Here is a 71,607-nt window from a genome sequence, read left to right as displayed (position 1 = left end):
CCGATTGCGTAGCCACGGCAGACCGCTGTTCATCGGCCTTCGACCCACTGCTGCTCGGCCCATTCGGTGACGCAAGCGACTTCTTTACCCTCTCCGATATCCCCAAAAACTCCTGCGTCCGATCCCTAATCGACGCATTCCCGCTCTTCAACGGCATTTCCACGACAAACACAGATAAAAAAAATTCAATATCGTGATAGCATAAAACGTCTAACAAACAAACAATCGCCCTCGAATTTCAAGAAAATCAGGGATCGTAGGGTGTAGTTCAGGTAAATATACAGGATCTTAAACCCTCCGCTACTTGGAAATGGAAAGAAACTAGGAAAATCTCGGATCTGAGAAAGTAAAATACAATTCAAGGGAAAAAATTTACATGGAAAATTTTGGATATATACGTGAATTGAGATTTTGGTACAGATTACATTTTTCCTTCTTAATTAATTAAATTTAATCGTTGATAAAATGCCACACAATTTTTTATTAGATGCCAATTATACCCTCCACCGACATGTATTATGCCCTATTTAGTATTTTTCCACACACATACATACATGTTTATAACCAATATATATATATATATATATATATATATATATATATATATATATATATATATATATTCGTGCAACGCTATCTTGGTTATAAGCGGGCTTCGGACAATAAATTAAATTTGATAAATCATTTATCAAATTTATGAACTATATAGGCATCATTCTTAAGAGTCTTGTTGTTTTGACAAAAACTTGTGTGAGATGGTCTTACGAGTCGTATTTTGTTAGATTAATCTCTTATTTGAGTCGTAAATGAAAAAATGTTATTTTTTATACTAAGAAAATTACTTTTTAGTGTGGATTTCGGTAAAGTTGACTCGTCTCGCAGATAAAGATTCGTGATACCGTCTCACAAGAGACATAATATATTGTTTTTTATGGAGCAAAAAAATTGGGGTGGAACATCAAACAAGTCATTGTTACTTAAACAAGGAGGACATCTAATTAATTATCATGTTACTCTTGTCTGAGTTTTCAAGATTATGTTTAGTTCGAGTGATAAATGAAAATAGAGATATATAATAAATAGACATCATTTATTCGATTGACTTTTTTTACTTTCCAGGGTAATTTGACAAGTCTGAATTAAGTTCGCACTATTCATGCAATTTATACACACTCGTGACTTGTTTTCCTTTTTCTAAAGAGGGGATTTTTTTTAATCATAAATCGAACAACATTGCTGGTAAATTCGTAAAATTACTTATATAATGTGAGGGATTCTTGACTTCTAATTATTATTACAATGTAATTTGATTAGAGTTAATTAATTACAGCGAAAAACAAGTAAAAATTAGAGTTAATTAATTACAGTGAAAAACAAGTAAAATTTTCTTCAGAATGAACCTAAAATGTGACCACTATGATTATAATACTAAAATAATATATAATAAAATATTGTCTAAACACATAACATCGTAAGATAAGTCCACACATGACTGAAATCAACTAAATGCAAGCAACTCATATCATAGTGACATGTCTCTCTCTCTATGTGTGTGTATACATATATATCCTCTTTGGTCTTCTGATTACCTTGAGTACTTCTCATTGTCCACACACAAAGACGACGACAACCTCACTTGGGGTTGAGCAAATGTTCTGTATAGGACAACCATAATAAATACAATATGTATCTACGCAATGATATGTGATATGCAATACATGCATGTCGTGAAGATATCAAGTCAAATGCTCATTCACTAAACATGTATCAAAATCAATCAAATTGATATCAAATCAATGCTCAAGCCGACACACCGGCTCAGTCAAGTATAAGGGAATATCCATATGATAGCGTCGACAAAGCGTCATCAAAACTCAAATCTCAACCAATCAATCATAAGGCCATGAATGACTATGTTTTTACAGGCCACATAATATCAAACATTGTATCGTGCTCAAAACCCCATAATCAAAATCTAATTATATAAAGGTATCCAATGATCATTATATGTATAAAATGATGTGTGTTAACAAAATATTTATTTTATACATCAATCTACCCATCATGAATGTCATATATGATATCAACTCAACAAATAAGACATATAGACACATATAATTTCAGTCAAATCAATCAGTTATACAACAAAGGACAAATACATGTCGTATATTACTTGGTTGCAACATATAATCTCAATTCTTCATCCCCGATTTAATGTAGATTTATCCGATATTATCATTTCAATGCAGAAAACCAATCTACAAAATCAATATATTTTGTTCCATCAATGAATTCATCCAAAATGCGACTCTAATAGAGTATTTGAATGTATCAATTCGTTTTATACCATTCAAAATATTTGCATTATCAGGATAATTATATTGTATTATAAATCATAGTAAATCATTGTTATACAATATTAATATACATCTATTCATTTACATTGAAAATTTTAATTTCCAAAATTGTTTTGAAACTTTGAAAATTCTTATAAAATTGAAATCATAATATAATTAAATTCTGAATTTGAAAATCAGTTTCTTGTCGACTATTATATCTTTTATATTGATTTAGAATTCAAATACATGTTATTCCGGCAATTCCATTAATAAATGTGCTGAATCCAAGAGAAAATTACATCAAAAGAATAGTATCAACACGAGGATTCCGAAAATATATTTTGTTTTGAGTTCCGACAACGTTTCGAGGTAAATTCAGGTACGCAAAAACTCACCCAGTTGCGTGCATAATGCTGTCCGGAACGAGTTTGGCAGACTTTGGCATGTGGGTGTGCGCCTTATTCTATTCGAAACTCTATTTTACACTTGAAATTAGCAAAAGTCGTCAACATTAAAGTTGTAGATCTATATCTGGGATTTATTTTCCGTTGAACTCACTTAATTTGAACACCGGGACAAGAAAGTTATGTTCATTCTCCTAAAGTGTGTCAATGCAGGAACGTCAATAAACACGACATTTTAAATTACTCGTATTTCCAAATGGATTTGGATAAAACTCAAAACACAAAAGTTTTAGTGTTATGTATTAGCTTTCTAATAAAATTGATTCATCTCATTTGAAATAACACTTGGATTATTATGCTAGAAACCGTAACATGTGTTACTTCTTTATTGTGGTTCAACATATTTTTCTAACATAAATCAATTACTAATTCAATCTTTCATTATCACAATATATTTTCTCACTTTATCAATTACATACTTTATATTCTCAATAATATGTCAAATATCATAAATTATCGATAATCAAAATACGATTTATGATAATACGATGTGAAATCTTTACATATATCTTTTTCACAAATAAGTAGAAAACAAAAAAAAAGTATTGCATTCGACTTTGATTTCGGATCTCTTTCAATCAAGGGCAGTTGAATGTTTCTGTGAGAATATTTTGTCAATTTCTTTTCCAAGTTTGGCACGGGAGAGGATGAGAGAAAAGAAAAATATATGAAAATAATTAATAGAAAATAGAATTTACAAAACCATTGAGAATCAGTTTCGTTTTGGCAAGTAATTTTATTTATTTATATTTTTTTTGGGAAATGCATTGAAATTCTTAATCTAAAATTGTAATTTAATTTAAATTAATTTTAACAGAAGTGTGATTTAATTTTGAAAGAGAAGAAATAGGAAAAATAAAAAAAATGGTTGTGGAGTATTTTGGTCATTATAAGAAAAGAGGGTTGTTACCCTGCACCCAAGGGTACAGGTAACCGTGGGCGCCAGCTGCATTTTCTTTTTTTTTAAACAACGTTTAGTAGCGACGGAATCTGTAGTGACCCGTTCCAGAATCACCTACTAATGAAGAACTAAGCATGCAATTAACTTAATTAATAATAATCAGAGATAACAGCGGAAAACTGACACCAAACGATAGATATACAACCCAATCGAAAATCCAGAACAACTCAACTAAACTGAAATATACGGTACAACCATATCGAAACAAAAGGATACCGAAGAACTAAACCAACCAGCTACTCAACGTCCTCCTCCTCCTCCTCCTGAGCTGTCCAACCTGAGGCCTGCCCCGTGGGAATGGGGTGTCCAAGATAAACAAAACCGAGGACGTGAGCGATAAGAACGCCCAGTACAAAAGCATGAGTATACAAACCTATATGAAATGCACATGCTATGATATGATACCAGGGTAGTCAAGAAACAAGAGTAACAAAGGATCTCAAAATGCTCAGTCTAGAGGCGCCAAGTGGATAGTGCCGCGCGGTACTCCTCTGGGTCACTGCATCCACTACAAGAACAGACGTGGACCTAAAATGTCCCGGATCACCGAAGCCCTCCGGATCCGTCGGCCACTGTGTACTCTCGGTGTCCATGCGTCCACAAGACAAGACAGGGCTGAGCGGCCCCACAAGATATAGCTTATCTCGAAAGAGATACAGCTCAACAGTAAAGGCTATCTCGAAGGAGATACGGCTCAACATGAAATGCAACATGCATCATAAAACGTGACATAATAGCATGCATCATATGACATATATCAATGCACCACATAATCATGCAACACATATAAGGATGTATACTCGACCAGGATATCTCGGATAGTACTTTCGTACCTCTATCACAGCAAGCCTAGCCTTACGCAACACCGCTAATCAGGTCTAGAACAAGCCTACGCATCAAAAGCATACCCAATGAACAATACTACCATGCTAGACTAGCAAAACCAGTACTACCAAAGGTTTAGGGTTTACCTTCGTCCGTCGACAGCCCTTTGATGTCGATTGCCTCGTAACTCAGGCGTCGCTACGCTACCAATCCTGGCAGCTCTTGGCTATCGCTCGACCAACAACTAACCCTAGAAACCTTCCAAACCTCTCAACTAGGAGACACAACTTCAAGAATTTGCAATCCAAAATGAGGAATTCCGAGCACTATTTATAGGCTATGTTCGGATCCACCGAACACACTTCGGAACGTCCGAACTCCTACGTGTCCATCGGCTCTTGACACCTCATGATCGGATCCACCGAACCTACACTTCGGATCATCCGAACTTGCATGCAAACTGACGTGTCGATCAACTCTTGACACCTCATGATCGGATCCACCGAACCCACTTCGGATCGTCCGAACTCTTCGGTGCTACCGAACCATCTTCGGTCCGTCCGATCATGACTATGGTCAAAATTACACATTAAACCTTCTTAATCACCATTAATCCGTTAATTACCCAATTTGGAATTCAGGCTACTACATTCTCCCCCCCTTAAAAAGATTTCGTCCTCGAAATCAAGTTTAGAGGATGAACAAAAAGGAGTAACAACCTTGTTATTATATCTCAATTGTTGCTAAACACAACTGATATTTAGATTACAACGGAAAACACACACACATCCATATTACAACCATAGTACAACTCAAAAGAGCTCTGGATGCTCCGAACGCATACGACTCTCTAGCTCCCAAGTGGCTTCTTCAGTGCCTCTGCGCTGCCACTGAACTAAGATAAGAGGAATGATCTTATTCCGCAACACCTTGTCTTTGCGATCGAGAATCCGCACTGGTCGTTCCACGTAAGACAAATCCGAATTTAGTTGAACTTCAGAGGGATGCCAGATGTGAGACTCATCTGCTACATATCGTCTCAACAAAGATACGTGGAACACATCATGAATCCCAGACAGATACGGAGGTAATGCTAACCTGTAAGCCAAATCTCCCACACATTCCAGAATCTCAAAAGGACCAATAAATCTCGGAGATAGCTTACCCTTGAGACCAAATCTCAAAATCCTGCGAAAAGGCGAAACTCGGAGAAACACTTTCTCACCTGGCTGAAAATAAAGAGGTCGCCGCTTGGTGTTCGCATAACTAGCCTGTCGATCCTGAGCGATCTTAATCCGTTTCTTGATTACTGCAACCTTATCAATAGCCTGCTGGACTAACTCCGGTCCCTCAACATGTCGTTCCCCAACTTCATCCCAAAATAATGGAGTACGACAACGTCGCCCATACAACGCCTCAAATGGTGCCATACCAATACTACGATAATAGCTGTTGTTGTACGCGAACTCAATCAAAGGCAAATGATCCTGCCAAGCGGTTCCGAAATCCATCACACAAGCTCGCATCATATCCTCAAGTGTACGGATAGTCCTCTCTGTCTGATCGTCGGTCTCTGGATGATAAGCTGTACTCAAACTTAATGAAGTGCCCAATGCTGCCTGGAAACTACCCCAAAATCGTGAGGTAAAACGAGGATCTCTGTCACTGACAATACTAACTGGCACCCCATGCAAACGTACAATCTCTTGAATGTACAATCGAGCCATACGATCGAAAGTGAAATCACGGTTATATGGCAGAAAATGAGCAGACTTGGTGAGTCGATCCACCACTACCCAAATAGCATCACTATTCCTCGAAGACAATGGTAAGTGAGTAATGAAATCCATCGCGATATGCTCCCACTTCCATTCAGGAATAGGTAAGTTCAGCAATAATCCTCCCGGTCGACGGTGCTCTGCCTTAACCTGCTGACAAACAAGACACTTGGAAACAAACTGATAAACGCTGCGCTTCATCCCTTTCCACCAAAATCGTGTCCTCAAATCTTTATACATCTTGTTGCTTCCTGGATGGACACTCAACTTGCTTCGATGGGCCTGAGATAAGATCTCTTCCCTCAAAGTATCATCCTCTGGTACTACAACCCGATTAGACAAACACAGAAGACCATTAGACTGATAATGGAAATTGCTATCTCCACCAACCAATCGGGCTAATCTCTGAGTCTTGAGATCAGACATCTGTGCATCTCGAATCCGAGCGAACAAAGCTGGCTCAGATAAAATGGTAGCAACACGAATGCTCTCCATATCTTTCCGATGTTTGAAATTAAATCCCAATGAACAACAATCCTGGATAGTACTAATCATAGCACTGGTCTGAAGTGCAGAGGCTCTCACCTTGCGACTAAGAGCATCGGCTGTGAGATTCGCAGAACCTGGATGGTATTTGATCTCGCAGTCATAATCTTTAAGTAGATCCATCCAACGACGTTGTCTCATGTTCAACTCAGCCTGAGTGAACAGATACTTCAGACTCTTATGATCAGTAAAAATTTCAAACTTAACCCCGTACAAGTAATGACGCCAGATCTTCAGCGCGAACACAATAGCAGCTAATTCTAGATCATGAATAGGGTACTTCTCCTCGTGAGGTTTCAGCTGCCTAGAAGCGTAAGCGATCACATGACCATTTTGCGTCAACACACACCCTAAGCCTTGAAAAGAGGCATCGGTGTAAACACTGAAACCATCAGATCCTGACGGTAACGCCAAAACAGGTGCAGAAGTCAGAAGTCGACGAAGCTCTCTGAAACTATCTTCGCACTCAGATGACCATTCAAATGGAACATCCTTCCGAGTAAGTTGCGTCAATGGTCTAGCTACCTGAGAGAAATTCACGATGAAGCGACGATAATACCCTGCCAGACCTAGAAAACTACGGATCTCAGCCACCGTCGTAGGACGTGACCAATTCAGCACTGCTTCGATCTTGCTGGGATCCACAGAAATTCCTTCCTTGGAAATCACATGACCAAGGAATACTACGCGATCAATCCAGAACTCGCACTTACTCAGCTTAGCATACAATTGCTTCTCGCGAAGAATCTGCAACACAATCCTCAAGTGCTGGATATGCTCTTCCACACTGTGAGAATAAATCAAGATATCGTCGATGAAAACCACAACAAACTGATCTAGAAAATCCCGAAAGACTCGATTCATCAGATCCATGAACACCGCTGGCGCATTCGTCAATCCAAATGGCATAACTAGAAACTCGTAATGCCCATATCGAGTACGAAATGCAGTCTTGGAAATATCATCATCTCTAACTCTCATCTGATGATAACCCGATCGCAAGTCAATCTTGGAGTAAACAGAGGTACCCTGAAGCTGATCGAACAAATCATCGATACGAGGTAATGGATACTTGTTTTTAATCGTCACACGATTCAGCTGGCGATAATCAATACACAACCGCATCGATCCATCTTTTTTCTTGACAAACAAGACTGGAGCTCCCCAAGGTGAAACACTTGGGCGAATATAACCTTTATCAAGAAGATCCTGCAATTGCTGCTTCAATTCTCTCATCTCTGACAGAGCAAGACGATAGGGGGCACGAGAAATCGGTGCAGTCCCTGGCATTAACTCAATGCCAAATTCCACCTCTCTAACCGGAGGAAAACCAGGAATCTCATCTGGGAAGACATCAGGAAATTCACAAACCACTGGAATATCCTCTATACCAACACTACCTGTGGACGAATCAATCGCATAGATGAGGTAGCCTTCCCCACCCGACTCTAAAGCACGACAGACTTTCAGAGCAGATACCACTGGCATCGGAGGTCGCGCTCCCTCACCATAGAAAAACCAACTAGAGCTCTCAGTCGTACGAAACTGAACAAGCTTCTGGTAACAATCCACGGTAGCTCGGTAGGTAGTCAATAGGTCTATACCTAGAATACAATCAAAATCTTCCATCTCCAGGATCATAAGATTCGCAGTCAATTCGTTACCCTCAAAATCTAAGGAACAACCCATCACTAGACGCTTTGCTAACACCGAATGACCCATCGGGGTAGAAACGGAAAGAATGACGTCTAGAGAAACATACGGTAACTTATGACGCTTAACAAATCGTGCAGAAATGAATGAATGCGATGCTCCGGTATCAATAAGAACAAAAGCAGGAATACCGCATAAACAGAAAGTACCTGCTATGACTCTCTCTGTCTCATCTGCAGCCTGATCCTGGTTTAACGCAAAAACCTGACCTTGGGCACGAGGTCGAAGATTCGAACTACCCACAGCCTGACCCTGCCTCCTCTGCTGCACAGTCGTCTGAGATCCGGAACCAGATCCTGCTCCACCTCGCAACTGAGGACAATTCTTCTTAATATGACCCATCTCTCCGCACTGAAAACAAGCTCCCGCGGCTGATCGGCATTGCTCCGATGGATGGTTCTTCCCACAATGCGCACAAGAAACCTTCTTCTTACCAAAGCGGAAAACACCGCTAGACCGTGATCCAGATCCAGAAGAAGAAGAACCTGACTTCTTGAAAGACTGAGATCGAGGGCTCAAAGTACTCGGAGGTCTGGAAGAAAGAATAGCCCTACCACGTTGGAGACTGATCTCTGCCTGGCGACACCGGTTCACTAATCCATCATACGAAGTAGGATTATCACAGACAGTGACTCGATCAAAAATCTCCTGGTTAAGACCCTGGAGGAAATGGTCATACTTGGCCTCAGAACTGCCACTGATATGAGGGGCAAAGGGTAACAACTCGAAGAACTTCTGCTGATATTCATCAACAGACATACTCCCCTGCTTAAGATTCAGGAGCTCAATCGTCTTTGCCTGGCGAAGGGCTGGAGGAAAATACAGCTGCATGAAAGCTGCACGAAAATCGGCCCAGGTCACCCTACCCTGAGACTGGACTATCGGCGCAGAAGTCGATCGCCACCACTTGCGCGCACGGCCCTCGAGAAGAAAACTAAGGGTCTCCATCCTCTGCTCCTCGGTGCACTGGAATGCTCGGAAACAACTCTCCATGCGCTCTAACCAATCCTCAGCATCATCGGGAGTCTCACCGCCGACTAAAGGCTTAGGCCCCATCTGAATGAAACGGTGCAAATCAAAACGCCTAGGACCATCCCGACGATGACGATGTTCACGATGACGCCTACGATCGTCCTGGTCACCCCAACGACCTACACTTCCCTGACTACTCTCATCACCAAAGTGGTCAGCCATCGCTACAAGATAGAATGGGGAAAATGGTAAAATGGTCAACGAAAATCCCAAAACAGAATCTATAACCCAAAATCGTAAGCATGCTCTGATACCATAAATGTAGTGACCCGTTCCAGAATCACCTACTAATGAAGAACTAAGCATGCAATTAACTTAATTAATAATAATCAGAGATAACAGCGGAAAACTGACACCAAACGATAGATATACAACCCAATCGAAAATCCAGAACAACTCAACTAAACTGAAATATACGGTACAACCATATCGAAACAAAAAGATACCGAAGAACTAAACCAACCAGCTACTCAACGTCCTCCTCCTCCTCCTCCTGAGCTGTCCAACCTGAGGCCTGCCCCATGGGAATGGGGTGTCCAAGATAAACAAAACCGAGGACGTGAGCGATAAGAACGCCCAGTACAAAAGCATGAGTATACAAACCTATATGAAATGCACATGCTATGATATGATACCAGGGTAGTCAAGAAACAGGAGTAACAAAGGATCTCAAAATGCTCAGTCTAGAGGCGCCAAGTGGATAGTGCCGCGCGGTACTCCTCTGGGTCACTGCATCCACTACAAGAACAGACGTGGACCTAAAATGTCCCGGATCACCGAAGCCCTCCGGACCCGTCGGCCACTGTGTACTCTCGGTGTCCATGCGTCCACAAGACAAGACAGAGCTGAGCGGCCCCACAAGATATAGCTTATCTCGAAAGAGATACAGCTCAACAGTAAAGGCTATCTCGAAGGAGATACGGCTCAACATGAAATGCAACATGCATCATAAAACGTGACATAATAGCATGCATCATATGACATATATCAATGCACCACATAATCATGCAACACATATAAGGATGTATACTCGACCAGGATATCTCGGATAGTACTTTCGTACCTCTATCACAGCAAGCCTAGCCTTACGCAACACCGCTAATCAGGTCTAGAACAAGCCTACGCATCAAAAGCATACCCAATGAACAATACTACCATGCTAGACTAGCAAAACCAGTACTACCAAAGGTTTAGGGTTTACCTTCGTCCGTCGACAGCCCTTTGATGTCGATTGCCTCGTAACTCAGGCGTCGCTACGCTACCAATCCTGGCAGCTCTTGGCTATCGCTCGACCAACAACTAACCCTAGAAACCTTCCAAACCTCTCAACTAGGAGACACAGCTTCAAGAATTTGCAATCCAAAATGAGGAATTCCGAGCACTATTTATAGGCTATGTTCGGATCCACCGAACACACTTCGGAACGTCCGAACTCCTACGTGTCCATCGGCTCTTGACACCTCATGATCGGATCCACCGAACCTATACTTCGGATCATCCGAACTTGCATGCAAACTGACGTGTCGATCAACTCTTGACACCTCATGATCGGATCCACCGAACCCACTTCGGATCGTCCGAACTCTTCGGTGCTACCGAACCATCTTCGGTCCGTCCGATTATGACCATGGTCAAAATTACACATTAAACCTTCTTAATCACCATTAATCCGTTAATTACCCAATTTGGAATTCAGGCTACTACAGAATCTGAAAAACCGTCGCTAAACGTCTAATTTTTTAAAAAAATCCGGACATAGGGGAATAGAGGGACATTCACAAAATCGATTCTCCCGTCCAACCTACCGCCCACAACACAGAAAAGTTTGAGAGAAACACAACACAGAAAAGTGAGGTTCAACTGAAGGCAAATCTGGAGATCTCGTGCAAGGTTTTTCCGTGCGCCTCAAATCCGAAGGTAACTCGATGTTGTCGGAAAATTTATTACTCCCGATAAAGTTTGTGCGTGAATGTGTTAGAAAACCTCGGGTATTAAAATATGTGCGTGAATGTAAATCGAAGTTGTTAGATATAAAAATTTGGTTCGATGTATGTGTGAATGTAAGTGCGGCTCAAATAAAAAATTTTCCGTGCGCCTCAAAAGCACAGTTTGCTTGAAACCTCACAATTTTATGAATAAAAAGGAAATTAAAAGCTCGAGTTTCTCTCAAACTTTTCTGTGTTGTGGGGCGGTAGGTTGGACGGGAGAATCGATTTTCTGAACGCCCCTCTGTCCCTCTCTGTCCGTTTTTTTTTTGAAAATTAGACGTTTAGCGACGGTTTGTTAAAAGCCGTCGCTGATGCTTAAAAACCGTCGCTAAACGTTGTTTTTTTTAAAAAAAGAAAATGCACATGTGGGCGACAGCTGTGCGCCAGCTCAGCTGTCGCCCACGGTTACCTGGCGCACAGCTGTCGCCCACGGTTACCCTGCACCCAAGGGTGCAGGGTAACAACCCTCATAAGAAAATACCCAAATTTAATACAATAGTTTAAAATCACACTAAACACCAATAAGATTTATTCTATTAAGTAAAAGGTCATCATATTAACTGAATAATCTATTTAATGTTACCAATTTCAAATCACTACCCCCTTCACCTTTTTTTTACAGAAATAAATATTGACCACTATTTTTTATAAAATTAAGTCACGAGCTTTCACAAGCAAATTATGTTTCTAAAATATGGTCTGACGATTTTTATTTTGGCAAAAACTTATGTGAGACGATCTCACAGGTCGCATTTGTGAGACAGATCTCTTATTTGGGTCACTCATGAAAAAGTATTACTTTTTATGCTAATAATATTACTTTTTATTATGAAATGAATATAATTGACCCGTCTCACAGATTATGATCCTTGAGACGTCTCACATGAGACTTGCTCTTTTATTTTTTAGGCTATAAATTTGTAGATTTTTTGAAACAAGAAGAAAAGAGAATCTCATTTAGCAGCCAGAGAAGGAATGGCAAACTATTCATGTGAAATAATTATTGATCCTTAACAATGGCCAAGTTGATCGTTATCATCTTTAACTGATGATACACTCAAACTCTGTGCAAGTAATCTACTGATTTTGTCCCTCCTCTCTCTGGAGAATCCTAGGGTTGTTAATAAAGTTTATTAATTGTTGCTTATTTATGTATTTTTGTTTACGCATGATTTCAAGAATCCTTTTTTTTTCGGTTTCTACACCTGGGTATCTGCTAGATTTTTCCTTTGCAACTGATGATTATAAGGGTTTCAGTTTATCTTTGCACAAGATTTATAAAACTGGATTTTGGTTTTTTTTTTTGTTTATAGATCACCGATTTCATTGTCAATGAATTTGTATCTTGCTTGTATTAGTTATATTATATTAGTAATATTATATTTATTAGTGCCTAAAGATATTTTAGTCTATTTACTTTCATTGTAAACCTTAATTATATAAACTCTTTAGGTTGTTTCTACGGTTCAATAAGAAACCCTATTCTTCTTCTCTCTATGTTATCATGGTATCAGAGCCGCCCTATAAATTTGTTTGAAGTTTTGAGAGACTGTTAATCCAGTCTATAGTTATTGGGGATCGAATTACGTTTCTCGGATTTGAAAAGAAGAAGAAGAAAAAGAAGGGGATTTTTCGGATTTTCGGATTTTTCAGCAGCAGCAGAACGAGAATTGCGGTCTCTCACGTTTCAGCCGTTGGATCGTCTTGAAATTTTGACAGTTGGTTTAGAACATACAGAGGTAAATTCTGAACGGTGGAGATCGTTTTTTCTGTTTTCTAAGACTGTTCGGTTAGGGAAAAACGAGACTGCAATTTGAGGTTCAGAATTTTCGGTTTTTCAGATTTTTCGCTTTGATTTGTTCTCGCTTTGTTTGATTGGATTTTGTCAATATTTGGATTTTTCGAATCTGTTGATTTGGTTATTTGGGGATTTCAAATTTCTGTTGATTCAAGAATTTCAGATTTGGGGATTTATTCTCTGTGTCTATTTCATTATGGCTAGTCGTAAGGATGATTCCCTTCAGTCGATTAGTATTCAATTGGATGGTAAAAACCACACGTATTGGAGCTATGTTATGAAGAATTTTTTGCGTGGAAAATCTATGTGGAACTATGTTACAGGTGTGCGGGTTAAACCTACAGACGACCAGGCAAACGATTATGCGGCCTTGGTCGACAATTGGGAGGCTGATAATTCAAAAATTATTACGTGGATTAACAATTCTGTTACTCACTCTATTGGTGTTCAGTTGGCTAAGTATGAGACGGCTAAAGAGGTATGGGATCATCTGGCTAGATTGTATACGCAGTCTAATTTCGCCAAACAGTATCAATTGGAGTCAGATATTCGCGCACTTCAGCAGAATGATATGAGTATTCAAGAGTTTTATTCTGCCATGACTAATCTCTGGGATCAGTTGGCTCTCACTGAGTCTGCAGAGCTGCGAGCATTTGAACCGTATATTTCTCGTAGAGAAGCCCAACGTCTGGTACAGTTTTTGATGGCCCTTCGGAATGATTTCGAGGGATTGCGTGGGACAATTCTACAACGTTCTCCTCTTCCATCTGTTGATTCAGTGGTTAATGAACTGTTAGCAGAGGAGATTCGGCTTAAGTCTAAAGTAGATAAGGTGTCTGTCACAAATACGACTCCATCCGTCTTTGTTGCTCCTCAACATTCTCCACCTAGCAACCAAAACAGATCGGCTCCTAAGGTCTCTCTGGATGAATGTGCTTTCTGCAAGGGGAAAGGTCATTGGAAGGCTCAGTGTCCGAAATTGCTGAGTAAAGGCAAGCAACAGCAGCAACAACGACCACCACAACAACAACGCCCGTCGCAGACTGCTCCATGGTCGTATCGCCCACCTCAATCCAACAATGCAGTTGCTGCCCCGTCTTTGGATCCATATATGTTTGAGCAGTTTCAGCAGTTCCTTACTTCACAGTCTCATGCCATGTCAGCCTCCTCTCCTAAAGGTTTGTCTTTGTCTGCTAATTCAGGTAAAACGTCTCCCTTATGGATCTTAGATTCAGGCGCTTCTCATCATATGTCTTCTGATATTGATTCTTTTACGTCTGTTACTTCTGCTCCCTCTTTGTCTGTCATGACCGCCGATGGTACTCCAATGCCATTGGTAGGAATTGGCTCTGTTAACACATCTCGTGTATCTCTATCAGATGTATACCATATTCCTAGTCTAACCTTAAATCTTGCATCTGTTGGTCAATTGTGTGATTCTGGTCTCTCAGTTCTTTTTACTTCTACCAATTGTTGTGTTCAGGACCCGCAATCTCAGAAGGTGATTGGGACAGGCCGTAGGGAAGGGGGACTCTATGTTTTGGATGAGCTCCAAATATCAGATATTGCTGCTTCTAGTGTGGATTTGTCGTCTTTTCGTTTGAGTTGTTCGTCTTCTGATTTTTATCTTTGGCATTCTCGTTTGGGTCATGTTTCTGCGTCTCGTTTAAATTTTTTGTTGTCTACAGGAGTTTTAGGTCATTTATCCAGTCATGATATTTCTGATTGTCGTGGTTGTAAACTGGCTAAATTTTCAGCCTTGCCTTTTTATAAAAGTATTTCTTTGTCTATTGCGCCATTTGATCTTGTGCATTCTGATGTGTGGGGACCCTCTCCTGTATCCACCAAAGGGGGTTCCAGATATTATGTTTCGTTTATTGATGATTTCACTCGTTATACTTGGGTTTATCTTATGAAACACAGGTCTGATTTTCTTACCATATACAGTAACTTTAGAGCTCTTGTGAAAACCCAACATTCCTCTGTCATTAAACGTTTTCGGTGTGATTTGGGGGGTGAATACACTTCTAACAATTTTTCTCAGTTACTTGCTTCTGATGGGACTATCCACCAAACCTCGTGTACAGACACTCCTCAACAAAATGGTGTTGCTGAAAGGAAACATCGTCATCTTGTTGAAACAGCTCGTTCGTTTTTGTTGTCAGCCGAGGTTCCAAGTGAGTTTTGGGGGGAGGCAGTACTTACAGCTGCTTATGTGATCAATAGAATTCCTATATCTCATAATTCCGGTTTGTCCCCTTTTGAAAAGTTATATAGTCATTCACCTGATTATTCATCGTTGCGCGTCTTCGGTTGTACTTGCTTTGTTCTCCGACCACATGTTTAGCGTAATAAATTGTCTCCTCGGTCCGCCTTATGTGTCTTTTTGGGTTATGGTGTTGGTCAAAAGGGATATCGTTGTTTTGATCCAGTTAGTCAAAAACTATATGTCTCGCGTCATGTTGTGTTTTTAGAGCATATTCCCTTCTTTTCTGTTCCTGCTAGTTCTCATCACATGACACGGTCAGATTTAGTTCGTATTGACCCCTTTGATACCGACCCCGGCGAAGTTCTATCTGATACTTTGGTTCACGAGACATCCACCTCTCATGCCCCTACTCCTACGACCACCCAGTTATCGGATGAGATTGCGGACGATCCTCCTCTGCATCAGTCTACTCGTACTCGTAAGTCTACTAAACTCCCTGATTTTGAGTACTCATCTTATTCTACTTCCTTTGCTTCTTTTGTTGCCTCTGTTCATCGTCTTTCCGAGCCTTCATCCTATAGAGAGGCAGTTCGTGATCCTCTTTGGCAGGCTGCTATGGCTGAGGAACTTACTGCTCTACACCAGACTCATACATGGGATTTGGTTTCGCTGCCGTCTGGAAAACATACCATTGGTTCTCGTTGGGTGTATAAGATTAAAACCAAATCCGATGGATCTATTGAACGATACAAGGCCCGACTTGTTGCTAAAGGCTATTCCCAGGAGTATGGCATGGATTACGAAGAAACTTTTGCCCCTGTTGCAAAAATGACGACTGTTCGAACTCTGATTGCAGTTGCTTCTGTTTGTCAATGGAAAATATCTCAGATGGATGTCAAGAATGCCTTCTTGAATGGTGATCTTCATGAGGAAGTTTATATGACACCTCCTCCCGGTGTAGCTCATCAACCTGGTAAAGTTTGCAAACTTCGCAAAGCTCTTTATGGTCTCAAACAAGCACCACGTGCCTGGTTTGAGAAGTTTTCCATAGTGATCACTTCGTTTGGCTTTCTTCCTAGTCACCACGATTCGGCATTATTTGTTAAGCGTACAACGGCAGGTCGTATTCTATTATCCTTGTATGTTGATGACATGATAATTACTGGTGATGATTATAAAGGTATTGAGTCTTTGAAGTCTGAGTTGCATGTTGCTTCGCTATGAAAGATTTGGGTGTGCTACGTTATTTTTTGGGAATTGAGGTTGCCTATTCTCCAAAAGGCTATCTCTTATCTCAATCAAAGTATATAGCTGATTTGTTTGAGCGTACTCGACTCACTGACAACAAGATTGTTGATACTCCCCTTGAGACTAATGCTAGATACTCTCTGTCGGATGGCACTCCTTTGACAGATTCCAGTCTCTATCGTACCATTGTAGGCAGTTTGGTTTATCTTATTGTGACTCGCCCAGACATTGCGCATGCTGTTCATATGGTTAGTCAGTTTGTCACTGCTCCTACTACAGTTCATTGGGCTGCCGTTCTTCGTATTCTCAGGTACCTTCGGGGCACTCAGTTTCATAGTCTCTTGTTCCCTTCTACGTCTTCGTTAGAGCTGCGTGCTTATTCTGATGCGGATTGGGCTGGTGATCCTACGGATCGCAAATCGACCACTGGATTTGTATTTTCCTCGGTGACTCGACTATTTCGTGGAAGAGCAAGAAACAAGATGTCATATCTCGCTCTCCTACAGAAGCATAGTATCGTGCCATGGCCTCGACTACCTGTGAAATCGTTTGGTTACGCCGGTTGCTTGCTGATATGGGTATTTCTCTTTGTCACCCAACTCCATTACATTGTGATAATCAGAGTGCTATTCAGATTGCACACAATCCAGTTTTTCATTAGCGAACCAAACATATCGAGATTGATTGTCATGTCACTCGCCACCACCTACAGATCGGCACCATCACATTGCCATTTGTTTCTTCTCATCTGCAAATTGCTGATATGTTTACAAAAGCACTTTCGGCTTCGCGCTTCCGTTTCTTGTCTGACAAACTCTCAATGCTTATCGCTGCAGCATCGTGAGTTTGAGGGGGAATATTAGTTATATTATATTAGTAATATTATATTTATTAGTGCCTAAGGATATTTTAGTCTATTTACTTTCATTGTAAACCTTAACTATATAAACTCTTTAGGTTGTTTCTACGGTTCAATAAGAAACCCTATTCTTCTTCTCTCTATGTTATCAGCTTGGTTATCTTAAAATCTTTTATTTGAAAGTCCTGTTTAAGTTATCAGTTTTCTTGATTGTTTGTTTTTTCACTTATCATTCAAATCTGATGTCGAAATAAAAAACTCGTTACGTGGGAGCAAATCTTCACAAAATACCTCGGAAATCACAGAAACACGATCGAGATTCGTCAAGAATCCCATATGGGGGCTCTAAAATATCACCACCCTGTTCGGGTTCTTCCCTGGCCAGTGTTGCCAAACGGGCATGAGCTGCAGTTTTTCCAGCAAGTGTGATCGTGGGTGTCGAGCCTTTGCTCGCTTTGAAAGATGTCCCGAGCTCAGAAAAGATGAATCATTTCATCAGTAAGTTGAGCTTGTGCTGTGTGGTGTATGATTTTATTGACCCTGCAAAAAACATCCAAGAAAAGGAGCTCAAACTTGCCACATTGCCTCCTAAATTCTCAGAACCCGCGATTTTAGCTTCTTTTAAGATGTGTTCCATTGATTTATTCCGTCTTTTCAGCCTAGCTACCAGCCGATTTCCACTAGTTTGGCTGAAATGCGATACTGATGATGAACCAAAATTTGATCCCTCTCAGTCACACTAGCAATTAGTCTATGATTTCCTGCTCAAGTTTCTGGCTTCTGCTTCTTTGGAAGCTAAGGTTCACGAAGAAATATATAGATTGTTCGTTTATTTTGCGAATCATCGACTTGTTTGATTCTGAGGATCCGAGCGAACGGGATTGTTTGAAATCGATTCTGCATAGAATTTATGTTAAGTTTATGGCACACCGTCCATTTAGTAGGAAATGTGTAAGCAGTGTGTTTTACCGATTAGTATTTGAGACCGAGAAGCATAACAGGATAGCCGAATCGTTGGAGATTTTCGGGAGTGTGATAACAGGATTTGATTTGCTTTTAAAGGAGGAGCACAAGATATTGTTAAGATTTAGACATGTGTGATGTCACCCGCGTCAAACGGTCGAGTCGGGTCGGGAACTCTGTCGGGTAGACTATCAAAAATGTTGAAGGAAGTATGAGTCTGAGCGTGGAACTTTGGATTATGACTCCTCGAGTGCTATGAAGGACCTGAGAACAAGGAAAACAACCACGTGAATGGGCGCCGGAGGGGTGTCCGGCGTGACCACTCCGATGCTTAAGTCAGTAGGTACTCAAGCAAGAAAACCAATGTAACCAAGTGATGGTTGTGGTGATTGGTGTGTAGTAAATGAGAGTATTAAATGTTCATTAATATCTGAATGAATGAATAAATGCAGAACCTGGTATTTATAGTAGAGAAAGTAATGATGATCTCGATTTTGGGGGTGTGTGAGCATTAAATATAATAGGGTGGCTGATTGTACCCTATTGTTCTGACATATCAAATCGTACTAGTCATGTCCCATCTGTCTTGTCACCCATTAATGTTAGCCAAAGAAGGATATGTCGGCCGCGTGCACTCTACTAATGTCAACGCAATTAAATGATTCCCTCGCATCGAGGTGTCAGAGGGGAAAAATTTCTTGGGTAATTGTGCCAGAACTCGGGCGCCAGGCCCTAAACCCACAACCCGGGATATGAGTGTTTGCTTCCACATTTAATTTTAACAATATTCTGTCCTGACCCGGGCGCATTCCACATGTCCCGAGAGATCCCGGGCCCTAGCAACGTCCCGGGACATATCGGGGCATCACCAATGTGTTTTTTGACCAAAATTGTAGGCAAGAAATTGTGCCTATGTTCACATGGCCGTCCAACGCGAACGTTCGCACTACCGTCCAAATGGTGGCTAACAAAATTTGAATCTACTGGCTTTCACATTTGAAGAGTTTGCTATATATAAAGCTCATTTGCTAGACATCTAATCCCAACAAGCTTTCTAAGCATCCAAAACTCAAGAGAGCAACTCAAGTGAGAAGAAAAAAAATAGTGTTATGCTTGTGTGAGTTAGAGAAAATATTTTCTCGGTTATACGCGGGTTTGAGATTGTCAAAGATTGAGTGTTGTATAAACTTGTAATATTTTCTCCTTATAACAAAGATTTGCAGTAGATTCGTGGACGTAAAATATCTTGGGTGAACCACGTAAATCCTTGTGTTCTTGCTGATTATTTCATTCCGCATATTTTTTATCATCACGATCGTTATCGTTTCGGTGTAATTTTCCAACAGATATTTCTCTTAAGAACATTGATTCCCCTGCGCAAGTCAAAATCTTTGGCAATTTACTTCAGTCAACTGTGTTTTTGTTTGATACAATATATTGAAAAATATCCAGAGTTGGCCTGTAGCGTAATCATGGGGCTGTTGAAATACTAGCCGATTACAAATACCCAGAAGGAGATGATGTTCTTGGGTGATCTGTGTTAGAGTATGTGCTCAGCGAACCAACTTGTGACTTGGACTTTATTGACTCTAATGAAAAACGATCTTTATTTTAATAATATTTTACGGTTTTATCCAATTATGACATTATGTTTTATCTGTATATTCATACAATCTGCATAGATAAAGTTCTTGAATATATAATAGTTATCACGAGGTCTGCCTCGCAACGTAAGATCATTAAACTCATTAGAAATGTGTCATATATTTTAAACATGTACTTAGTGGAATCAACATCTAAAATAAGGATAAAGATCGATTGAGCTTGAAATTAGCATCTGTCATATAAACGTTATGCTTCATTAGTAAGAGCATGAAGATGTTCATTCATATAGATGAGTGATCATATGATGATGCACTGAACAACCCTGGTTCTCACTTATCGAGTGTGATAGGCTGCGGTCATGGTTGTACACTATTAGTCCTTTGACTGGGACAATGTAGAGACTCTACGTACTAACATGCACTTTGATCCGTTTACCAACTCCATTGAGGGTCATCAGGCGACGAGATTGGGTGTAGTTCCGAAATACGCAGGAGCAAATGCATTGTAGTTGGTGATTCACCGTTTTTCTACGGGCAAATATATCTTATGTGGTCTGATGAGTTAATAGTGCAAGGAATTTCTGATCAGAGTACGACGTGTGCATTTTGGACATGTGTTTCCTCAATTGTACATACCATGCATCACATCGTTATCGAATTTATATGTAAGTCTCGATATATCAATGGTTGCAGACTCGATCGAGATATATGAGTTTAAGGGACCGTACTGTAAGGTTAATTATGACTTAAGGTTGTTGCAGACACAATCATCGATACCTAGGAGATCATGGGGCGATGCTACTAGACACTCTTACCATGATCCGACGGGTGCAATGTCATTCTGACATTCTTGATCAATGAGTTGATGAATAGAATGAGGCTAATTAAGATAATCTCGAATAAGAATAAATGATATTCTGAATCACATGGAGATGTGAACCCACAACTAGCTATATCCTTAAACCATTGAGGGTCACACAAGTATCAGATTCTATGTAATGTCGAGAAATTCGAAGTTCAAAGAGTTGAATTTAACGGCTATAGTTTGATGGAGATCAACCAGAGTGCTTATAAATGAGTTTATAAGCTGATTTAATAAGATGAATAAATGGAAGCTAACTTAATAGCTAATTAATGAAGGAGAGTTGAACTGCCATTTCAGTGAACTCCATGCTTTGGTGAAGGAGTTTACTAAACTCGCATATGCCCATTATGGAAAATGAAAATTTTGATTTTCAAAATTATCAATATATAAACAAGATTTGTTTCATTGATAAATCGACACTGTCAGGTCGTCGATTGAGGTTACAGTGAGTTCATAATCATTTATTTAGTGAATTTCTGATTAAATGATAGTACTAGTAGTGGTGACTACTAATATGTACAAATTCTCATTAAATATTCTAGAGGGGTCTAAAATTAATTAACTAATAATTTAATTAAATAATAGTTACTTAGTTTAATTAATATATCTATGCGTGCATTAAAAGTTCATGTGTAAATTTGTTAATGTTTATGTACATTTTATATGGAGATATAAAGAGATATATATATATATATATATATATATATATATATATATATATATATATATATATATATATATATTATTAATATTATTAATATATCATGTATTATCAAAAATTGATAAATAAATGATATAATGATAATATAAATTTTATTTAATGAAAATTAAGAGTCCTTGTGAGACAAGGATTTGGAAATTTAATGGGAGAGTGACTCCTCAGTGGATCAACAATTAACCTCTATAAATATTTAATTGAAGGTCGTACTTAATAATCAGAGTTTTTGCACACAAAAACAAGCACACAAAAGTTCACCAAAATCCTTCCTGATCTCCAAGCAATTTCGGCCACTTCAAATAAATTCTAAGAAAATTTTCGACCAGGTCATTCCATCACTGCCAAGTCCCACCCACACTGCACCGACTCCGGATTTTAGATATCTGAGTCTCAACGAAGAATTTTTGTAACTTCTAGTGCAATCCAAACAAATAACATAGTCACTGATCGTTGACCTAATTTGATGATCAAAAAACCGAGACCTGTTCGAAGGGAAAATCCCATATTGGTTTGAAATACAACGTTTAAAACGCACAAGTATACAATCTAAACATCTCGTATATGTTAATAAACATACGACATCTAATTATAGTTTTGAGCGTCGAAACTAAAAATTTAAAACATCAGCTACGCTTTGAGTGTGAGAAAATGTTACACTAAAAGTAGTATCAGAGCCAATTTTTATTCTCAATCGTATGTTTTAAATCATGTTAAATAATTTACTTCTAACCACGTTTGAAATTCCAGTAAAATCTGTAAAATAATTTTTTTGGAAACAAAAAAAATCATATTTTCACGATTGCTCGAAAAAGTCATATTCCAGGAACCTGCATGACTTTGACTCATATTATTGGGAGATCTCATATCATCTGTCCATTAAAGTTCGACATTGATGGACCAGGTTCAACATGTGAAGAGAAAGGTGATTATATTATGGAATCATCCTCAAACGTGAGTCAAAATTACGTGGAGGCTACAAGGAGTTGCAATTGAGCTCTACTTTTTGGAAATTATGATTGATTGATATTATTTAGGATCATGGTTTACCAATTGGGTATTGCGTACTCACTAAGAAAATGGATTTACCATTTTCATCGTAGGGTGGTGAAAATGTCAAAATAGTGGGAGCTCATTCGTAAAAACAAAAGTTCATATTTTATGTCTTATAAAATATTCAACAATGATTATCTCTTTCATATATGTAAATATAATATAATAAATAGAGACAATCAGCCTTTTACGCTTCTAATAGATTGTCGAATTCTGGAGTTTACATACGATATTAGAGATTACCAACTATTTTTTCCACTGGGGCAGTCTTCGAACTATTACCTGAGAAGACAAAAAATTCAAAAATAAATCTAATTGTAAAAACAAAATTGTTGTGTTAAACTTTTACCAAGATTTGGTGATAAATTTAGGGTGCATACGTCGTCAATTAACTAGTAAATTCGTAACAAAACAAGAGACACAAAGTAGGAGACTCGAATAAAAGAGGTTCTTTTTCATGTTGTCGGAGTAGGTGTCCTCAAAACTTTATCGTTATATCATGCATATGAACAAATAAAGATTTTGAGGTTGTCATAATTCATGATAAATGTGATTATACAACAATAACAATCATGTAATACATTTTTTGTAGTTGTATTCGTCGTCAGTTTCCAAGGTATCCTAAGACATATATGATGAAATAATGATTTTGTCATACGAAAATTAATAGCTCTGAATGGCTTGGGGTAAGAATTCAAACGCAAAACAAATTTTGTTTTTTGTTGAAAACCTTGCTTAATAAATTAATATTTGAAGCCAATGCTTCGGTGTTCAATTTCAAACAATAAAATAGAGAAAAGAGATCCATTTAGTGACTTCACTGGCTAGTTTGGAGCTCAAACTTGAATGACAGTAACTTCTACGAGCAAGAAATTTCAAATTTTAGGACTCCACCAGATTTAAAATACTTGCATTAAACAATTACTAACAAGTGCACATACCTTTCCAGAATTTTCTTTGTTTCCAACTATAGTTTGGCAAGCCAATCTCCAAGACTCGGGTTTCTGCAGAATCAAATCAAACATGAAAGGAGACAACTTTAACCAACACCAACACAGTAGAGTATTGAAAAGCCAGGAGATTTATCAAGAGAGATTTTTTTTTCGTAAGACGAAAATGGTTGACTTGGACGATGCTGTTACAACAATATCAGTAACCAACATCGAGAAATTTTGGAACAAGTCTCAGCACTTACGATCGAGCAACATCATTAAACAAAACAGCAATGAGAAATCTTCGAGAGAACAAAGAGTCATGCCTTTTTAAAATATCGAAGTTCTGTATTTGTTCTCTCGTTAAGGAGCTCCTTTCCATCAATAATCTGCAAGAAAGGGAAAGCATATGGCAGAATTAAACAAGAGATACATGTAAAATAACAAACTAAAACATTAGAATTGTAGTTCAAATCTTAAGGATATGGCAGTTTGTCAAAATTTTCAATCTTTCTTAGATAAATGAAAACTTTGCATTGCAAATTGCAATACAGGTCATTTAATGCATATGCATCATGTCTGCCCAATAGACTGTTTCACTTATGAAAGCAAGCAAGAACCAGAAAGCATAGTCATTCGAGACTTTAGAGATGAAAATTGCTGATACAAGGCTCAGTGTGTTACCTCCACTATGCAAGTTCCACAACTCCCACCACCTCCACAGTTCATCACTTTACCCTGTCCAAGTTAAACCAAGTGCACGTTTAAATGAGTAAAGACACAAAATTTATTAGTGCATATTTATGCTATGTGATGCTACACGAAATTCAGGTGATAAATCTGCCCGGGTGAACACGTTAGTATGAGAGAATATCCGCTACTTTCGCGTCCACACCAATAAATTTCGGGGTCGCCACCTACGTCACGAATTGAGTTTAGGGGTATCGGGGGATACCCAACAAAAAATCCTCCAATCCTCAATTTAGCAAACACCCAAAATATGTACTCTCAAAAGTTAGAGACTTATGGAGCATATAATGAGATAATGTCCCCTTCAAAATGGTGAGATAGCTCATATTTATAGGCTCCCTTGATGAACCATGGGCTTTCTATTGGGCCTAATCCTTAATCAATGACCCAATCCAATCTTTACAACACTAATCACTTAACTCACAAAATAAACCAACTTATAGATTAATACCTATCATAAACTGATGCTACACGAAATTCAGGTGATAAATCTGCCCGGGTGAACACGTTAGTATGAGAGAATATCCGCTACTTTCGCGTCCACACCAATAAATTTCGGGGTCGCCACCTACGTCACGAATTGAGTTTAGGGGTATCGGGGGATACCCAACAAAAAATCCTCCAATCCTCAATTTAGCAAACACCCAAAATATGTACTCTCAAAAGCTAGAGACTTATGGAGCATATAATGAGATAATGTCCCCTTCAAAATGGTGAGATAGCTCATATTTATAGGCTCCCTTGATGAACCATGGGCTTTCTATTGGGCCTAATCCTTAATCAATGGCCCAATCCAATCTTTACAACACTAATCACTTAACTCACAAAAATAAACCAACTTATAGATTAATACCTATCATAAGCCCCCCACTCTGGAACACCTACATTTTAGTGAAGGTGATCGAGAGTAATAATTTATTAGAAGAAACTCTTCCTTCCACGCCCCTAATAAAATGCAACAACTTAACAATACACTTACTTTATTCTCTATTCTAACCCTGTAACTAGGTCAAATCCCTTTTCTCTATAAAAGCGGCCCCACACGCCTCACACCTCTCCAGCTATTCCGCCGCCATGTCAGGTATGTTCTCAGCCCTGTTTGCTTTCTTTAGGAGTCTCCACCGTTGCTTTTAATATTATATATCTTTACTGTTGCTTTTAATATTATATATTATATATACTATTCAAATGCTTGTCTTTTACTCTATGAATCTGTGCTTCCACGAAACCATCGTTTTCTCCTCCTTCTATCTGCTTTACTTCTGCAATTTTGTGAGACACTCCAGCACTCTTTCGTGCCCGATGCCCTTATCCGGCCATTCCGTGACCTGTAATTCGCTTCGAGTTCTCTGAAAATGGGGGCTTGTTTTGCACATTTTCTTGCTTTTTGCTGGTGTTTACAGGAGAAAATGGTTGCTATTCTCGACGGCTGTTAGTACAATCCCGGTTCCGAACGTGCGAGTTCCCTTGCCGCCGACCGTCTGTAGGGAACTCACAATGCCACGCCTAACGGCGTTTCCCTCAACAAAACCGCGCTGGAGGCTGTTAAGATGGCTGTTCCCTTCCTGGTCCGCAACTCAACGGCGTCACAGACGATGGAGTCAATAAATCGCGTGGTTCACGAGTTGCGTGTACTGGCCAAGACCGATTCGGATAGTCGGGCATGCATTGCCGAAGCTGGAGCCCTCCCGCTGTTGGTCTTGTTGTTGGGCTCGGAGCATCCTAACATGCAAATAGGGATGCGGTGGCAAGGGATTGGGTTTGGGTTGGGGTGATTTGGGCTAGGGATTGGGTTAGTATTATTTGGGGGATGGATTTGGGTTGGGTTGTTTTGGGCCAGGGATTGGGCTAGTATTAATATTGATTGGGTTTGGGTTGGGGTGATTTGGGCCAGGGATTGGGCTAGTATTTTTATGGATTGGGTTTGGGTTGGGGTGATTTGGGCCAGGGATTGGGCTAGTATTTTTATGGATTGGGTTTGGGTTGGACGCTGTTTTTCGCGGGGTAGCTGATAAATTTTAAAACTTCTTGCAGGGTGTGCGCCGCGTGGTAAGGAGTATTCTTTATTAATGGCTAGTCGTATGCACAAATCTCCTCTTCCGAGTGATTCTAGTCGGGACGAAGCTTCAGATACTTACTCGTACCATTCTGACATTCCGTCCCTGTTGAGCGATTTGGGTTCTTTGGGTGATTTCACCCTCCTTGGTGACTTGGGTTCTTTGGGTGATGACGATTTAATGGATGATCTCGAGAGTTGTTCCACTCCCGTCGCCCAAGTGCCTTTACCATGCCTTCACGGTTCCTCGCTTGGTAATAGTCCTGATCAAGAAGTTATTCCCGGGGACCTAGATCGGAGCCTTCTGACTCCTCAGAATGTAAAGTGTTTGAGTGATAAACTGGAAATTTCATCTGACTATGAGTTTAAGGCTCCTGGCCTGGGGGATTCTTACCACAACCCTCCCGCAGGGTATTTCACCGTGACCCTGGCCCATTTTAATAGTGGGTTTTCTATCCCTCCTCATTCCTTACTAGTCGAGGTGACTCGAACCTTAGGTAAGCTTCAGTCAATTGTCCCCAAACTCACTTACTTATTTCTTAGGATTCTGTCACCGAGCAACCGAGTTTCAAATTCAGGCTACTACTTCTCTGTTTCATTCTCTTTTCTCAGTACGATGCCTCAGGCCGGACTAGTCCGTCTATTTCCAACCTCGTGCTGGTTGCAAGTTTATGGTCAGAGTACGCTCGATTCGAGGGGATTGGCGGTCTCCTTTTCTTTTTGTAAAGGATAGTGGGTGGGACGTACCTTCAACTTGGAGCTCTAGTTGTAGTGTTGTGAAAATGAGAATGATTCATCGACATTTGCAAGTCCAGTGTCAAACCCTGGGGTTTTTTGATGATTTATTCGATCCTAAGAGTTTGTTGGCCAGCGGTATCTCTTTTGTTGCTTGAATTGTCTTTTTGCACATCGTTGATATTCACTATTTTTAACTTTTACGTTTGAGTTATGAAATTTTGATGCTTTGTTGCCCCTTATTTTTCTTGTAGGGTTGCGCGTGAACTTGGCCACCCTTCAAGCTCGCGAAGATACTATGGGGAGGTCTCTTTCTATTGGAGAAAAGAAAAGAGTTGATGATCGGCGCTACCCTCCCGCTCCCCGACCCTCTATCCCTACTTTGGGGTCGCACCCCCAGTCTGGTCGTGGAGGAGGGTCTAGTTCTCAAGGTCGTCAGGGGCCTCATCCTATGTCCACTGACAGCCATGCTCCTGGAGCTGTTGTGGATAAAAGAAAGGACCAGTGTACTAGAGGACATGACGATGGCAAGAGGAAGGGCGAAGTGGCCACCCCGCCAAACTTTAAGAAAGGTCGTGGAGATCCGATATCGTTTTCTCGAGGCTCTCGGAAGAACTCTCTATTCTTGGAAGGAGTTAATGCTAAGGAGAAAGTGGGTTCTTTTTGGGATATAGATGACCCTGATATGGGATGGAGAAAAGGGAGGGAGATGATCTGTGATCATGACAAGCATGTCGTCTATATACACTTCCATGTTGCGCCCGATTGTTTTTTCAAACATCTTGTTTACCAACCGCTGGTAAGTTGCCCCGGCGTTCTTCAATCCAAACGGCATCACCTCGAAACAGTAAATTCCTCGATCAGTTACAAAGCTTGTTTTTTCCTGATCTTCAGGTGCTAGCCGAATTTGATTGTAGCCTTGATATGCATCCAAGAAGCTAAGCATTTCGCACCCGGCGGTGGAGTCTACCAATGAATCAATCCTTGGCAACGGGAAAGGATCCTTAGGGCATGCTTTATTCAAATCAGTGAAATCTATGCACAATCGCCATTTGTTGCCCGGTTTTGGTACGAGTACGACATTTGACAACCACTCTGGGTACATGACTGGGCGGATATACTCGGCTGTTAATAGCTTCTCTACTTCTTCACTGATATGTCTATTCTTCTCGAGACCGAACGTTCTTTTTTTTTTGCTTGATTGGTTTTATCATGAAGTGGGTAGAAGCTGAAGCTTTAGCTAAGATAGCTGAAAGAGACGTAATAAACTTTGTGTGGAAGAATATAATCTGTAGGTTTGGAATACCACAAGCCTTCGTCTCAGATAACGGAGCACAATTCTCAGGTTCCAAATTAAGAAAGTGGTGTGAAGGGTTTTCCATCAAGCAATTCTTCACTTCCGTAGGAAACCCCCAAGCGAATGGACAAACGGAAGTTACAAATCGTACTATCTTGCAGCACCTCAAAACCCGATTAAGAGCAGCCAAAGGCAAATGGGTGGATGAACTGCCGAGTGCCCTCTGGGCTTATAGGACTACGTCACGCACCTCTACTGGAGAATCACCCTTCAACTTGGTTTATGGGACAGAAGCAGTGGCTCCAGCAGAAATAGGAGAACCTTCCATGAGAGTCCATAATTATACTCTAGCGGATAATGAAAGAGCAATGAGGTTATCTTTGGATCTCATAGACGAGCTTAGGGAAGAGGCATCACTCCGAGCAGAAAGGTATAGAGCGCAAATGGCCAGAGCGTACAATAACAAGGTTAAGCATAGGTCATTTCAAGTAGGGGACTTAGTCTTGAGGAGGGCAGAAATCTTGCGGCAGGTAGGTAAACTCGATCCAAAATGGGAAGGCCCGTACAAAGTAATCGAGATAATCAAAGGAGGAGCATATCGTCTTCAGCAACCAGATGGGAAGACCTTACCAAGAACATGGAACATTGCGAACTTAAAGAAATTTTACGCGTAGACTACGTATTTCTATTTGTTTTTACTTGAAGAGCAGTCAGTGACAAGATGTTGTTACCTGAGTTACGTTTATCAATAAATTTAAAAGTTTTTCTTGCATTTATCGTCTTTTCATTTTACTTAATTAAAGAACCAAAAAAAAAAAAAGTGTCACGCACGCGAAAGTCATCGCGAGACCCAAGGTGTCACAGAGAGCCACCCAAGCATAAGAGGCTTGGCCAGCCCAGCGGGAAAGTGCTCAGACACTGTAAGAGGTCACCAAAATAGAGTCCCGGGATACCTACACTAGGGTAATAACTTCCCGTCGAGACCACAGAGACTTAAATATGCCCAAATTCATATTTAATTAAGCAGCAAGCATGAAGTATTAAGAAAACGAAAATTAATGCCCAGATGACATAGTAATCAAAATAAACTTCGACTAAGCAAAATAGTTGTGCAAAAGTACGATCTTAGAATAAAGCTCAGATAGGTCTAGTGGCGAAGGCAAAAATCATCCATCCTCGATAGCTTCGTCAGCTGGAAGCAAGTGCAGCGCACCAATGACCTCGCAGTCAACATCCCCCGCTGGAGGAAACTCTGGCAGAGGGACAACCTGAGCGGTGTCATCCAACTCTGCCACATGAGGTGAAATCCTTATAATCACCTCCTCAGGAACCAAGCCGGTCAAGCGGAGCTGGAGACGACAGTCTCGCACCACCTCATCACGGAGACCAAAAGCGTGACTGTAAACCTCATCAGCATAAGCTGGAGAAGCACGAAAGGCTGCTAGTGCCTTCTCCTCAACACCCGTCACAAAGGACTTCCCCGTCTTAGAAGCCAAGAACATCCCGCCAGTCTTCACCTCGGTATGGTGTTTGTCATAGAGGGAACCAAGCTCTTTACGCAATTCCTCATCATCTCTAGTCTTTTCTTCACATTTCTTTGTCAAGAAAGAGAGATCGTCTTGGAACTTCATGTTCTCCGATCGAAGACGTTCATTTTCTTCCTTTAATTGGGAGAGCTCTCGGCGAAATCGAGCCTCCTCAGCCCGACCTCTCTCCTCTCGAGCCTGGTAAGCACAGGCCAGAGACACAGCCTGAAAAGCAAGAGACAATTGGTTAAATCACGTAAACGTCCCTACAGAAAAGACACTGAGGGGCGAGGAAAGAACCTGGCAACCTATCAAAGCCAGGCAGTGGGATAGAGCAGCAGGGGGCTGAGGGACCAAATGAGACATGTCATGATCACAGATCATCTCCCTCCCTTTTCTCCATCCCATATCAGGGTCATCTATATCCCAAAAAGAACCCACTTTCTCCTTAGCATTAACTCCTTCCAAGAATAAAGAGTTCTTCCGAGAGCCTCGAGAAGACGATATCGGATCTCCACGACCTTTCTTAAAGTTTGGCGGGGTGGCCACTTCGCCCTTCCTCTTGCCATCGTCATGTTCTCTAGTACACTGGTCCTTTCTTTTATCCACAACAGCTCCAGGAGCATGGCTGTCAGTGGACATAGGATGAGGCCCCTGACGACCTTGAGAACTAGACCCTCCTCCACGACCAGACTGGGGGTGCGACCCCAAAGTAGGGATAGAGGGTCGGGGAGCGGGAGGGTAGCGCCGATCATCAACTCTTTTCTTTTCTCCAATAGAAAGAGACCTCCCCATAGTATCTTCGCGAGCTTGAAGGGTGGCCAAGTTCACGCGCAACCCTACAAGAAAAATAAGGGGCAACAAAGCATCAAAATTTCATAACTCAAACATAAAAGTTAAAAATAGTGAATATCAACGATGTGCAAAAAGACAATTCAAGCAACAAAAGAGATACCGCTGGCCAACAAACTCTTAGGATCGAATAAATCATCAAAAAACCCCAGGGTTTGACACTGGACTTGCAAATGTCGATGAATCATTCTCATTTTCACAACACTACAACTAGAGCTCCAAGTTGAAGGTACGTCCCACCCACTATCCTTTACAAAAAGAAAAGGAGACCGCCAATCCCCTCGAATCGAGCGTAGTCTGACCATAAACTTGCAACCAGCACGAGGTTGGAAATAGACGGAGTAGTCCGGCCTGAGGCATCGTACTGAGAAAAGAGAATGAAACAGAGAAGTAGTAGCCTGAATTTGAAACTCGGTTGCTCGGTGACAGAATCCCAAGAAATAAGTAAGTGAGTTTGGGGACAATTGACTGAAGCTTACACCTAAGGTTCGAGTCACCTCGACTAGTAAGGAATGAGGAGGGATAGAAAACCCACTATTAAAATGGGCCAGGGTCACGCTGAAATACCCTGCGGGAGGGTTGTGGTAAGAATCCCCCAGGCCAGGAGCCTTAAACTCATAGTCAGATGAAATTTCCAGTTTATCACTCAAACACTTTACATCCTGAGGAGTCAGAAGGCTCCGATCTAGGTCCCCGGGAATAACTTCTTGATCAGGACTATTACCAAGCGAGGAACCGTGAAGGCATGGTAAAGGCACTTGGGCGACGGGAGTGGAACAACTCTCGAGATCATCCATTAAATCGTCATCACCCAAAGAACCCAAGTCACCAAGGAGGGTGAGATCACCCAAAGAACCCAAATCGCTCAAGAGGGACGGAATGTCAGAATGGTACGAGTAAGTATCTGAAGCTTCGTCCCAACTAGAATCACTCGGAAGAGGAGATTTGTGCATACGACTAGCCATTAATAAAGAATACTCCTTACCACGCGGCGCACACCCTGCAAGAAGTTTTAAAATTTATCAGCTACCCCGCGAAAAACAGCGTCCAACCCAAACCCAATCCATAAAAATACTAGCCCAATCCCTGGCCCAAATCACCCCAACCCAAACCCAATCCATAAAAATACTAGCCCAATCCCTGGCCCAAATCACCCCAACCCAAACCCATCCATAAAAATACTAGCCCAATCCCTGGCCCAAATCACCCCAACCCAAACCCATCCATAAAAATACTAGCCCAATCCCTGGCCCAAATCACCCCAACCCAAACCCAATCCATAATAATACTAGCCCAATCCCTGGCCCAAAACAACCCAACCCAAATCCATCCCCCAAATAATACTAACCCAATCCCTAGCCCAAATCACCCCAACCCAAACCCAATCCCTTGCCACCGCATCCCTATTTGCATGTTAGGATGCTCCGAGCCCAACAACAAGACCAACAGCGGGAGGGCTCCAGCTTCGGCAATGCATGCCCGACTATCCGAATCGGTCTTGGCCAGTACACGCAACTCGTGAACCACGCGATTTATTGACTCCATCGTCTGTGACGCCGTTGAGTTGCGGACCAGGAAGGGAACAGCCATCTTAACAGCCTCCAGCGCGGTTTTGTTGAGGGAAACGCCGTTAGGCGTGGCATTGTGAGTTCCCTACAGACGGTCGGCGGCAAGGGAACTCGCACGTTCGGAACCGGGATTGTACTAACAGCCGCCGAGAATAGCAACCATTTTCTCCTGTAAACACCAGCAAAAAGCAAGAAAATGTGCAAAACAAGCCCCCATTTTCAGAGAACTCGAAGCGAATTACAGGTCACGGAATGGCCGGATAAGGGCATCGGGCACGAAAGAGTGCTGGAGTGTCTCACAAAATTGCAGAAGTAAAGCAGATAGAAGGACGAGAGAACGATGGTTTCGTGGAAGCACAGATTCATAGAGTAAAAGACAAGCATTTGAATAGTATATATAATATATAATATTAAAAGCAACAGTAAAGATATATAATATTAAAAGCAACGGTGGAGACTCCTAAAGAAAGCAAACAGGGCTGAGAACATACCTGACATGACGGCGGAATAGCTGGAGAGGTGTGAGGCGTGTGGGCCGCTTTTATAGAGAAAAGGGATTTGACCTAGTTACAGGGTTAGAATAGAGAATAAAGTAAGTGTATTGTTAAGTTGTTGTATTTTATTAGGGGCGTGGAAGGAAGAGTTTCTTCTAATAAATTATTACTCTCGATCACCTTCACTAAAATGTAGGTGTTCCAGAGTGGGGGGCTTATGATAGGTATTAATCTATAAGTTGGTTTATTTTTGTGAGTTAAGTGATTAGTGTTGTAAAGATTGGATTGGGCCATTGATTAAGGATTAGGCCCAATAGAAAGCCCATGGTTCATCAAGGGAGCCTATAAATATGAGCTATCTCACCATTTTGAAGGGGACATTATCTCATTATATGCTCCATAAGTCTCTAGCTTTTGAGAGTACATATTTTGGGTGTTTGCTAAATTGAGGATTGGAGGATTTTTTGTTGGGTATCCCCCGATACCCCTAAACTCAATTCGTGACGTAGGTGGCGACCCCGAAATTTATTGGTGTGGACGCGAAAGTAGCGGATATTCTCTCATACTAACGTGTTCACCCGGGCTGATTTATCACCTGAATTTCGTGTAGCATCACTATGCAAGTGTCGAAATTACTTACGTATGCCGCGTAGAGCTCAATCTTGTTATCCAACATGATGTTTCTAAGCAGCTTATCCCCACTTATGGCCGTAGCTCTATCCACCGGATACTCCACTCCTCCTGCATTGGGCTACAAACAAATTTTAAATTAATTTCGCAACATTTCAAATGGATATTAGATAAAAAAGTGTTTCCAGTATCCAATTCTACCATTACTTAATTTTTCTCTGGATTTTATGGAGTAATTACGAATTCAAGAGTCAATCTCGAATACAGGACATCGAAAACAAGCCAATCCACGATGTAATTTGATTTCCAAGTTTATTCACGATATCAAAGTAACAGAAATGAGGTAAATTTCATAATCGTGATCAGAATACGAACGGAATCCGTACCCCGATAAATTCTAACTGAATCTCAGGTACTTCTGGTGGGGCAGCCGAAGTTTCCGGCGAAACAACGGCTGTCACTAAAGGTAATGGTCTCCTCCCGAGGATCAATGTGGCAGGGCTTCGGTGGCTAGCAGCGGTGAAGGAAAATTCCGGCGGCCTGAGCGACAAGGTGAAGGAACTCATGGCAGCCATGCTTACGGGCTTTGAGATTCTACTGTGTAAGAATTTGACACGTCTTTTTCTGATTTTCCATTAATTTATGTAAATAAATAAATAAATATATATATATATATATATATATATATATATAAAAACTGAATTTTTGTTTAAAATAACAAATTTTTGCCTAATTTAATAAAAAAAATATACCATGAATCTCGAAATAGATGGATGATAGTAAATAATTGAAAATGTTTAGTTTATGTAATTTTTATTGCTTTTTTTTATAAAGATATTTTTATTTTTTTTATAAAATTCAAATATGAATTAAGGATTTTTGAAAAAATAATATTCAGTTATTATCTATATTATATCTATATCTATATTATCTATATTATTCTATACTATATTATTAAGTATGAGGACATGATAATAACTACCTAGAGAAGACACCAAATTTTTTTTTCCCATTTTTACCCTTATATGATACTAATATTACACTTTTATTTTTTGTTTTTTTTTAAATTTCAACACACACTTTTATTTTTATTTTTTCAACCATTCAAATATCAATTTAGTCCTTCCATAATTTGTCAAATTTCACTTTAGTCCATCGATAATGATAAAAAGATTGTACACACATCGCGTGTGCAGAATAACTATTTTATATTATATATAACAATTTGTTCAAATTTGATTTGCAGAGTAACTAGTCCCTCCATAATTTGTCAAATTTCACTCCCTATTTCCTCTTCCTGTTGAGAGTTCTGTCTTCATTTTATTTCTTCATTGAGGCAAATTTCGCCCCCATGGACTCACATATGGCTGGCTTATCACTAATTGACGATGAAGATGATGAAATAGCTTTTGATCCGAATATCCTACAAATAGCAGATGATGCAAATGAACTATGTTTAGTGTGATCTTCTTGACAGAAAGGCAAATCAATTTGAATATCATGAAACAATGCTTATCTTCCATCTGGAGGCCTGGTAAAGGTGTCACTATCAGAGAGATTGGATTCAAAAGGTTTATTTTTCAGTTCTATCATTCGGTGGACTTGCAAAGGATGTTGGAAGGGGGACCATGGACCTTTGACAATAATTTTTTTCTCCTACACCATCTGAAAAGAGAGGAACAACCACTACAGGTTCCACTACGCCATCTCAACTTCTGGATCCAAATTCACGACTTATCATTTGGGTACATGTCTGAAGCCGTGGGCAGGCAATTGGGATCATACATGGGAAACTTCCTGGAATATGACAGCAACAATAACAAAGGATCATGGAGGCCTTACATGCGTATACGAGTAGCCATCGACGTCCAAAACCCACTTAAACGATGCAAGAAAATAGAAAAATCAAATGGTGAGAGTTTCCTCGTAAGTTTTAAATATGAAAAGCTTGGCTCTTTCTGTTTCTTGTGCGGTTGTCTGGGACATATAGAGAAATTCTGTGACAAACTCTTCAATATGATTCATGATGATGGTAAACGGAATTGGGGCATCTGGCTTCGAGCACAGGATAAGAGAACATTCACTCTGGGGGAGAACAAATGGTTGCGAGAAGATGAGCCCACCGGAGCTCCGACTACCTCCGGTGGAACAAAGATAGATGGCAATCAATCAGAAGCAAAATTTTCGGATCCAAAAGTGGTAAGTAACAAATCCTCCACTGACAAGGGCAAGGGAACTGTCGAAAATCTCTCAATCTCTATTAATGATCATTAAAATTGGAGCATGATTCTCGGAAACAACCTATATAGAAGTACCATCCAGCCTACCTTTGATGGAGAATTTTTTGGGAATGAGATGGAGCTACTCAATAATAAGAAACGCTCCCACGCGAACCACAATACAGAGGCCCAATCCAAGATCACAGACATGAACCTGGATACAAAAGCCCATCCAAAAGCCTCAGAGAATGATCACCCAAACCAGCATTTTTTATCGGCAGGTCCTGGTTCCCAGGCCTGCCGGGAACCATTATAGTCCTCAGTTGGAATTGCTGAGGGCTCGGCCAGCCTCGAGCAATTCCTATTCTTCGTGAGTTGATCCGAACTCACAAAGCCGAGATTATGTTTCTTTCAGAAACTTTAGTTTGTTCTGCTAGAATTGAAGAAATTAGAGTAAAGCTTGGGTTCGCAGGTGCCTTTGCTGTTGATAGAGTTGGACGTCGGGGTTGACTTGCTATGTTATGACGTCATAAAGATATTTGTATTATACAAGACTTCTCTGAAAATCATGTTAACGCAGAAATTAAGGATGATGATAAACCAACATGGAGACTTACGGGTTTCTATGGCTATCCATAAAGGCGAAGAAGAAGGGACTCGTGGAGGTTAATTCACACAATTCATAGCCAATCTCAACTTCCTTGGTGCTGCATAGGTGACTTTCACGACATGTTAAGTCCAGATGATAAAATAGGAAGGGTAGACCATCCCACTTGGCTTATAAACGGCTTCCGAGAAGTAGTGGCTACATGCGGATTGACTGATCTACCTCTCAAGGGCTATCCTTTCACTTGGGCAAGAAGTAAAGGAACCATTAATGCTGTTGAAGAAAGAATAGACAGAGCTCTTGTTAATAATGGTTGGACCACGATATTCCCACATGGTAACCTCTCTAACTGTATAGCTCCTATATCAGACCACTCCCCTATTCTTCCTACCACAGAGAATAAAATCCTCAGCGGGAAAAAGAGGGGATTCCGTTTCGAAAACAAGTGGCTGCGTGAACCGGGCCTATCTGAGGTGGTTAGAGAAAGTTGGGTGAACTCCTCAAGCACTCGCCTCACTGATAAATTGCAATATACAGCGGATAACTTGCAGAGATGGGGCAGAAAGGTTTCAAGAGAATTCCGGGAAAAAATTGATCGATGCAAGAATGAAATAGATTATCTTCTCTCCAAAAAAGATCAAGCATCAGTGCAGCGAGCTCTAGAACTAAACTCGGAATTCATTGTTCTATTATCACAGGAGGAGACCTTTTGGAAACAGCGGGCGAAAGCCTATTGGCTTAAAGACGGAGACATGAACTCCAAATTTTTCCACAAAACAGCCACTAGCCGTAGAGAATCGAATAAAATAAAGAAACTGACTGATGAGAATGGAAATTCTGTTGAGCAGATTGATGATTTATGTGAGGTGGTAAAGAAGTACTTTACAGAATTATTCTCTCCCATCTTGGCAAATAGCGATCTGGTCATATCCAAGGTTATACCAGTGATCTCTGAAGCAGAAAATCGTGATCTCCTCTCACCATTCAAGATCGAAGAAGTGAAATCTGTGGTTTTACAAATGAATGGCGATAAGTCACCGGGTCCAGATGGGTTTAATCCGATGTTTTTCCACAAGTTTTGGAGCACGGTGGGACATGAAGTTTTCCAGGAATGTAACAGTTGGAGGAGCAATGGTGTTTTTCCAAATAAATTAAATGACACTCACATTGTCCTAATTCCAAAATGCGTGAAACCAAACAACATGAAGGACTTTCGGCCCATATCATTTTGTGTAACGTTCTGTACAAAATCTTTGCTAAGATCATGGTAAACCGCATGAAACCTCTTATGGACAGAATCATCTCAGAGTACCAATCAGCTTTCGTCCCGGGTAGATCGATTATGGACAATACCGTGGTGGCCTTCGAAGTGCTTCACAACCTGAAACGGCAAAAAAGAGGGAAGGAAGGCTTCATGGCTGTAAAACTTGATGTGAGCAAGGCTTATGATCGCCTTAGTTGGGACTTTCTGGGAGACATGTTGATTAAGATTGGCTTCCACGGAGAGTGGGTAAAATTGGTCATGCTTTGTATAACTACAGTTTCTTATTCAGTCATTGTCAATGATCGAGTTGTTGGTCCTATTAAACCTCACAGAGGTTTACGCCAAGGATGTCCACTCTCACCGTACCTCTTCATCATCTGTGCTCACGCCCTTTCATCTATGATACAGGATGCAGAAAGACATGGTCTCATCAATGGATGCCGAGTTAGCAGGGGTGGTCCACAAATCTCTCATCTGTTATTTGCCGATGATAGCCTCTTGTTCTGTAAAGCAAGGATGGAAGAATGCGAAGTGGTAAAGAAGCTGCTTCGTGATTACGAGCAAGCCTCAGGCCAGGCAATAAATTTAGTGAAATCTGGAATAATGTTTAGTGGGAACATGGGTGCTGATCAAAAGGAGTTGTTGTCCAGAAGAATGGGTATCACAAAAGACATGAGGTCTGGAACTTATCTAGGGCTTCCTTCTCTTATTGGAAAAAAGAAAGAAGATATCTTCAACTACTTGAAAGATAGACTTTGGAAGCGTATCCAAGGATGGCAAGGTAAATTCCTCTCTAAAGCAGGTAGAGAAATACTAATCAAAGCAGTAGCTCAAGCACTTCCAGCCTACTGCATGAACATGTTCTTGCTGCCGAGATCTACCACTGAGGAGCTTGAACGTATTATGAACTCTTTTTGGTGGGGTTCAAACCCAAATGGCAATAGAGGCATCAAATGGTTGAGATGGGATCGGCTATGTGTTCCGAAGCAAAATGGTGGCATGGGGTTTAGAAATCTGAAATCCTTCAACCTGCAATGCTTGATAAACAAGCATGGAACCTCATTGCAAAACCAAACTCCCTAATAACCAGAGTTCTAAAAGCGAAGTATTTCCCAACCTCGAATTTCCTGGATGCTAGTCTGGGCCACAATACTAGCTTCATATGGCATAGTCTGTGGAGCTCGCAAATCATACTAAAAAAAGGAGTCAGGTGGCGAATTGGAAAGGGAGATAAGATTAATGTTTGGAGAGAGCCATGGCTTCGTGACCCAAGGAATTTCTACATAACATCCCCTCCTATCACAGAGCTTCACTCACTAAAGGTATGTGACTTATTCATCTCGTTCACTACCCAGTGGGATCATGAGCTGCTGGTTGATATTTTTGGAAACACAGATGTACATGAAATCTTGAATATCCATGTACACACAAACATAAGAGGCGATCAACTCATTTGGCACTATAGCAGCAATGGGAAATACCAAGTTCGATCAGGTTACAAAATAGCACAAGAACTGCTAATTGACGGCGACGCTCCTACAGGCCTTGGGGATTGGCAGAAACTTTGGAGCCTAAAAATTCCACCGAAGGTAAAGGTCTTCTTGTGGCGTGTAGCTAGAGATATTCTCCCTAATAGAGGCAATCTTCAAAAGAAACATATCCTGGTACCTATCTCGTGTGCAACATGTGGGAGCGATTGGGAGAACTCGTGGCATCAATTTATTTTCTGCCCAATGGCAAAAGCTTGCTGGGAAGAACTTGGTATCTGGAGCTTAGTGGTCTCAAAGTCCAATGAAGTTGAAGGATTCATCCAGTGGCTTTTCAAAATGTTCTAGCAGGTAGATGTGGCTTCCCTCGAAAACATAGCTATGGTACTATGGGGCATATGGCGGGCTCGGAATGAGAAACTTTGGAATAGAATTGTTAGACCAACTGATTCAATTGTTAGCTCAGCCATTCAATTCTTGACTGATTGGAGAGCGGTGCGTAACATCGCAACAAATCCAGAGAGAACAACCCATCAGGAAGAAGAGAGATTTTCCTGGCTAAAACCACAAGTTCCAACACTCAAATGCAATGGGGATGCATCAGTACAAAATGAATCGGGGTTATTTGGGGTTGGTATGGTTATTCGAGATTTCGAGGGGGTGTTTATTTCAGCTAGAACAAATGCCTTCCCTGGCAGAGCTCTCGTAAAAGAGGCAGAGGCTATGGCAATCAAGGAAGCCCTTAGCTGGATCATGGAAATGAACATCCAGGAGGTAATTTTCGAGTCTGATGCCAAAGGTGTTACTGAAGCACTTAATTCAGCAAGAGATGACGACTCAGAGTTCGGAGCGATTATCTTAGAGTGTCGTGAATTACTTCGTCAAAGACCATCATTCATGGTCTGTTTCACTCGTAGACAAGCAAACAAGGTTGCCCACATTCTTGCTAGGAAATCTTGCTTTCATGCTCGTCTTTTTATCTGGAACTCCTCTCCAGATTTTATTTTAAAAGCGTTGAATGAAGATTGTAATTTGACTGATTCCTAATAATATATTTTCTCTTAAAAAAACACAATTTGTTCAAATTTGATTTTAATTAATTTTTGTATCGATTTAAATGTAATATATGATTTTTTGCGTTAGGATAAAACATCGAACCAGACGTTCTGAACCGCTCTTCGTATTGCGTAACCATTTTTGAGCTGGGATGCCCAGTCTTCAACTGGAGGGTCTATGAGACGTCATCCCCCCTTTCACTCTATAGCGGCTGCTGCCACCGCCGAGTCCGCCGCTATCCACATGTATTCTGCCCCACCTGTAATTCCCGAACATCCTTATTCTTACCGCACAAGCACACACACATAGTGCAATCATAAAATCTCACGTTTCAACTTTTTTCTCCTACATTGTGATTCATTTATGCGATGGATTTATAATCGTTGCTTTCGAATGCAAATTTTCGGCCTTCAATTGGGAATAAAAATTATTTTCGTTTTATTTTGTTTGGGATTTGGATGAATTTTAGTTCTCAGGGTGAAGTTTTCTTGTTTTTAATGGCTGTATTCCTGGTTTCTGGCCGACAAAAAGGTTAGAAGGTGGCGCTCGCAAGGCAGGAGAGGATATTCAGACAAACCCCCGGGTTCTGCAACTGGAGTCCACCCGGAATTCGTGTCTGGAGACTCCCACTTCCATTCTGTTCAAGACGCCAATCGCGGTTTCAGATTCTCGAACTCTTCGTGTCAGCAGAGTTTCGGTACTGTCCCTCCGCCACCACAGTATTACTTGGCCCAACAATATTACGGCCCCAGTTCGCGAGTAGAATCGCCTACCTGTCAGCATTTTCCTGGTCTACGGCCCTATGCTGATCAGAATCAACTATCATATAGACAACCACAGTGGCTGGAACGTCCCTCCTTTGGAAATAATCAGCAGTTTAAGGGCCAGGAGGGGCATCGACAATTTAGACCAAGGGCTTCAAAGCCTCCAGATTATCGTGCCTGGGATTATGCAAAACCAGGACTGCCTCCTAATTGCGGTCGTGAATTGTATCTCTTTCTCCATTTTTTTATATTAAAATGATTTTTAGTTTTAGTTTCAACGCATGAGTTCAATCAGTTGGTTAAGAACAGTTTTCTATTGGTTGGTTTCATGTTGTGGTTTCATCTTGTGGTTTTAGACTAGTAGCTACAGCAACATGCTTCTATTTTTGGGTGTAATTAATTCGTTATTTTCACTCAAGTGGATGAGCATGCCCACCTCCAACTTTTGTACACCTATTATTTTATATGGTTTTGCCTTTGAATCAGGTCCATATCAAGTCTGGGTGGCAATGGTGTGATTGAACCCCTCTGAAATTTCATGTGTAATTTATTTTAGAAGTCAATGTTTTGGCCCCTAAAACATATTACATCCACTCTTCTGAGTCTGTTTCTCCATCTTTCCCGCCTGTTACTTGGTCCACCCCTGTTATGAATATCACCCTTGATTAATTCAAAAGCTTACAAGGTTGGTGCTTTATAGAACAACGTGGATTCTAAATTATGATTCGCTCCATAAATGAAGCAAATAAATGACACTAGTTAATTGGTTCTTTTTGAAGGTGATTTTAATGTGAGGGAAATTATATTGGTCATGTGTAGAGCTGTGGTACTGTTTTTTTAACGAGAAATTTAGACTGGCTAGTATCAATTATTTCTGTCTTTGTAATTGCAATGCTTAACTCAAATCTTCTTGAGATGGTTGATTTCGGTAAAACACAATGTTTTGAGATCCCAGTTCCAGTCATGATTTATACCTGGATATTTTTTCTGGTAAAATAAATACAGCTTTTTTATAGGTTAAAATCACACTATATCATCAACAGTCATAGTGATTAGTGAAAAGCCATGTCGTTAATGCTTCTGCAGTATTGGACCATTTGATTGTTTTCAGTTTCTTTCTTATTCATATCATATGTAGGATCAAGGCCTTGAGAAATTTGATTTGCACTGGTTGCTTGAGCTCACATTGATGTGGTTGGGTAAAAAACAATGCCTTGAGTTGCAAAGAGGTTATTCATAGTTCAGGAATTGTTGCTTTTCTGAGAAACATCCATCTCTTTTGTAGAGATTTGAGCATGTTCATCATCAGCAATCAAATTCTAAGAATACATAATTAATGCCTGTGGAGTAATGGATAGAATCTTTATTTGCATGTCCAATTTTTTGTCTTATTTATATTAACTTTAAGAGATTTAGGGCTTCAGAAATTTGATTTCCATGTGGCTGCTTGAGTTTGTTGACGCATCTATAAGTGAAAAATCTGTTGAGTCCCTCTCTTTTCTCCTTAGGTTTACACTTAATTTTTTGTTGAGTTAACCTCATTTTGCTATTGTTGTTACTTGTTACTTTGCAGGGCGGTTCACTGTTCTGTCCTACAACATTTTAGCTGATTACTTGGCTTTGGATCACTGGCAACTGTACTCTCACATACCTCGGTATATGTTGGACTGGAGTTGGCGCAAGAAAAGTATAAATTTTGAGCTTGGGTTATGGTCAGCTGACATCTTATGTTTTCAGGTATGATGCATTTGCAAGCTCATGTCATACACTCTTGGCGACTGGCTTTTAAGTTGCTTACACATGTGTAGTAAAGCAAATGCATCGCTCGTTATCGGTTTCTGGTACTCTTAAAGAAACCACAACACCTCTTTCAAATTGCATCATGACAAGCTTCTCTATAGCTTGTTTTTCACTTGATTATAAGTTTCTAGCTAGTTGTGTATGTTCATGTCTGCTTATCTCTTACTGTTGGTATTCATTTTATTTCATTTATTTGGAAAATCAGGAGGTTGATAGATTCCAAGACATAGAGGCTGAACTAAAGCTCCGTGGATACAGTGGCATCTGGAAGGTGACCTTGGAAAAACTTGGCTGCTCAATGTTATCACTTTGAATCTGGTTTATCTTATGGATGATTTCCTGCACTATTTGTTTTTAATCTCGTGTTGTACAAATGCTATTGACATTGCATGTACACGGTCAAGCTGCATTTGAATTTCAAGACATAGCTAGTCAAATTACAAGAGTATTGAACCGATCCCTTGTAGTCTTATGTAACTTATGGGCGAATACATGAGCAATTTTTTTAAAAAATGTGCATTCTAACACACTCTTTTCCGGCTTGACAATAAAATTATTTTAGTAATGGCTAGTATGCTTGAGAAAGCGAATTCGCTAATTGGTTCCATGTTCGAGCCAATGGAAACTTTTGTTAATGAGGGAATTGTTTGTAAGAAGTTCTTGAACAATTGGGAAAATTGTTGGTTTATATGTATATTATTATTATTTTTATATTGGTATATGTTTTCTAATTAGAAACAATCTGACAAATATTTAGGTGAGAGTGGTGGTCTGGTGGAAGAAGGGTACCAGCGAGACCTTGTTATTTGTTAAGCTACAAATTTTCTGTTTTTTTTTTAATTTTAATTTATGAATAAGTTTGCTCTAAACTGGTAAAAAATGAGAAATCTTTGTCAGAAACCTTTTAATTTGACATGCCACTGGATTTTCTTTTTGCTGACGGTTGATTACTTGAGATGCACCGTTAGTTTATTGCCATGCTGATATTTATCTGTGTTTGAGGTTGGATGACATTATCTCAAGACTTCTTTGCGTCAATTTTGAAGGAAAAATAATTTGGTATAAGTGATATTAAAAGATCTATTGCTTGATTTTTATTCTCCATGTTTTCAAAATTAAGTTCTGTGAGATTAACTGGAAAGCTATTTTTTTTTTCAATTTGACCTGTTCTAAGAAGATGATGTATTTTAATTACCAAAAAATTGTTTCAGTGATATTTTATTTATTGTAGATGCGAACTGGTAACGCTGTTGATGGTTGTGCTACATTTTGGCGTGTTTCCAGGTGCTTATCCTCTGTTTTCTTGACTTCGGAATTGTTACTGGAAAAACACCTGTTTTTGCATGCTCTAATTGCAGTTTATTAAGTTTCATTGTACGGATGAGAATCACTTATTACCTGGAATATGTTTTCAAGCTACAGAATAAGTTTTATATGATTCTGGTTATCATAATTGAATAAATGGTCGTCATAGCATCTATAGTCCAGGTTTGTTTTACTTGATTGGGACGATGCGTCCACGTCTTTGCACAAGAGAAGAACAAGTATCTCAGAATTTGGTTATCATTTTATTCACCAAAAGAACCATTCAAAGAGCTTAATTAACTTTGTTTTCTTTTGAAAACTATCTCACAATTTGGCTGTCATTTTATTCAGCAAAAGAACCATTCAAAGAGCTCATTTTACTTTGTATTCTATTGAAATTTTTTACTACCATCTATTTCACTTGAATTTATTATGCTGCTATGACTTAAGAACTGTGTGGCCTTCAGCTTCGCATCGATAGTTCTAAAGACTTGAAAAGATATTGCGAGTTTCCTTTGTCTTCGCTGGTTTGACAACTTTTAATTGATTAAGTTCCATTGTCTGCTAGATTCAAGTTGCTGCATGAAGAGTCCATTGAATACAATAAGCTTGGCCTTCGGGATAATGTTGCCCAGATATGTGTGCTCGAGGTGCATCATTTTTAAAATTATATTTAGGAAGCGTAAACAGAGACTTCAGGCTTGAATTCTTATGACCATGTACATTTCTTGTTCCTTAATTTGTTATACTTATCTTGTTTGACAGTCTGTGAATGGGAAAACTAGAAACAATGACCTATCAGCTTCCTCTACAAGGTAGGATGCTGCATATTCTCTTACCTTTTTGTTGTGAAAAATTCTTCTTACTTTTTTCATAAATTTCAGCAACTTCTATCGTGATAAGTTTGTGGAGCATTTTATGAATTAAAATAGTTACTATAAATGTCCGAAATAGGGCTACCCATTTTGATATGTTACTTGGAACTTTGAGGTATTTTCTCCACAGCAGCATTTTTTCGAAAAATCACATTCTCTATATGTACTTTAATTATGATCAGAATATGTTATAAATATGCGTGCTTTCAAGGTAATCTAATTTAGCATTTAATAGAGAATGAAAAGTAGATTTATTGCTGATATATCAGATTGATCACACTGGAAAATTTTCTTGGATGTTGTGTGTTTTTATGATCCTAAATTTTTATTGTTAGAACTGAAAACTACCAAGTAAGTTACCCTTTTAGTGAGGAAAAATGTACCTGTCTGATGGACAAAGCAGACAATTTGACTGTGATGCGTCACTTGCACATAGATATACAGAAGCTGTTATAAAATTAGCTCTTTAAATATATCATACAAACCTTAAAATTGATAAATTTGCCCGACCCATATGCTTTATGATAATTAAACTTGGTATTGGCCTGGTGAAAAATAATAGAGTTCTCTTGTTCAGTTTACTAGGGATATATTAATGACTTGATTTTCCTAGATGTAAATTTGCAAGGATTAAATTCATAATCCTGGAAATTTGTGCTATGGAGTTTTCATTCATTTATGTTATGATGAAAATTGTGATATTCTCTGAAAAAGTTAAAAAGCGCGGACATTGGAAAATGTAAATTTATTTGGAGTTGCGAGTTGTTAGTAAGTTCTCTTTACAAATCCTGAAAATCAGTCCAATGAGATTCAATATTGCTGTCGTACTTAATTTCCTGACAAGTGATGGACTGTCTTCAAGAAATATCTTCACCGAGATGGATCCAGTCAATGAAGATTGTTCTCCTGAGCTTTTATGGTATAAATATTGTTGGTGGATAAGTTTGAGAGCAAGAGGCTTATAGTTATGGCTTACAATTATTTGAAGTTCAGTTTTAACTTCGAATATAGATGAGGTCTTGAGGATAAAATTAGGTAATTGAATGATTTCCAACATGTGAAAAATGCACGATACTTTTAGCACTTGGACTTTTTTACTAACACTATAATTTTATCAGTAAATGGAGTCCTATTATTTATGCACAAGGAAGAAACTTTGTTCTTTGAGAATTAGGTTATTATGTTCTTAGTTGTAGATTCAGGTTTTTTTTTTTTTTTGCGTGATAGCCTCCATTAGTCTTGAGTGTTAAAGCTCCTCACGCCCGTCTCCCTCTTACATATGAAGCTACAGACTAAACGGATGATGCTTGACCTCATTTATATGCATCTTGTTGATTGATTTGCACTTGAATCATTCTTTCTGCTGTTTTTCTTTAATTGTTATTAGATGAGTTCTTTTATTGATGGTTCAATTATCTGAATTTTTTTTATAATGGAATTTACAGCTTGGAAAAGTCTGACAGAGTAGTTGTGTGTAACGTTCATGTGCTTTTCAATCCTAAAAGGGGAGATATTAAGCTTGGGCAGGTATGATTGTTGTTCAGAATGGCTCTGATTGTTCTTCAAAATCCATGTGAGGCTAACTGCATTTTTTGTATTAATCTTCATCTCCTTAGATTAAAATTTCTTTGTTTTTCTGTTTGGACCAACTTTCTTTTATGTGGCATTCGATCTTTTTGCCGATTGATTCAAACATGCGCTCTTATCTATAAGCTAAATTTGCTAACTGATATTTATGCTATATGCAGGAAAAAAACACTATAGAATAGTTGAGATCATGTTCCCCTGATGCAACGACAATTTATATGTAGTAATAATAGATGAACAAAGCTAAAATGAGGTAGATTAACACTGAAAATAAACCCAGGGATAACTTTTGTATCCTAGCCGAAGCTAGTCCTTAGCACAAGCTAGTTAGCATCCAAGCAAAAGCAAAAATGAACAGCATGAAAATAACTCCCCTCTCTCATATATTTATTGCCCTCTTTCTAAACTCTTCTAAGACTTCATAACTCTTGGGCTGTTTGGATCTAGACACACCAATAACAGGTCCGTAACAATACCATCGTCTTCAAAATTAGCCTTGTCCTCAAGGCTAAGAGTTGAAGATAACTTGTTCAACTCTAGTCCCAATGCATCATGCCCTTTCTCAATCAGTAGGAACATGAATAGAGAACAGTGCACCCCACCGGCACGGCCACCCAATAAACCAACAACAGTATGCAACAGCAATTGCCAACTTTTGATATCTTTCTGCGTCCCGAACTTAAATATGGTAAAAGAGGACATCAGGGCCATGCTGTTGATAATAGTAATTCCGGCTTCCATGACTGCTGTGAAGATAATAAACAACTTCTTTATGCTGGTTCAATTTCTTTGACATTCTTGACTTCAAAGAAGTTAGTTGCAAACCAGGTGATCATCAAGCAAACTACAATCCATCAATAAATCCCAAAATTTTAAATTGAGGGAAAGCAAACAAGCTGCCTCCAATGTTTTAATAGCAACCCACAATCTTTTAACCGTAACACAAGTGACTAGCTTCGGAGGGTTATGAGCAAACATGGGGTAAACATGTATGCTCATAATTATGCATTTCCAATCACACAAGCTGTCATGAGATACCAGGGAAACTGTTCCTTCAACAGATAGTATCATGAAATTGGAGGTAGTTTGAATGATTTTACATTGATCCCATCCGTGGGCGCCAGCTTGGCTCAGGAATTTTGTCGCTCTTTTAGCCCTAATTTCCTCTTCCTTATCCTCTTCCTGTCTTTGAACAACCAACTTCTTTTCAAATTCTTTAAGCCCTAAACACTTGGCTTCCCTTTCTTCAATTCCCTTTTGTGAGACCGTTCGGCTTTCTCGATCCGTGTCCTTAAGCTTCGGTCAATTCCCGTAATGGCTGCTCTACTACCATGCATCATCCTCTGGTTAAATGAGCCCCAATTTCAATTTTAAGGGTTCTAGGATTTTATTCATGAAAGTGGAGCAAGCCGAAGGTATCGAGTTTTGTTATAGCGAACATGGACGGTTTGAGTGGGGTTCGATTGGGAACTTGAGTGAGGATATGATGGTAGAGTTTGGGGTTGAGGGAGACTGGGCCTATTGTTGCAAGAGGCCCAGAGATAAAATCGGGTGTGAACGGCTTCATGAAGAGCTGGGGAAGCGGCGGGTGTTGGATCGGAAGAACCGCACCGAAGCTGGGAAGAGACTGCCCGAAGAACTCACCACTGTATAGTCCTCACTTTCTGCATGCCTGAAACGTACTGTTACCAATACTTTTATAACACTTGATGTTGAATCCAAAGTATCCGATGAGGCTGACGTTTTCCACAGCTTGATGAGAAAAGTAGGTAATTTCTCTACACTCTCTGCTTTTAAGGTGTTTCTGGAATATTGGGTTAATTTAAGTCAGTTAACGAAGCTCTCAATGTTGGTAGTTGGTGGCTTGTGTAGGGAGAAAAGAGTGGATGATGCAAGTAAGTTATTCGAGGAAATGCTCAAAGGGGTTGTAGGGCTTCATTTATATTTTGTTAAAGCTGATACAAATAATTTCGATCCTTGGAACAAGAATGGAGGTGGGTTTGGTCTTGTATACAAGCGGATTTCTGCACTTTTTTCTGTTTTGGTATTCTTTGATGATGCAGGGGATCAAACTATCTTGAGTCATGCTATTAAAGTACTGGTTGTTACCATCACAATTGGGGTTCAACAATTGCATTTGGCTGGGAAGAATGGAAAAGGTTCTTTTCTTTTTATCATAGTTGGCGGGATACTTGATGCTAACAAGAAATGAGTCAAGAGGAAGAGAATTCACCATTTCTAAGGGTTCTTTCCCTATTATCATTATTTTTTGGTTAATTGACGCTAACAAGAAATGAGAGAGAGAGAGAGAGAGAGAGAGAAGTTGCCAAGTCTGTTAAAGGCGCATTAGGTGTCATGGAGAAAGGTTGCCCTTCTGAAATTCGACACTCAATTCTTAGACTTGAGGACAAGGCTAATTTGAAGGAGGACGGTATTGTTACGGACCCAATTATTATTGAGCCTAGATATTTAACAAAAAAAGGTCCAAATCAGGAAGGCCCGTAGTCAGTTACAGATAATGTGTAAGGGTAAAAAATGAGAAGAATAAATGAGAGGAGAGCGAAGCGGGATATTAATTCTGTTGTTTGTTTTGTGGGTTGTAACTAGCTTAGCTAGGGAAATACTAGCATTTGGCTAAGGTTTGTGCTCATAGAGTATATCTTGGAAAATATTTCTGTTCTGTTTACAATATAATTTGAGTTCTTAATTTGTGGTTGCAACATCCATGCATTGTTCTTGAGCCGACTCCTGGGCTGTCCACTTCTCAGTCTTCACGATTCACATCCCTACCCTCTTGCATCCCCGCTCAACGCTGCATATCCACCCATCATTCATAGCTTTTTGGCCACTATATCGTTTGCTCAACTCAATGGTAAGTCGCTCATCTTTCTTTTCCCGAAGTTTCGTTTGACCCCACGACATTTCAGGGAACCCCAGGTCCATCGTGCTAATGTTTGCCGTGAAGTTTCTGATATGTTCCATCTTCACTATGATGTCAGTCTTCGACACTATGGATTCCGATACCAACTCATCATTCGCTTCGCTTCTTAGATGTTTTCTCTAAATCGGCTTTCTCTTATCAAGCCCAGATAATTCCAGTCCATAATATCTCAACATTTTATTTTTTTTCGAGCCCCTCGAGGTCATAGCGTTTGACCACTCCAAATGCCAGGCCCGATGCAGTCTCACCTAGCACTCGTTCTTGGATCAGCGAACTTTCCTTCTCTTCAACAATTGGGGCGCTAGGATTCTTCATATTTGGTCTACTTGGTGATTCATTCTTCCTCTCCATTGGCTGCTCATTGCTATCCATCAGTTGCTTCTCCACATCCCTTGTTTTCCTTGTTACAAACTGCTCCCCTGTTGCTTTGATTCCCAGAAACTTCTCCATAGTTTTGTTGAGCGATTTCCGTGGTCTCTAGTAACTTCAACACCATTGAATTTGGATTCACCACCATCGAATTCATTCTCTGCCAAATCTGGTACCCTGTCTTCCCACATATCGATCTTGTATCCAACAGTGTGGTTGCCATTTCTTTTCCTCCAATGATTATCCGGCAGGTCGGACCAGTTCTTGCAACCAAGTGTAAATAAGGTAGATTAACACAGAAAATAAAACCAGAGATGACCTCTGTACCTTAGCCAAAGCTAGTCCCTAGCACAAGCTAGTTAACATACAAGCAAAAACAAAAAATGAAGAGCATGAAAATAACTCCCCCCTCTGGCATATTTATTTATTGCCCTCTTTCTATACTGTTCTAAGGCTTTATAACTCTTGGGCTGTTTGGATCTAGACCCACCAATAACAGGTCCATAACATCCCCTCTCCCTCTCATTTGTACTTTCAATCCCTCTCCCTTCTTTGAAATAAGAAACAGCTAACTCTTAAGCATTATGAGGTATCTGGTAAAAAAAGGTGAAGTTTAAAATTGTTGCAGTACGGAAGTCCTCACCTTGCAAAATGAGAAAAAGAAGATTTTTTCTTTTTTCCTTTCATTTAGTCCCTTTGACATCGTTTTCTAGCTTGCTTATCCTATGTGCAACAATTTTTAACAGATTACTTGTGCTTTCCAATTATGGGCTTGTTGGTACAACTTGATGACCTCATTCTTTTTTTTTATAGGAAACATAATTTTATTAATTAATAATGATTTAAAAGTTTACAACTATTAGAACAGAAATGCAGTGGACTGGAAGTTCACTGTCAACCTACAAACAAAACAAAAAAGCTTGAGAGTCTCAAAGATACACATAATCCCATTGTCTTAACAAATCAAAAACCGAAACGTTGTCGAAGTCTTTGTGGTTTCCAATCCACAAGGCCACATTAACTTTGATCTTCTCCCAGCAAATCTCAACATTTGACTCTGTTCCTTCAAAGATTCTCTTGTTTCTTTCCAACCAAATTGTCCAGCATAGGCAATGGACCACGACTTTCCAGAAAATTCTTCCTTTAGTCCCTGTTGATTGGGCCAAATCCATGCCGAATAGCTCTTTTGTTGATTTCGGTGTCACCCAAGTCAACCTCAATTCTTGCAAAGCCCTACTCCACAGAGAGATTGCGAAAGAGCAGTGAATCAACATATGTTCCTGAGTCTCGGTTTCCTGTCTGCATAGAACACACATATTTGGAGACAGAGCAATTCCAGGGAACCTTTTTTGAATTGTCTCCGAGCTTGGCAGCTTACCCAAAGAGGCTGACCAAGAGAAGAATCGAATCTTGGTCGGCACAGGAATTTTCCAAATGTTGTCAAAAAGGTGGAATTTTGGGTGAAGATTATGACAGAAAAAAGAATCGTAAAATGAACTTACCGAAAAAATGCCCGAAGAATCCCCGCCCCACTGGACAAAGTCTCGCACCCCCCGGACTAATCTAACCGATTCTAAGACCTCTAATAAACCTGTCAACTCATCTAGCTCTCCCTCTCTAATCTCTCGTCTGAAGTGAAAATCCCAAGAAGAGTTCAAGTTGGACTCATCAAGTGATGCGAAGTTCGAAATGGGCAGATTGTGAACATTTGACAGCTGATGTAAAGCTGGGAAAACTACTTTGAAGGAACCATCACCCACCCAATGATCTTCCCAAAATCTCACTTTATTCCCTCCTCTCACCTTAACTAAAACACAACGTTTGAAAGTTGGGTAAATCCGGGAGATAAACTTCCAAGGGCATCTGAATGTTACACCACTCGCCAATCCCGCATCCCATCCATTTTCTTGAAATCCATATTTGCTAATTATGATCTTTTTCCATAAAGTCCCCTCTTCCTTTAAGAATCTCCACCACCACTTCCCTAACAAGGCTTCATTTTTGAATCTTAGTTTAACTATGCCTAGTCCACCTCTTTCCTTTGGTTTACAAACTTGATCCCATGAGGCCAAATGTATATGTGCATCTCCATCCGCTCCATCCCAAAGAAAATTCCTTGAAATTTTGTCCATGACTTCCTCAACATTTCTCGGCAGCCTAAATAATGACATGTAATATATCGGTATGGAATTCAAGACCGATAGTATCAAAGTCAATCTAGCACCTTTCGACAGAAAACCTTTCTTCCATGCAACAAGTTTTTTGGACAGTTTATTAACTACCGGTTGCCAAAATGATGCTTTCAATGGGTTCCCTCCCAAAGGAACCCCCAAATAAGTGATAGGCCAATTCGCTTTGCCACAACCCAACTGTAATGCCAACCTTTCCACTTCATCATCTTCACGATTAATCCCCAACAACGCACTTTTATCCCAATTTATTTTCAGGCCCGACATTTGGCAGAAGGAGCTCACCACTTTGACCATGAATCTTATGTGCTCGTCTTTTTGTGCGAAAAAAAGTGTGTCATCCGCGAACTGTATGTGAGTTATCTCGATCAAATCTTTTCCAACCGTAATACCTTTTATTAAATTCGATGATTTAGCTTTGTCTATCAATCTTCCCAAAACGTCAACGACCAAGTTGAATAGGAAAGGAGATAAAGGATCTCCTTGACGAAGTCCTTTGAAAGCATTAAATTTTCCTCTCGGCCTTCCGTTGATCATAACCGAAAAAGAAACATTCGATACACATCCCCGCATCCACGATCTCCATTTTTTCCCAAACCCCTTCCTTGCTAAGACGTAGTCCAGAAAATCCCAATTAACATTGTCGTAAGCTTTCTCAAAATCCACTTTCAGCACCCATCCTTCCTTCCTCCTCACCCTAGCCTCCTCAAGCAACTCATTTGCTATTAGTCCACAATCTAGGATATTTCTCCCTTCAACGAAAGCATTCTGTGATTCCGAGATTGTCACCCCCATAACACGTTTCAGTCTCAATGTCAGGACTTTCGATATTATCTTGTATAAACTTGTTATTAAACTGATAGGTCGGAAATCCTTAACTTTGAAAGAGTCGCCTTTCTTTCGAATCAAGCATATGTAAGTCTCGTTTGTGATTCCATTAATGATGCCACTGCGGAAAAACTCTTGGAACACCGACAAAATATCCTTTTTGACAATTTCCCAGCAATCTTGGAAGAAACTCAAAGTGAATCCATCAGGGCCCGGACTCTTGTCACCATCACAAGTAAAGACTGCTTCCTTTACTTCCTCGATTGTGAATTCTATTTCTAGTTGCCTATTCATTTCCACTTCAATTGGACACCATTCTAAGCCTTCAACCCCCCAAACTTCTTCCTCGTGCTTACTGTATAGTGCCTTGTAGAATTCGGAAATAATTGAAACAATCTCATCCTCGCTTGTTGTTATTGATCCATCATTTCTTTCGATTCTGTCAATTGTAGCCTTACTCTTACGCTGATTTAGAATTGAATGAAAGAATTTTGAATTTTGGTCCCCATCTTTGATCCATTTCACCCTGCATTTTTGGTTGCTAATCTGATTCCTTCGTTTTAGATTTTCTTCGTACTTTAATTTTGCTTCTTTTCTCTCAGAAATTAAGCCTTCCGTGACCTTCCCCTCACCCTCTATTTTGTCAATTCTTTCAATCTTGTTTGATAACTCTGCTGCTTGCATTTCCAACGACCCATAAACTTCCTTATTCCATTTTTTGATGTCACCCTTAACCGATCTTAGTCTCATCATGAATTGATAACCCGCCCATCCATCGAAACCCAATTTATTCCACCACTGTTCCGCATTTTTTTTGAAATTCTTATCCTTCAACCACACGTTCTCGAATCTGAAAGGTGATGGCCCCCACCTGCTTTCAATCTATAAATTTTATTCATAAAATACGCACTCATAAATTCTGTTTGTCAGACCATCAACATATCCAGCAGTATATCATACATTTCGATTTGTGAATATTTTTACTTTTATACCCTATACTAGAAATGAAAGTCATCTTTTGCCGTAACAAAATTCAATTTCAAGTCTTATTTTGATGGTTCTCATCTACTTGATATTAGTATAGAGTCTGCAGTAAAATGGTTTCATTTTTTAGCTGCTCAGCATATAGGCTATCCACTTTCTATTACTGTTTTCTAATAATAGCTTAAATACCAGAGTTCAAATTTAAGTAGTGGTATTTCCGTTTTTTTATTTTCTGAAATTTAATAAAAATTTAAAAGTCGAATTCTAATGTAATTAACTTCTTTTTCATATTACCATGACTTTTTTTCTGCCTGTCAGATCAGAGTGCTTCTGGATAAGGCTCAAGCTGTTTCAAAGCTTTGGGATAATGCTCCTATTGTAATATGCGGAGACTTTAACTGCACACCAAAGGTTGTTTATTTATTTCTCGTCAATGCTATCTATCCTTGGCTTTCTTGCCTCACATTCTTGTACATCTAAGGTAATTTCTTCTCTGCCTTGCTTGGATTTTTCACCAACTCCATGTCTATTTTTTGGTGTCAGAGTCCGCTGTACAACTTTATCTCAGAGCAGAAGGTAGTAGGTTGCTTCAAATTTTATTTTTGATTTTCCTATTCTTTAGATCCACAGATGATAAATCTTTGGGATTTTGATTAATGGATTTTTTGTATTTACTTTAGCTAGATCTGTCAGAACTGCCACGAGACAAGGTTTCGGGGCAAGCATCTGCCGAAACATTCCCTTCACGGTCTTCTTACCATGATTTTAGGTATATATATCCGTGGAGTTAATATTTTACTGGTGAGCTCAAGGAGTCTTGTTTCCTGCCACTGAAAGTTGAACATTATTGTATAATGTAGGGCCCAGTCTGGTCATAATTCTACTCAAGTTTTTGTAGCAAATCCCGAAAAACCAGAACAAGCAGGTTTTTCATCAGATTCGAGCAACTATCATATGTTAATGATTCGAGTAGTGAATCACCTGAAGTAAGCCATTTAATGTCTAATGTCCAGTGGTGGATGAAACCTCTAGGTCTGGCATTAGTAAAAATCTTATGACAGAGTGCTAATCAGCTGACATGTCATGTTTCATTCGATAGTTGTGTGGGAAACAGTATGTTTACTTCATGCAGTTCTCCACTATCATTGATGAAAGTCTTGTTATTGCACAAGTTGAAGCTGGATCTCATGTTTGTCCAGGTATGGGAACAAGTCATGCATCTGCTTCATTGGAGTCTGGTTGTGAAGATAGCCATCCAGAGGCAACTGATAGTACACACAGTGGCAATGAAAATGCTAGCTCTACTCTCAGAACTAGTTTCTCACGAAATTGTGTTGAATCAAATTTTCTTACATTCCATGAGTCCCAAGATGACCAGAACAAAGGTTCTGTAGTTTCTGATGGTCATTCTGGTTATGATAATAAATCATTTAAGGCTACTGGGGTCTTGAACTCTGATGTATCTCAAATCAATCGACCTTTGAATGTTCGGTCACCAGAAAGCGAGGCAACTATTTCATCTGTTTCAGCTGCAAATGACAACCATGATAATTTATCGGCTTGTATATCCACTTCATGTGAATCAAGAAGTACTGACTTTTTGCTGGATAAGTCAGAAAACTTTTTACTCAATGACATAGTCAATGGAGAAAAGGATGCTGAATCCTGCGAGGATTTCAACTCATTTTTGTCTGAATTACATAATACTGGCCATACTCTTGCATCCGATTTAGATTTGGATTCCCACAACCAAAAATTGGATTCTTGTTGCGATGAAATTCTCAATAACACCCTTGATGCCAATCATGATGTGATTATTGATAGAGGAAATTATTCCTATGTTTCATCAGCTTGGACTCCAATGGAAATACAGACTGCAACAGGTAGCGCGGACTGTAATGTGATGGAACATCACTTGAAGTTGAGAAGTGCATATCCGGAAGTTCAGGTATCTGTGGAGCATTCCAAAAAAGAAACTATAGCTTTTCAACTTTGTATGCACTTGTTGAAGATGCTACATGAACTGAAAAGTGCTAGATTTGACAGCATGATAAATGTGATTTCCCCCTCTTGCAGGATCCTTCCGGTTTAAGAGATCCGAACGGAGAACCATTGGCTACCAGCTACAACAGACGATTTTTAGGCACAGTTGACTATATATGGTGAGTCTAGAAAACCTCACAGCTAAATTATCCTAATTCAGCTGTCATTTTTCTCTTATTTTCCTGCCTTGGGAGTGGTTTTTTTCAAAATCACTTCCCTGCAATTGATATATGCATGTGGAATTTTTACAGATGGTAGTTTACGTAATGAATGTATGGAGTGGAGAGTGATTTTCCGACAGCTCTTAATCAGCGCTATCACAATGTTCACATTTTAAATATTCGGTTGTTTGACATTCACATCTCGGTTGATTTTAATTTTTAAGATGCCCTGTACCACATTTAGTGCTTAAATAGATACTGACTTTTAGAAGCTATACCAATTTAAGTTTCATTCCTTGATGATGCCACAAAATTCTCCCTTTACTCAAGTTGCTCTTTTCAAGTGACTATCAAGCATTGATGGCTTTAAGATAAAAATTATCATGTTAAAGGGCACGGGGGTTGTTCCTAGTGTAGCTTCACCAATCTCAAGTTGGAGATGAGGAACAAAAGTGGTTGATGTATGTTAATTGTGATATGTAATTTGAGAGGTAGTAGATGATTTAAGCTTTTTCATATCTGACCAATTTGCACATGTAGGAGGGGCTCTTTATTACCTAATAGGAGTTAAAGATCACTAGATTTTGAGTGATATGATGCAATAATTCTTTATATCATTTTTAGGCACAACTAGATTTTCCACTATCTTTGTGAATATTTATGCACTTGGGTAGTGTGAAACAATTGGTTTGTTCTGGATCTTCAGGATATTCCCATATTTACTATGTTCATCGAGCTCCACTAGGCACTAAAATGCACAAGCTTGTAGATCGACTTGGCAGTACCATGGTCTCCTTGTATTCGCCCACCCCCAGACCACCGATTCTGAAGATCGGAGCCTTGGCTATAGTATTTTACTGTTATCATATTATTGCTTCCCAATAGATGATTTTGTGCTGACGTGTGTTTACACGTACATCCAATGTGTCAGGCGCTTATAATATTCTAGGTATATCAGTAGTTCCCCATATCCCCCATCAAGTTGATTTGACATGTTAAAAAAGACTCTTCTGTTTGACACATATAAAGGAAATGGGTGATTTAGCTAAGCCCATGTGTCTGAGAATTTGAAGTGGCATAACTTTTTAACTTGAATTCTGAAATCTGAGGTGTTGTAGATATGAAAAAATGATGGTACTTACTACTTAGAAATACGTGTATTGGCATCTGCGATGTCCATCAAAACACGTCAGCTTGAAGTCGTTTATTTGATTCATCCTGCAATTGGCCAACTTTTTTTTTATAAGAAACGATATTTTATTATATCGTATCAAATTACAATAGTGGACTAGTGGTCCACTATATTGAGAAGTACACAACATGTAACGGTTTAATGATAAACAAAAGCCCAATCTCGCAATATATCCAATATTGAGACATTCTTGATCTACTGGATGTAGGGCAAAATATAAGAGATCACAATAAGATCAAGCCGATTTGTCGAGCTAGTTTTATAGCTTTGTGGACATTTATACATTTTATGTGATTGGGATTTGGGGCAACTTGGTGGACATGGATTCTAATAAATATGATAATATCCCCCAAGTCTAGGAAAGCCTAGCATACAATGGACCCAAGTTGAGGAATATCATCCGTAGGAAACGTTTTGTCAAGTCGGAAGGTAAATGCATAGGAAATATTTTTGTCAAATCCCTAGAAATATGTGAATCTTCGGCTTCTATTAGGAAAAGACTTCCTCTTATATCTATAAAAAGCAATAGTAAGGTAAAAAAGCTGTTACTTCTCAAATTACGCAATATATTTAGCCTACACCTATTTTGTGTTCCGTTCCTGACTTGAATGTCGGAAGGTTTTGCCAAGAACAATCATGACATCTTCTAATGTGGTTAGCTCTAGATAGTCATTGGAATAGTAGCGACTTCAGCTAGGGGAGAATCCCATAGCATCGTTTAGAAATTTTCTAGCAGTTCGTTAACCATGATATTAAGGAACTTTCCTTTTAAATATCTTGTTGGTCACAGTAGAACTGTAGAAGCAAATGACGAGGCTCGGCCAAAAAATTTAGTAAATATTTATTTCCTCGCTATGGCAGCTTGTAATATAATTTCAACATACAATTTTAAACTTGGAACAAAAAGGTGTCATCTTTAACTAGCTGCATGCATGTGCACTTGTGTTTCATCCTGTTGAAAGCTAAATAGACTGACCTGAAGCAATGGCATCATAACGCCTTGCTGTTCAGGATTTCTGAAGATTTACAAGTTTCGAAGGTTCTTGCTCCAATTCCTAAGCATGTTATGCTGCAAACTCCAGGATTTCCCACAAAGGTATAGGCTACAGAATAACTTTGAATATATTTCCGCATAACATTTATGGCCACAAGGAACCAGATGCTAAAACTGAAAAGCTACCTGAGAAATACAAATCTTCTAATATTATTTCTCTGAAATAATGAAATATGAATTGAAGATAGGTAATTCTACTTGAGATGACTATGGTTGTAATTTATTGAGTAAAAAGTTCTTCTTCTAAGTGATAGGTTCATCGTAGATTTTTGTCTTATTTACATGTTCTCCCTTATTTGTTTTGACATATTCTCCCTTGTTTCTGTTGATATGAATTAATATAGCAATTCCTGTTAAGTCTTTAGAGAAGCCATGGCCTAAGAGAGATAGAATAATTGAAGACGTGAGGAAGATGATTTCTTCTCATTAATAACAAAGACTACAGATACATGTATATATATACAAAGAGGACCAATCAAATAATGACAGCTGTAAGAGAGTTTGTTATACAGTTGAAACTATCCTAACAAACACACAAAGTGACAAATTTAGTTACACTCCCTCATGTGCACATTTGGCTGCTGATCTCTTTTCATTATCATTAACTTTCCCCTGCAAGCAGAGCGTGGGAAGAAGTTCAACGCGAAGCTTGGTTCTGTGGCGCTGAAAAGAAACAGCAGACAATGGCTTAGTCAACACATCGGCTGCTTGATCCAAAGAAGGAACATGTTGGACAGACAAGGCTTTGGACAGAATCTTTTCGCGAACAAAATAAAGATCAAGTTCCACATGTTTGGTGCGAGAATGTAGAACAGGATTAGCACTTAGTGCAATTGCACTAATGTTATCACACCATAGGATCGGGACACTGGATAGTGAAACACACAGCTCTTTGAGAAGTGATTGAATCCAGATTAACTCAGAGGTTGCATTTGCCATGCTTCGGAATTCTGCTTCGGTGCTGGAACGAGCAACAACTTGTTGCTTCTTTGAACTCCAGCAGATAGGGGAATTACCCAAAAACCAACAAAAACTAGATGTGGACCTCAGATCATCGGGATCGCTACCCCAATCTGCATCACAATAACCATGCAAGCCAAGACAAGAAGAAGCAGACAGCTTGATGCCATAATCAAGTGTACCATTTAAGTACCTTAAGATACGTTTGACTGCCTTCCAATGTGAATGTAAAGGAGTCTGCATGAATTGACACACCTTATTGACACTGTAGGCAATGTCGGGTCGTGTAATGGTCAAATATTGTAAAGCACCCACTGTGCTTCTATAAAGCGTAGCATCTTCAAAGTAATCATCACCTCGAGAAGATAGTTTGAGAGATGATGTCATTGGAGTTGGTAAAGACTTAGCATGATTCATCTTTGTTTTTATCAGCAGCTCCTTGATGTATTTGGTCTGTTTAAGAAAGTAGACATTTGTAGAAGGATGAGATACTTCAATTCCCAAGAAATAAGATAGAGGACCCAAATCACGTAGTTCAAATTGATCATTCAACTTCTGAATCAATGCTTTAACTTGGCAGAGATTACTTCCAGTGATAAGTATATCATCAACATAAATGAGAATATACATCACAGAGGTACTGCTGAATTTTAGAAACAGAGATGCATCAGCCTTAGAGGCAAGAAAACCCATGTCTTGAAGAGTAGTTCGAAGTCTATCAAACCATGCTCGAGGAGCTTGCTTAAGTCCATAGATGGCTTTGTGCAGTTTGCACACAAGGGGCTTCTTAGCATTTTGAATTTCAAAAGCTGGTGGCTGTTGCATATATATATCTTCTTCTAAATTGCCATGAAGAAAAGCATTGTGAACATCTAACTGTTGGACAGACCATCCTTTGGACGCAGCAAGAGTAAGAATTATTCGAATGGTAGTTGGTTTTACCACAGGGCTGAAGGTCTCATTGTAATCAAGCCCAGCAGTTTGAGAGTAACCCTTGGCAACTAATCGTGCCTTGTAACGAGCAACAGACCCATCTGTGTTGGTTTTGAGCTTAAAGACCCAACGACAGCCTACAATGGGAACATTAGATGGTTGTTCAACTAAAGTCCTAGTGTTGTTTTTGAGCAATGCCTTGTATTCAGAACTCATAGCATTAGTCCATTCAGGATGAGATTTAGCCTCTTGTACAGTGGAAGGTTCACAGGAGGCAGGATGAGTAGTTAACAACACCCGAGGCTTGAAAACTCCTACCTTGGATCGAGTAGTCATTGGGTGAATATTTACACAGGGAATGGAGGATTCTTCATCAGACTTCGAAGAAGGAGATAGGTCTGGTCTAGAATCTGATGTAGGACAAGGAACATGATTAGGTGAGTTGTCATGTTCTTGGAAAACAGGGCAGGGAGAAGGGATAGTAGAAGGGGAAGAGGTAAGTGAAGGAATGTACAAGGATGAGGACTCGATGGAGTGAGCAGGCTGAGTCTTGTCAACAGATGTATGAGCAAAAGGAAAGAAGGACTCATCAAAAGTAACATGCCGTGAAATATAGACCCGACCATCCGTACTCAAGCATTTGTAACCTTTGTGTTTTTCACTGTAACCAATGAAAGTACATGGTGTAGATCGAAAGCTTAATTTATGTGTGTTATAAGGACGAAGACAAGGAAAACACCTACACCCAAATACTCGAAGGAAGGAATAATCTGGTTGGTGTTTGAACAAACAATAAAGGGGTGTGTCATTTTGAAGAACAGGTGTTGGCAGTCGGTTAATGAGAAAAACTGCTGTGAAGAAGGCATTATCCCAAAAGTCAAGTGGCATGGATGCTTGTGCAAGAAGAGACAATCCCATATCAGCTATATGCCTATGTTTTCGCTCAACCACCCCATTTTGTTGTGAAGCATGAGGACAAGACAACCTATGAAGAATTCCATGAAGCTTAAGAAAAGAAGTTAAGGCTCGAAACTCTCCTCCCCAATCTGTTTGTAGGATTTTTAATTTCTTATTGAATTGAACCTCAACTTGGGTCTTAAAATCTTTGAACACTTGAAAAACTTCAGACTTAGATTTGAGAAAGAAAATCCAAGAGTATCTACTGTAAGCATCCACGAAACTCACATAATATTTATAACCATTGGTTGAAGTTGTGTGTGCTGGTCCCCAAACATCCGAATATACTAGTTCAAGAGGTTCAGAATATAATGTGTGTGAGGATGTAAAAGGTTGTTGATGATGTTTTCCCAACGCACAGGCAGAACACAAACGTAAGTTATCATTTCTTGAAATAGGAATATTACAATTGTTCAAAACTTGCTTAACAACATGTAAGGAAGGATGTCCTAGTCTAAAGTGCCATTGATCTAAAGTATGCGGAACTTTTTGTGGAAAAGGAAGCAAAGACTGTGGAAGCGTTGTGCTAAGTTCAGGACTTGAAGTGTGAAGGTAGGAAGCTGGTGGGGAATGAAGTGGCTGTCCCAGGTTGAATCGGTAAAGTCCTTCATGCAAAGTCCCTCGTAGAAGAGGTGCTCGAGTTACTAGGTCCCTCACGACACAAAACTGAGGATAGAATTCAAAAAAGACATTATTATCTGATGCAAACTTACTTACGCTAAGTAAATTTTTTGTTATAAGAGGAACTCGAAGCAAATTATTTAGAGACAAGGTGCGTGATGAAGAAAGAGGATGATATTTAGATAGACCAATGTGCGAAATTGACAGACCTGAACCATTACCCATGTGCACTTTACCACCACCAGAGTATTCTGATCCAAGGGTGAGATTTGCAAGCTCATTGGTGACATGGTGCGAAGCTCCTGAGTCAGGAATCCACCATTCATCATTCATATTTTCAGAACCTGTAGTGACCATAGCAGCTACTGGTGAAGCATTGAAGGATCTATTATAAACATTCTGATTAGGGAGTTGAGACCTCATGAATTTGGGAACAAACTCCCTATCAAATCGATAGTAGCACTTGTGAGCAACATGCCCATCAATCCACATATTTGACACACAGGACGCCCACTGTTGGTCCATCCTCGTCTTCCACCACGAGGATTTCTGCCTCTACCACGTCCACGATGCGACGAATCTGAGCGTGAGTAAGAATTATCAACTTTCTTGGGTGGATAAAGAGTAGCAGCATTCACAGCAGGTGGGGTGCTTTCCAAGGCAACATTGAGAGATTCAATCCTTCCTTCATGAGCCAATAAGATAGCTCCAACTTCAGAAACCGAGAGAGTATCCACGCGAGATGTCACATGGACAACAACTGAATCAAACTCAAAGCCTACACCCCCTAGAATATGAAGAATTTGATCCTCCTCTGAGATCGAGTGTCCACAGGCTGCAAGGATATCAACGTATCCTTTCATTTTGCTGAGATAATCTCGCATATTCATTGTGCCTTTCTTCAGTGTTTGTAGGTGCAATTTATATTGCATAATCCGAGCTTTAGAACGAGATGCAAAGAGTCGTGAGACCCGCAACCAGATCTGTGAGGAAGTTTCACAGCCGATCATTTGGCTTTGGACGCCTTCCGTCATTGAAGCCAAAAGAAAGGAGAACAAGAGTTGATCCTGACGACACCAGGAGACATAGCTTGGATTAATGAAATCCACGATCTCTTCAGTGGCTAACATCTTTGAAGGAATGGGTGGGTCTTCAAGAATGAAGATCTCTAACCCTAGACCACGAATTGCAGAGAAAACTTGCAGGTGCCAGAGTAAGTAATTGTCATCAGTGAGTTTAACCGAGCTAATTTGATTGGCAGGGTTAACTAGAATAAAATTTGAGCTGGACGAAGTGTTATTACTGAAATCCATATGAGGAAGGGCTTCCGCCATTTAATGCTCTGATACCAAGATAGAATAATTGAAGACGTGAGGAAGATGATTTCTTCTCATTAATAACAAAGACTACAGATACATGTATATATATACAAAGAGGACCAATCAAATAATGACAGCTGTAAGAGAGTTTGTTATACAGTTGAAACTATCCTAACAAACACACAAAGTGACAAATTTAGTTACACTCCCTCATGTGCACATTGGGCTGCTGATCTCTTTTCATTATCATTAACTAAGAGAAATGTTTTTAGTCTTCGTTCTTATCATTTATGCACTCCTTTTTAGGAATCTGAGGTAAAATGGGTTTCAAATGTTCGGGAAAAATCCATCCTATCCTTATTTACGACACATCAGTTGTGTTGTCATGGAAATATTCTCAAAGTCCCTTGTCATCCTTGTGTAGCAGATTTATGCTGTCATATGTAGAATTTGGCCAGTTTGTTTATACACGATGATTTAGATGTAGAAGCATAGTCCAACTTTATAACACCAGTTCAACATATTTAGATATCAATGATGGAAAAAATGCAAATATTTACAAACTATATTCATTCCCTGTAATCGAATAATGATACTTATGCACTTTTGGTTTACATTTTTTGCTGATGTGTCCTGTTGGAATGTGATTAATTATCTTTACTACTGGGAAGATGGTACTTGTGTCTTGTGTATGACTATTAATTTGATATGTTTTAATGCTTCTGTGATTCTGTCATCTGACTCGTGTTTTACAGAAATGGGGAAGCGATCACATTGCATTGGTTTCAGAACTTGCGTTCACTAAAAAATGAGGTCTCTTAGAATGCCAGCAACTGATAGTTGACTGTGCTGCAGCTGCGGATTCTGGGAGTTTCCTCCTCGAGACTCCCACATTCGACAGCCACAACCCACCATTATATTCACATAGAAAACGTGTTGCTAGCCTTTCACGTGCCATCACCACGAGGTAACTATGCTATTTACTCGTTGAACTTAGCTACCAATCAATAACCCTGTCTCCTGGTCATCTTTTAAGAAACAAAGTTCTTAGAGCAAATCATCATTTAGACCTCGGTGGTATTTATCTAAGTCGCAGGGGGAGTTACTTCTCATTATTTTCGTTTTATTGTGTTGCATGTTTACTGTTTATTATTGTAAGCAACGTTTCAGTTAATCAGTGGTGTCTAATTATATTACTTGGCATAGTAAACCAATTATAATGACATGAAGTATAGCTTTGGAATGCTTTGGGTTTTCTGTTGTAAATTGTCTGCACTTTTTCTATAACACAAGTGAGAGCATTCATTGGTTCACACAATGAATCTCAAAATCTCGAGAAATACGTTTTTATTTTTCCTTTAGAATTAGAGCAATGAATATGGATTGCAACTCCTAGAAAGGGAGACACCAATTTTTGCAAGCTCTAGAAAGAGAGACCACTTTTCAAAGTGTTTGCAACCTAAAAACTGTGATTCTCCACTTTTTCATTTGAAAATTACATTCCAATTTTTCCTAAAAATCTCATGCGATTCGGCGTAGTCGCCAACTACGTATTGATGCAAGTATTCGCCATATTCCTTGAGTTTCTTTTTGATGATGAGTTGGGTGTAGCTTGTTCAGTTCATAATTATGGTGAAATAGGAAAATTAAGGTTAGCACCTTGACGAATCGTGTGGACTACAAAAGCTTTAAGGAACTCTTCGTACTGGTACTTTTGTAGAATACATGGGATTGAGTATGGCTGGTATCACAGTAAATCCTCAAGTATCGAGTTTCCCAGCTTGTAAGGCTATGTTTGATTGGAAGATAAAATAATGGTGTGTTTGATATGATGGTTAAGAATGAGTAATTAAGAATTTTTTGATGAATTGACAAAATTGCTTTTCCACTTTTGCGGCGGCGACGCGGGCCAACAGGAGGAGGGGGTGTCGACGGCGGCGGGAGGCGGCCGTCCGACGGTCGATGGGCGGTCGGTGGAGGGAAGTGGTGAGTTTGGATTTAGGAGAATGGTAAAATTGGAAAAATAGGATGGATTAAGAGTGAGATAAATAATCTTAGGGGGTGAGGAGGGATTATTTTAACCCACATAATATAACCTAATCATTCATAGTAGGGATTAACTTAGTTATTAAATAAAAAACGTACCAAACATGATATTAGGTGGGCTAAAAAAAATAAACCCACCTAATCAAAGCAACCAAACGTAGATAGATAACGAGCATTTAACATGATTTGAGTGTGGTAGTCATTAAATTGGGAAAATATTGATTGTAACCTCCATTTTTTTTAAGAGTAGATCTCTTGTGAGACGGTCTTACGAATTTTTATTTGTGAGACGGGTCAACATTATCGATATTCACAATAAAAAGTAATACTATTAGCATAAAAATTAATATTTTTTCATGGATGATCCAAATAAAAGATTCGTCTTATAAAATACGATCTGTGAGACCGTCTCACACAAGTTTTTGTCTGTTTTTAATACTAAAACACTTTTTGTCGCTAATTATCTTTGAAGGTTTAACATGTTATAGATTTTGATTTGGTCCATTTTGGTTACATCAATATCGAATTCTATATAACCCTGAAAATAATTATTGCTAATTAACAATTTATGGACAAAAATGTCAAAAGATATATTCTTTCAAATTTTACATCACCGAGTTGTGACTTTATGCAATCATCAAGATTCATCAATTTCCATTCCATAATCTCTATTCTTTTTTTTTTCTTTTTCTAATTTGTTCTAGAAACTTTAATCTTATTTATTTTTTTTTCAAAATAACAATATTTATGCATTATACTGAACATGCGCTTGGTTGCTAGTTTAATATTAATTATTTGGGTCTCTAAGCTTAAATAAATGTTACATATTGACTACTTGCCGTTATCTTTAGCCACAAAATTAACGATAACAATAAAATTTATCATATTTTAAATTTTATGGACCAAAAATATTATATTTAAATTTTAGAAATAAAATTATTATTAATAAGGATAAGCATGTTAAATAAAATATAAATATATTTATTTTGTGTTATTTTATTACTCTATATCTACAAAAAATTTCAACAAAAAAGATCATAATAAATTTGTTAAATAAAATATAAATATTTTTTATTTTGTATTATTTTATTACTGGATTAAATAAAGATAGATTAACAGTCAAATATTTATCGTTAAAATTTTAAGTTGTTTTAATAATCATTTTGACCCGGTTTAAGATCCAATTTTATGGATAACTATTTGATTAATAAAATTGGATCTTAAACCGGGTCAAAATGATTATTAAAATATCTTAAAATTTTAACGATAAATATTTGACTATTAATCTATCCTTATTTAATCCACTCAGCCAAACACACCATATATCTACAAAAAAAATTTCAAATAAAAAAGATCATAATAAATTTGAAGTCAAGAAATCTAGTTTATTCTTTAAAAATACATTTTTATATTTATATTTTTATATAAAAATAAATACTTTTTAATTGAATCGTATAACATATATCCTTTTAATTATAAATAAATTTGAATAATGTCAAATAATTTGTTTAACATTATTAAAATAATGTACAAATTTTTTTGCTAAAAAAAAACAAATTTTTGTCAAAACATTCCTCCTTTTCATTTCACCATAAGAAGTCACATGGTGGAAGTTTTGACGGTGATGGTCATGATCATCATCACAATAGCTCAAGTCGCACATACAAGCCAAGTCATACCCCTTATCAACTGTTCGAGAAAGGATAAATCTGGAGATATAATTTTTGTTAATGAACTTTCACAATTTATTGATGTGCATTTTAATATATGTTATTGTAACTTACTCATTATAAACATCTTAATTTTGACATCATTTTTTTTTTTTTTAAAAGAGAAATTATCAAGGTAAAAATTTATATCTAAGTTTTGGTGATCACAAACTAAACTGATCTAACTTAAGCTCATATCAATGTATATTATTAAACTGAACCAACAGATCAAGTTGTTTAACTATTTCAATCTGATAGAGTTTATTCATCGACACAACCAACAGACCGTCTCACAATAAACCTACTCATATTCGACATGTGTTATTCCTCCTCATTTCCCTTTACTTGGAATGTCGCTATGTGCACAATGCATTGTATTATCCGGATAATTCAAATCGAAGATATAGTTACGAAATCGGATATAGTTGTAATTTTGGTATTTTATATTTGTTTGTTTGCGATTCGGTTATTTACATTCACAAATTTCAGTTTTTGTTATGTATATTTCAATTTTTGACGATTTTAGACTTTTTCTTTAGAAAAGTGTTGATGTATAACTGCATACATCAATGTTGTATCGATATCACACCAACACCGTGTGAAAATTACTAAAATTGGAAAAAAAATTAAAAAAATAACGACAAAAATTGATATTTGATTTGATTATATAAAAGACTAAAATTATAAAATACAAAGAGGATCAAAATTATAATTAAGAAAGAAACTAATGATCAGTTCCCACGATTTAGATTTGTCACGTTTCATGAGCAAAGTTGATCCCAAACATTCTTTAGTGGAAGGTGATGTATTGAACCACTTACTCTGGTGGATAACAACTAGCAATTGATAGAAGTCTGACTCAGAAAACAAATTTAAGTGAACAATATTTAAGCTGTTTTTGAACTTTCTGTTATGAATAACGAAAATATTATGCTAATATGCAATGTAGATATAGATCGATTAGCTCATTTGATCATCATCCGACGGTCCTGATCATACCCACTTCTAAATCATCACACCTCTTCAGTCGTGACCATCAGTGGCGGAGCCAGGAATCTGGCGCTAACCGGGCTAGAATTTTAAACTCTAACATCTTTTAATATTTTAAATTGATCTACCCGGACTAATATAAAATCTATCCAAAATTATACAAAAATTTAAATATTAATTTTTTTAAAAAAATTGGACCGCCCGGGCTAAAACCCGGGTACAAGAACAGAAGATTTTATTGGATTGATTTTCCAATGTTGGACGAGCTTTCATAATTTCTTACTTGGACCTTAATGACTTAATTATTAACTTTAAATAGTTAATTTCTCTAAACCGAAATCGGTTTTGAGCAAATTAATATTATAGTTTAATTTGAAAACTATGTACTCGAAACTCAGATCTCAATTTTCAATTAAATTTTAAATTTTATCGTACGAACAATATTTGATTAATTTTCGAAGATTAATGAGTCTCAAAACCCATTTTTCGAACAATCATGTGATAACGGTTAATTATCTCACATCGGTAGGATAAATAACCTAAGAATTGTATATATTGACTTGGACAATCCTCCCCCCCTGAGCTAACTTTTGGAGTCATCACGCATAAATGATTAAATGGTTTCTTTCACAACCATTGACTTGGCCATCTGTGTCAAAACGTGTACGTCCCTCTCATTTCACACCATGTCCTTTTAGTAAAAAGAACCAATTTATTTAATCTTTGTTGTATATATCTTGAACAGAATATTTTATTTTTATATTATTTTGATATATTGATATTATCAATTTAAATTTTTGTCTTTCTAGATTATAAGATTTGGTTCAATTTATCTCTAGATATTAGAAGAGGATTTGTTTTTAATTTGGAATTTATGTTTGGTTTTTCGCAGAGAAAAAATTACGAAAGCTGAACATTTGTTTGATCAGAAGTTTTCGTGTGATCGGTTGATCACTTTGCTGTGTTGCTGACTGTGTTGAAGATACTCGAAGGACAACATTCATGTGGAGTGTTGCTTGAAGTGTTCTCGGCAGTTTTTTGTTTTATGCGACACAAGATTTGTATTTGTGGTTTTATTGGTTGATTTCAGATGAAATTTATTTTCTTATGTTAAATTTTTTATGCTTGTCACAAGTTGGTTTTTGTAAACGATTAACAAATTTTCTAGTGATATTTTTTGTCATGAGATATCGAACAAATATTTACATTTGTACATAATTTAAATTTTACACGTGTGTTAAATAATTTATTCCGCTGTATGTTATGAACGGTGATGACAATACCGATACACAACACTATAATCTGATACACACAGTATACTGTTTATCCACTTTTATGTGAAACAAGCCCTTTCATATCTTCGTAATTATATCTATCATGGAAGTTTTTGCACAATTGTCAAAAATTATCTTGACAATAACCATTTTACATTAACGCCTCAAAAGTTTATGCAATTTTGAAAGTAAACCCTTTTTTTGTCTATAATCAAGATAATAATTAGATAGTATAGTAATAACTAAATAAGATCCTTATCTATAATTATATACTAATAAATTGAAGCTAGCCAAACTACAATGACTCTCCTCCTCCTAAAATGTACTCCAAAAAATCAGATACTTCAACCCAATTTTCAAATCAAATCCTGCACAAAACAAAGAAAACAAATTATAAGTTCATGAGGTTATATAAAGAATATTGGAACTGCTGTTTTCATGTCATTTCAAAGAACATATATATTACAAACCATGATGATTATAATAAAAGATGTACATAATTACCAATTTTTTTTCCCTATGAACATCATTTCACTACAATTACTGATAAAGAAATCTAATTTGAATAGTTGGATGAACAAAACCAACAAGTCTTTTTCTTTCGTGTAAGAGCGTTCAAGGAAGACAAAAACTTGTGTGAGACGGTCTCACGGGTTGTATTTCGTGAGACAGATATCTTATTTGGGTCATCCATGAAAAATTATTACTTTTTATTCTAAGATTATTACTTTTTATTATGAATATCTATAAAGTTGATTTGTCTCACAGATAAAGATTCGTGAGACTATCTCACAAGAGACCTACTCGATGAAGTATTCTCTGTTCGAACAAACACTTCTTAATCTATAGAAAATATCTAATTTTAATATATTTTCTCCAGATTTATATCTTTATAATAAAAAAAATTGAAAAATCACAATTGTTACATAACTTATATATTGGTCACATTTCAATTGGCAACTTTATTATATATATATATTTTTAATGAAAATATTGTTGGTGTGATATTATTATACATGTTTCAAATTCGCTGAGTTGCTGACGTAATTGCATAAAAACAAATATGAGAGACTAAAACAGAAATTGAATTAACCAAAATTTTGAAAAAAGACAAATATACAAAGAAAAATGGATTAATACATGCAGAATAAAGACTTACTGAAGAAACTCGACATTCAAGTAGTCGACGTACGGAATGGGGTTTGCGAGCGCCTCGAAAGCTACATTGGACAACACTAGGCCCGTTCCATCAAAACTGGGCCTGGAAACCGAAGTTTCGGCCCGATCCACGATCTTGATCTGTATCTGGCTGCCCGGGATGCAAGTCCCCGGATCGACGGCGCTGATGCATCTCACCAAATACTGCCGCCCACAGGCGGCGCTGTTGTCCCACAGTCCCTCACCCACGGCGGCGAAAAGGCCGCTGGTCGGGAACTGAGAGAAGTCATCGCCGTAACATGCCGTGGCTGCGCGCGTTTCATCAAGAAACGTAAATCAAAGCAGCATCATTATATTAATCCCCCCGTGATTGATTGACACACATATATCAATTTCTGATTTAGAGATTTCGTGATTTGTGATCGGTGAAACTTACGAGTGTACGGTTGGTAATACACGCTGGCTGTTCCCACGTCGGCACCGCCGAGCTGAACATGGTGGCGGAGGAGGAGGAGGAGGACGGAGAGCCATATGCGGAGATGAGACATCCTAAAATGGCAATAAATTTGATTGAGAATATAATATTTACAAATATCATATGCCATTTCTATCATAAGAATTATCGTCAAATTTTTTATTTTTTTTAATAGTCCGTGGATTGATGAAAATAATATTGACATGACTAATTTCTTGGAAAGTTTTCATATTTTAGATTATAATTTTTTGTCGTTTGATCTGATTGAATAAGTGAAATATAAAAGATTAATATCAAATCTTAACATATAATATTATTTTTGCTAACCAGCAAATAAACACACATCCTCGGACTTATAAACCTAACTGTTTAATCATTAGCAACCAAGTAGATACACTCTCTACAACCATGAATATAAAAAATAAAGTTACGTTACGAGTAACAATTATATTTTTTTGATTAAGTAGTAAGCATTTGATCAAATATCTACTCAGGTTAATTAAACAAATCATAAATGTATTTAAATGCAAGAGATGTAACGAACAATAAAATTCAAGATAATTTGATAAAATGTTTGTAATGAAAAAATAATGCTTGATTCGTATCAAATAATATTTTCTCTAACCATCTCATGCATGAA

General features: G+C 38.7%; 7 protein-coding genes and 1 pseudogene across 7 annotated transcripts in view; 4 read left to right on the top strand and 4 right to left on the bottom strand.

Moving 5' to 3' along the window:
* Nucleotides 1-433, bottom strand: part of LOC140808064 (syntaxin-32-like) — a 3,660-nt gene extending 3,227 nt beyond the window's left edge. The window contains exon 1 of the mRNA XM_073165074.1: nucleotides 1-433. This exon is cut by the window's left edge and continues 75 nt beyond it. Within this exon, the coding sequence (XP_073021175.1) occupies nucleotides 1-157 (157 nt within the window). The 5' untranslated portion in view covers nucleotides 158-433.
* Nucleotides 434-16,873: 16,440 nt separating this feature from the next.
* On the top strand, nucleotides 16,874-20,267 carry LOC140806606 (serine/threonine protein phosphatase 2A 57 kDa regulatory subunit B' kappa isoform-like; annotated as a pseudogene).
* Nucleotides 20,268-23,041: 2,774 nt separating this feature from the next.
* On the bottom strand, nucleotides 23,042-34,445 carry LOC140807578 (photosynthetic NDH subunit of subcomplex B 3, chloroplastic-like). The gene is made up of 6 exons (XM_073164491.1): nucleotides 34,187-34,445; nucleotides 33,811-33,921; nucleotides 24,577-24,630; nucleotides 24,219-24,281; nucleotides 23,902-23,964; nucleotides 23,042-23,242 (listed from the first exon to the last, which is right to left on the bottom strand). The coding sequence occupies exons 1-6, from the start codon at nucleotides 34,373-34,375 to the stop codon at nucleotides 23,207-23,209; spliced, it is 516 nt and encodes a 171-aa protein (XP_073020592.1). The 5' UTR covers nucleotides 34,376-34,445; the 3' UTR covers nucleotides 23,042-23,206.
* LOC140807743 (uncharacterized) lies at nucleotides 29,897-30,647 on the bottom strand. Its single transcript, XM_073164706.1, has 2 exons — nucleotides 30,557-30,647; nucleotides 29,897-30,481 (listed from the first exon to the last, which is right to left on the bottom strand). Exons 1-2 carry the CDS (start codon nucleotides 30,638-30,640, stop codon nucleotides 29,897-29,899), a joined length of 669 nt encoding a protein of 222 aa, XP_073020807.1. The 5' UTR covers nucleotides 30,641-30,647.
* Nucleotides 34,446-35,252: 807 nt separating the features above from the next.
* LOC140806605 (uncharacterized protein At4g02000-like) lies at nucleotides 35,253-36,689 on the top strand. Its single transcript, XM_073163166.1, has 2 exons — nucleotides 35,253-35,999; nucleotides 36,600-36,689. Exons 1-2 carry the CDS (start codon nucleotides 35,253-35,255, stop codon nucleotides 36,687-36,689), a joined length of 837 nt encoding a protein of 278 aa, XP_073019267.1.
* Nucleotides 36,690-39,758: 3,069 nt separating this feature from the next.
* LOC140806604 (uncharacterized) lies at nucleotides 39,759-40,424 on the top strand. Its single transcript, XM_073163165.1, has one exon. It carries the CDS (start codon nucleotides 39,759-39,761, stop codon nucleotides 40,422-40,424), a length of 666 nt encoding a protein of 221 aa, XP_073019266.1.
* Nucleotides 40,425-40,528: 104 nt separating this feature from the next.
* LOC140808248 (carbon catabolite repressor protein 4 homolog 6) lies at nucleotides 40,529-64,529 on the top strand. The gene is made up of 16 exons (XM_073165322.1): nucleotides 40,529-40,694; nucleotides 40,965-41,412; nucleotides 42,771-42,934; nucleotides 43,203-43,268; nucleotides 44,229-44,281; nucleotides 44,871-44,952; nucleotides 45,068-45,117; nucleotides 46,623-46,704; nucleotides 54,394-54,486; nucleotides 54,619-54,651; nucleotides 54,756-54,844; nucleotides 54,936-55,000; nucleotides 55,275-56,023; nucleotides 56,152-56,237; nucleotides 58,483-58,567; nucleotides 64,071-64,529. Exons 1-16 carry the CDS (start codon nucleotides 40,611-40,613, stop codon nucleotides 64,125-64,127), a joined length of 2,286 nt encoding a protein of 761 aa, XP_073021423.1. The 5' UTR covers nucleotides 40,529-40,610; the 3' UTR covers nucleotides 64,128-64,529.
* Nucleotides 64,530-69,472: 4,943 nt separating this feature from the next.
* Nucleotides 69,473-71,110, bottom strand: LOC140807589 (EG45-like domain containing protein). Its single transcript, XM_073164514.1, has 3 exons — nucleotides 70,929-71,110; nucleotides 70,494-70,800; nucleotides 69,473-69,702 (listed from the first exon to the last, which is right to left on the bottom strand). Exons 1-3 carry the CDS (start codon nucleotides 71,104-71,106, stop codon nucleotides 69,696-69,698), a joined length of 492 nt encoding a protein of 163 aa, XP_073020615.1. The 5' UTR covers nucleotides 71,107-71,110; the 3' UTR covers nucleotides 69,473-69,695.
* Between the last annotated feature and the right edge of the window lie 497 nt (nucleotides 71,111-71,607).

The sequence above is a fragment of the Primulina eburnea genome, chromosome 12, assembly GCF_022965805.1.
Source record: "Primulina eburnea isolate SZY01 chromosome 12, ASM2296580v1, whole genome shotgun sequence".
Classification (NCBI taxonomy): domain Eukaryota; kingdom Viridiplantae; phylum Streptophyta; class Magnoliopsida; order Lamiales; family Gesneriaceae; genus Primulina; species Primulina eburnea.
This window is presented reverse-complemented; position numbering and strand designations above follow the sequence as displayed.

Bases quoted from the DNA above. Each gene is read 5' to 3' on its own strand.
- LOC140806604 (XM_073163165.1), top strand. From the start codon at position 39,759: ATGGTACTATGGGGCATATGGCGGGCTCGGAATGAGAAACTTTGGAAT.
- LOC140807743 (XM_073164706.1), bottom strand. From the start codon at position 30,640: ATGATCTGTGATCATGACATGTCTCATTTGGTCCCTCAGCCCCCTGCT. The intron at 30,482-30,556 runs GTTCTTTCCTCG...CTTGCTTTTCAG, and splicing joins TGGCTTTGATAGGTTGCCAG to GCTGTGTCTCTGGCCTGTGC.
- LOC140807589 (XM_073164514.1), bottom strand. From the start codon at position 71,106: ATGATAGAAATGGCATATGATATTTGTAAATATTATATTCTCAATCAA. The intron at 70,801-70,928 runs GTAAGTTTCACC...AAACGCGCGCAG, and splicing joins GTATTACCAACCGTACACTC to CCACGGCATGTTACGGCGAT.
- LOC140806605 (XM_073163166.1), top strand. From the start codon at position 35,253: ATGTTTAGTGTGATCTTCTTGACAGAAAGGCAAATCAATTTGAATATC. The intron at 36,000-36,599 runs GTAAGTAACAAA...ATGTTAACGCAG, and splicing joins AATTTTCGGATCCAAAAGTG to AAATTAAGGATGATGATAAA.
- LOC140807578 (XM_073164491.1), bottom strand. From the start codon at position 34,375: ATGGCTGCCATGAGTTCCTTCACCTTGTCGCTCAGGCCGCCGGAATTT. The intron at 24,282-24,576 runs GTAACACACTGA...CCTTTCTTGCAG, and splicing joins GTGGAACTTGCATAGTGGAG to ATTATTGATGGAAAGGAGCT. The intron at 23,965-24,218 runs GCATGACTCTTT...TTGATTCTGCAG, and splicing joins AACTTCGATATTTTAAAAAG to AAACCCGAGTCTTGGAGATT.
- LOC140808248 (XM_073165322.1), top strand. From the start codon at position 40,611: ATGAGACGTCATCCCCCCTTTCACTCTATAGCGGCTGCTGCCACCGCC. The intron at 42,935-43,202 runs GTATGATGCATT...TTGGAAAATCAG, and splicing joins CTGACATCTTATGTTTTCAG to GAGGTTGATAGATTCCAAGA. The intron at 45,118-46,622 runs GTAGGATGCTGC...TGGAATTTACAG, and splicing joins CTATCAGCTTCCTCTACAAG to CTTGGAAAAGTCTGACAGAG.